Source organism: Convolutriloba macropyga, chromosome 12 (assembly GCF_964194025.1).
Source record: "Convolutriloba macropyga chromosome 12, txConMacr16.3, whole genome shotgun sequence".
Taxonomy (NCBI): domain Eukaryota; kingdom Metazoa; phylum Xenacoelomorpha; order Acoela; family Convolutidae; genus Convolutriloba; species Convolutriloba macropyga.
This window is the reverse complement of record NC_134479.1, coordinates 30447793-30519881: the sequence shown is the minus strand read 5'-3', so window position 1 is coordinate 30519881 and position 72089 is coordinate 30447793. Positions and strand designations below refer to the sequence as shown.

General features: G+C 35.2%; 3 protein-coding genes across 4 annotated transcripts in view; 2 read left to right on the top strand and 1 right to left on the bottom strand.

Moving 5' to 3' along the window:
- Positions 1-9386, top strand: part of LOC142351129 (uncharacterized) — a 30480-nt gene extending 21094 nt beyond the window's left edge. The window contains exon 3 of the mRNA XM_075403224.1: positions 9049-9386. Coding sequence (XP_075259339.1) covers positions 9049-9266 — 218 coding nt within the window. The 3' untranslated portion in view covers positions 9267-9386. The remainder of the gene's footprint in view (positions 1-9048) is intronic.
- A 15857-nt stretch (positions 9387-25243) lies between these two features.
- Positions 25244-61254, bottom strand: LOC142351243 (uncharacterized). The gene is made up of 7 exons (XM_075403389.1): positions 61103-61254; positions 60942-61029; positions 60825-60878; positions 29680-29725; positions 29201-29346; positions 28357-28729; positions 25244-25381 (listed from the first exon to the last, which is right to left on the bottom strand). The coding sequence occupies exons 1-6, from the start codon at positions 61191-61193 to the stop codon at positions 28405-28407; spliced, it is 750 nt and encodes a 249-aa protein (XP_075259504.1). The 5' UTR covers positions 61194-61254; the 3' UTR covers positions 25244-25381; positions 28357-28404.
- On the top strand, positions 30210-40972 carry LOC142350573 (uncharacterized). 2 transcript variants are annotated; one of them, XM_075402434.1, is made up of 6 exons: positions 30210-30914; positions 31314-31361; positions 34948-35071; positions 35613-35797; positions 36498-36651; positions 40049-40972. In XM_075402434.1, exons 1-6 carry the CDS (start codon positions 30866-30868, stop codon positions 40203-40205), a joined length of 717 nt encoding a protein of 238 aa, XP_075258549.1. In that variant the 5' UTR covers positions 30210-30865; the 3' UTR covers positions 40206-40972. The 2 variants fall into 2 exon arrangements, with proteins under 2 accessions (XP_075258549.1, XP_075258548.1); XM_075402433.1 differs by having other exon boundaries at positions 36480-36651; positions 40049-40971.
- Positions 61255-72089: the final 10835 nt, after the last annotated feature.

The window sequence follows — 72089 nt, the reverse complement described above, 5'->3', positions numbered from 1 at the left end:
TTTTTTAGCATCTCAAAATATAATCCATCAGGTCCTGCTTCTTTTTCTAATAAAAGTAATTTTAAGTTTTCTGTTAGATCATATGATTTAATCCTGATGCTAAGACACTAGAGTTTTATTAGGTTTTTGTTGATTTGCGTCCGATACCTTTTTCTCATAAATTATAATCATAAATTATATCTCTAAGGAAGTGTGCTATGTTATCTTCTTTCATTCCACATCATAAATTTTTTACTCAATTAAGAGGTAAAAATTCATTTAACTTTTGTGTAAATATAAATTCATTACTGCAAGCATGATTCCATGCGACAATAGTTGAGCATGAACAGCATTAATTTCAACTTTGCTTTGCCAATATCTCTTGTTCGTATTATCCTCAAATGAGTATTGCCCTGAAAATTTACCTATATCAAAACTTCAATTGTTTCAAAAGGTATCGTAGTTAGATTGCCGTCATCAATACTTATCTGTAAAGGTTCCATAAAGGCTAGTGCATATTTGCATCGGTGTTGGGATGCGAAGCCTCATATAATATTCTATGGTTATCTATTAATTTACTAGTTTGTTCATTTAGAGTGTTTGCTAATGCTAACTACTATTGTTTTATTCTAACAGTGTTCATAATTTTGTTTTAGTCATAGCTTTGCTTATTCAATGTATTCCTAAAATCAGTTTCAATTGAATTTAAATTTTGAAACCAGTCACAGTGTTCACAGTGTTATCTGCGTGTATGCCAACCACAGTGCGTTCCACATACAGTATAAACGCAGTGATTTTGTTTTTTGAAACAATTAATTTCATTGTAATTCATCAAGTCCGGTAATGTTGGTATGGATTGAACCCCAAACAGTCCATTTGTCAAAGCAACTCAACTTGACTTGATGAGTTAACCACTTCACCAAGTTTTTACAAGACGTTCTAGTTTTTGATTGGTTAAAAATTTTGAAAGTTTCAGTATATGTCCACACTGATACATCCTATCTTATCATACAAATAGTAACCGCTGTTTTTTTATTTTTAGAGGAAAATAATCAAGGTGCTTCTAAATAGAGTAGTGGTATATGTGTGCTATGCAGATGTCTCCTCAGAAAATGTTTCAGAAGCAATGATTTAGGTCAATTTTAAGAAAGAAAACAGCAAAACTTTTCCCGAGTGAGCCTTTTTCGTATTGTTTCTATTTTAAAAATGGCCAGAAAACGGCATTCTTGCAAAAAAAATTTAACAAGATGGTTGGATAGAACCTATACATCACTACTTTTGTAACAAAATTAAAGGAAAGTGGAAACATGTGTGTAAACTATGTGTAAACCCAATTATAAGCTTTTAGAGGTAATTATTTTAGCACAAGAAATTGAAACATCAACTGGGCAATGCTCATTGGTTTCAAAAGATGCGGCTCCTGCACAAGGCCCCAACCGTCAATCATTCAAACAAAAGGATGACGGTCCGATGCAATTCAAACAGCTATTTTTTTAAACTTTCTCGACCAAAATATTTAACTGCTGGAAGACGAGATAATTCTAATTTGCTTTCAGATAACAAATAATGATTTATCAATGAAATAATTTAAATCTCATAGCTCGCGTAATTTCCTATCAGATAGTTTGATGATTATTTACACAATATTTTGTGTGAGTAAACGGATGAGTTTTAGAGGATTTTTTTCGCCAAAGTTTTTTTACCTGTTCTCTTGATAATTCAAAATCAAAACGAAACTGATAAATTTTATAAACGACTGGTCTGTTTTAAGTAAAACAACTGGAGAAACCAAGCATTTTCACCGATTTTATATATATTTATATGTAAATATATATGTATATAAATATATATATATATATATATATATATATATATATATATATATACATATATATATACATATATATATATATATATATTTATATATATATATATATATATATATATATATATATAAATATATATATATATATATATACATATATATTTATATATATAAATATATATATATATATATATATATATATATATATATACATATATATATATATATATATATATATATATATGTATATATATATATATATATATATATATATAAATATATATATATATATACACATATATATACATATATATTTATATATATATATATATATATTTTTATATATATATATATATATTATATTATATTAACTTATATGTAATTATACAATTTTTTTTTTACATAAAGTTGATTCATAGATTAAATCAGATGATCATGTTTCATCTTTCTTTAAGGCTATTGTTCTTTTACTATCAATTTTTTCTGTTTGCAGAGAGAATGCATCTTTAGCTAGCTGTTGTTGTTTCATCTGCGAAGCAGTGGCCATGCCTACTTACTATAATTAAAAAAGTAATTATCATATCAGTTATTTTATGATTGATTATAAAACTGACAATAAAAATTATATTAAGTAAAAAAATTATTTACCAAAATTAAAAATGAAATTTTCCAACTTTTCTTGAGGAAAGACATTTGTTGGTAAAAATTGTTAAGAGGTTATTAACATATCATCTTATAATCCATCATGTCCTGCTTCTGTTTCTAATAAAAAATATTTTTAATTTTTCTAATAAATCATTTTGGTCAACCTCAATGCTAAGACTCTAGAGTTTTATAATGTTTTTATTAGTTCGCGTCTTTTACTTTTTCTTTATCATATATTATAAATAAAAATTATACCTTTATGAAATTGTGCTATGTTATCTATTTCTCTTTCTACATCATTTAATTTTATCATATTAGTAGATAAGAATTCATTAAACTTCTGTTTAATTATAAATTCGTTACCTCTTACCTTGATTCCATGCGACAATAGTTGAGCATGAACAACCTTAATTTCAACTTTGCCTTTGACAATATCTCTTGTTGGTATTATCCTCAATTGACTATTGCCCTGAGAAATTACATTTATCAAAACTTCTTTCGTTTCAAAAAGTGTCATAGTTAGATTGCCATCATCAATTTAATCTGTAAAGGTTCATTAAAGTCTAATTATTATTTGCATCAGTGTTGGGTTGTGAAGCTTCATATAATTTTCTAATGTTATTTATTAATGTACCAATTTGTTTATTTAGAGTTTTTGTTAATGCATCAAATAATTCTTCTACAGTACCATAATAACTTGTATTTAGTTTGTCTTGTAATCTATTTCCTCTGTTTTTTTTTCTATATTATTTTATTCTAACAGTGTTCATAATTTTGTTTTAGTCATAGCTTTGCTTATTCAATGTATTCCTAAAATCAGTTTCAATTGAATTTAAATTTTGAAACCGGTCACAGTGTTCACAGTGTTATCTGCGTGTATGCCAACCACAGTGCGTTCCACATACAGTATCAACGCAGTGATTTTGTTTTTTGAAACAATTAATTTCATTGTAATTCATCAAGACCGGTAATGTTGGTATGGATTGAACCCCAAACAGTCCATTTGTCAAAGCAACTCAACTTGACTTGATGAGTTAACCACTTCACCAAGTTGTACAAGACGTTCTAGTTTTTGATTGGTTAAAAATTTTGAAAGTTTCAGTATATGTCCACACTGATACATCCTATCTTATCATACAAATAGTAACCGCTGTTTTTTTTATTTTTAGAGGAAAATAATCAGGTGCTTCGAAATAGAGTAGTGATATATAAGTGCTATGCATACGTCCCCACACAAAATGTTTCAGAAGCATTGATTTAGGTCAACTTTAAGAAAGAAAACAGCGGAAAATCTCCCGAGTGAGCAGATTTCGTTATTGTTTCTTTTTTTTAAAAAAATGGCCAGAAAACGGCATTCTTGCAAAAATATATAACGAGATGGTTGGATAGCATCTATACATCACTACTTTTGTAACAAAATTAAAGGAAAGTGGAAACATATGTATAAACTATGTGTAAACCCACTTATAAACATTTAGAAGAATTTATTTTAGCACAAGAAATTGAAACATCAACTGGGCAATGCTCATCGGTTTCAAAAGATGCGGCTCCTGCCCATGGCCCCAACCGTCAATCATTCAATCAAAGGGATGATGGCCTGATGCAATTAAAACAGCTATTTTTTTTAAACCTTCTCGACCAAAATATTTATTTGGTAGATCACGAGATACTGCTAAATTGTTTCAGATGACAAGTAATAAGTAATTGAAGAAATAAATTATTTCTGTTAGCTAGCTCACGTAATTTCACATCAGATAGTTTTCATCGTGTGATGAATAATTACACAATTATTGTGTGAATGAGCGGTTGGGTTAAATTGCGGAGTTTCAGAGGAATATTTTAGAGGAAAATGATTTGTAGTTGTTCTCTTGAAAAATCATAAATCAAAACTTATGTGTATGGAAGCTCCTTAAAGTGTATTGAAGCTTTCCCAGCAAAACCTAATAGTTTGAATTAGGTTCTCAAAAAGCAGTTGAACATGGACACAAACAAAAGATCACCAAAAGAAACAATCCAAAACATTTTTTATGGTCAAATATGAGAGATACGAATAAAAGAAGAGATTCCATCAAAGTTTGTGACTGCTCTTTTGGGTTGCAGGCCAGAAAGAATATCAAAAATATGAATTTTGTGTTAAGTTTTTCAGGTGAATATCGCAAAAAATCATGATTAAGCCCAAGAGAATATGGTGTAAAAAACGCAACTTATCATATAACTGAGAATTTTCTTCTAAACCACTTTTAACCTGAAAAATTGTGTGATAACATACAATTTTTTGTGTAATTAACACCGGACAAATGTAGACTTTAATACTAAAATATGTTTTGTTATGGAATACATCCGAAACAAAGGTTCAAAATGCTTTCAAATAAAGTTAAATTGGCTCCTTATTCATGAAAACTTCATTTAGGTCTGTTCAAGTATTTGTAGATAAAACCTCTAAGTGACACATTTTGTTATACTAGCTTTTGTCATACTTACATTTATACATTTTTTATTTTGGCGAGCAGATCTATGATAGTTTCTGAAGAGGGCAAACAATACTTTCTGTGTATGTCTCTTGTTTGGCCAACAAAAAAGTTCCTCTACCTTTTAATAACACAGCGTTACATGACGTTGTTAGGGTCGAATAACACATTTAAAATGTAACTAAAATTGCTTGGATTATTAAGCGTGTTATGCATATTTCCAAATCTCGGCAGTTCGAATTCCCGAGTAAAGTATGCACCCTAATTGTTTGTATAAACTAGTACGTGCGTAATAAAGCACTGTGCATGAAGTAAACATCAACCAAAAAAAGGAATTTCAGTTTTGCGTTTCATTTATTGGGGTTACCTTTGCATTGTTCACCCCTTTTTGTGATTTTTGAAATTGCTTTAAAACTTCAATCTATTTTTGCAAAAAAATATTACAAAGTCTAAACCATAGTCTCATCTGTTTTAAAGTTGAAGATAAAAGAGTCTTTGAATTGTTTGAACCACATTTGGGCTGAAATTTTGCCTAAGTTTTAGAAGAAAATTTTGCCTAGTGAAAAATATATCAAATAGGTTTCTTTAGCCCTCTTTGTCCAAATTGACCGGATGTGCAGACACTTAAAAAACTACTGAAACGATCACTTTTTTTCACAGAGATGAGAGCTGTTTTTACCTGTGGTTTCTATGAAAGTGTTCTGGAAGTAATTTGGCGGCCTTTCGCTAAATTGTATCGCTTTTCTTATATAAAAAGAGTTATCACTTATTTTTTTTATTAGGAATATCCATCGCCAAAACGTTCAATATAAAAAAATTTCGGAACAATTACCTATTGCAAGAGCTCAGCAGTCATAGTAAGATGATTTTTGGTATCGACGTTGACTTTTGCAACGAAAAAATGAATTGGATTGTTTTTGCTGCTGTCCGTTTTATATTATGTTTTCAATTTTCTTCGTCTAAATTACAGACAACTCTGTCTAATCCAATAAACTTAATTTAATGAAAAGTCCCATTTCTGTTAAAATGAGGCAAAAAGAATAAATTTTGCATTTTCTGAGTAAAGCTCATGGTTTTTTGGATCACAAATTGTTTTCGTTAATTTTAAATAATTCTTGAGATTTGCGAGCAATTGTTGTTATTTTGTGGTGTTTTGACGGATTCTAAACCTTCAAAGGTCTAATTTGTTATCAATGGAGCTATAAAGGAAAATAACTAATGCTTTCTATTGATACCTACTAAGTGTATTTCGCTACTATAGCTCATTAATTATCCAAAAATCATCATTTAATTTTGATATCTTGGCCTTTTTTGTCTGTTTCTCAATTTCGGCATATTTTGAAAACCTTAGTTGTTTTTTTGCACGAGCAGCAAAAGCAAGATAAGTTTTGGTTAAATTGTGGATTTTTACATTTCAACAATTATTCGGATTGTATTGAGGCGCTGTCTTTTTTCTGAAAAATTATTTTTGCATTCTTTGATTTTTTTAAAGAAATTAGTTAAACTCACACCAGAATCATTTCAAATCACAACTCGATTACTGACAAGATAAATTGACGTGCAAATTGAGCCAATAAACATACAATAAAGTTCCAGCGAAAAGCTTATAGTTTTTTGTCTCAAAAACACTGTTTGCAAAAAATTTGTGAATTTTTGAATTCTGCCTATATTCGTTGTTATTTTGTAATCATTCGAATTCGCCAAAGTATTTGCATGTTAATAGGCATTAACAGGTTGACAACAGGTATGATATGTTTTTTAACAAGATATGATTGTAGAAACTTCAAATTAAAAAAATGTTTTTGAGAAAGTAAATGGTTTTTCAGAATTGCAATTCTTCTCTCACTTCTTTCACCATGAAATGTTACGTTAGCACAACAAGAAGTTGCATTACGGGATTTAGAATATATTTTTTGTTGTTGTTTTATCATTTATACAGTGGTTTTTGGCTTTGAAGCTGAGTTTTGAAACAATTTTGGACCACTTTTATTATTTGAGGCTCTTTTTTGCGGTCTTTTTTGGTTTTTACATTGATAAAAAATCATATATCACACACAGTTTTGGCATTGATAGAAGGTGCAATTTTAAGGTTTCTATTGATTAGATCTTTTCTCAAAGCATCCGACACCGATTTCTAGCATTAGTTGACTTTTGTTTTTTTTACCTGTATCTGTTTTTTTTTTGTATTCTTTAGACAATCTGGATAATCAATTGTCTGAATGTTTTCCTGGGGAGGCTTAAAATATCTCATTTAATGATTTCAAATGATAGCTAACGGTTTTCATGTCTGTGAAATTAATGTTTTCAAAAAGTTTAAACGTACTTGTGATCTTTGCTTTTTTGTATTTGTCAGCATGTTAATTTTTTCTCAATTAAGCCAGGTCCTATATCTTTTGTAGCGACAAACAAGTGAATTCATTCCATTTTGCTTTATCTGATGTTCTTTTGATTTGTTAAGCTTTTTAAAAACAATGGGTACACATTGCGAATTGGTAATTGAGGCCTGTTGCTCTTATTTGGTTTTGTTGTCTGTCTTGTCTTCAAGTCTCCTTAATAGCAGGTATCGTCGGCCCTCTAAGGCGGCATTAGTTATTTTTCAGTAGAAATTTAGCCGATTTTTTATGCAGATGTCAAAAAAAGGGGCTGAGGAGGGTATGAGCAATCTGTGTGAACACACATTACCGAGGACTCCTTGTCGTTTGCTCAAATTCGGCTAATTAACATAGTAGCATGGCTTATTTTGTTCTATTCAGGTCAACATAGTATGCGAATAGGTGGGAAGTTTTGTCTTGTCTGATTGGTTGCTAAATCGCTTGCTTAAATTCTTTTCAAGAATACCCCCCCCCCCCCCCCCGCTTTGCACGTGGACAGTTGTTGAAAAAATCTTTTGTTTTTGAACGTGCAACTAAAAAAATTTTGAAATTTTTTTATTTGGAAAACAGGGATGTTGCGTGTGAAGAAAACAAGCTGCTTTCAAGAATTAAATGTAACTAATTCTATGATCTTAAATGATTCATTTTTGGTAATTTAGATTGCTTAGATAATTGTATATAGCGCAGTCAATCAGAAAACTTTACATGAGAAAAGCATAGCTAGAACTGTAGAAATTAATCGGCACTTGAAGAAAAATACTCAAACAAAACTCATATCAAGTCGCGTTTTCATAGATATATTTTCGGTGGCTATGAATATATTGAAATTTAAGTGCTGTCAATTTCTGACATCTCGCTGAGTCATAGTTAACCATTCGGTATAAATGAAAGCGGTTATGAAAACTTAAATATCAGCCGAAAATCAAAGCAGTTAATGAGTAGTTCTGACGACCAAACTCAAACTCAAACTGTTGTGAACGGTACTGCTTAAACATGCAAAATTGCAAGGATTTGTTTTAGCTAATTAGTTTGAAGGTAACAAAAGCACCTTTTAAGGAAAGGTATGAAATTGAACTACATTGTTTCACCAATAATTGATGCCGAATTTTTTTTATGATAACAGTACCGTAGATAAAACAAAAAGTCTTGCATTGCCGCAATTTTCATACGCTCAATGGCATCTATTCTGGCCTGAAAACTATAACGCATTATAAACTATATAAACTAGTAAACTGTAAACTGGTAAAGACGGAAGTTAGAATCTTGAGGTAAAGTGTGTGATTCTATAACCCCCACCCCCCAGCCCAGCTTAGTGGGCATATAACTTTTAAGCCTTCAGGCGCATGCGTACATAACAACACATGAATGGTAATGTGGGCATAAAAAAACTGAAGGGGGGGGGGGGCGAAACAGAATAGATCCTCCCAATGATATGGATTCCGCTAAGCTCTTAAAAAATCGAAATAAAAATACGGCTAATGATTACGTGGCTTTTGGCAACACTTCACCAAATTCTTCAGCGGAAGAAATTTGTACCAGAGCCCATACTATTTACTATAGATTGCCACGCAAAAATCTGATTGATTGCAAAAGAGCTGAAGTAGTTTTTTTTGTGGTCTTCTTTTTGCTGCCAAATTTTATTCCAAAAAAGTTTTAGATTGTGTTCTTGTTTTTACAAATGTTTTTTTCTTTAGAAACGTTCAATCGGATTAAGTTTTGTAGCTGTTTTATATCTATATCTAATAAATTGTGTGTTTAGACAAAGAGCGGCTTCTGTTGGTTTTGCAACTTTTATCACCAGAGCAACTTGACGACCGTAACTCGAAAGAAGCATCTCAAATTGATTACGATGCAATTCGAAGTAGTCTTGGGAATTTGAGGCGCAAGGCGGCACTAACTGCCAATAAAGCAGACATTCGCAATGACTTTATCCAGTTTCTGGGCGAGGCAAAACGATATGTGAATACGATAAACTAACATGGTTAAACGATATGTATATACGATAAAATTACATGTTTAAATGATATGTAAATACGATATGTGAGACTGAAAAACTCGGCTAGCTCTGCTAAAAACTGCGGCGATTTTTAGAAAGGATTGTGCAAATTTTTTGAGGAAAGTTTGCGCTTATTGTAGTATTACGAGAGCCGTTACAAATGAACGGATAATTAATCCCACATTATAGCGAACGTATTTAGGCGTTAATTAACCTTTCTTTCGCTGCGCGCTAAACAAATTAGCGCTTGATAAGACTACCAGTACACAAGTATTTAAACTACTTAGTTCGACTTAATTAAATTAACAGAACTTTAGGCCTGGATCTCCTCGCTTATATCCAGGATGGAAAATGTACGTTGTTGAGCGTAGGCGGCCTGTATAACCACACTTTCTTTTGATTTAAACTACTTCTGCTTTTGACAGTTGCAATGCAGATCTCTTCCCCCAAGTTCAATAAAGATGGAGCAGATTGCATCAGGGGAAAATACAATAGAGTCTCATAAAAAGCCCCCAAGAAAACCATAATTGTTGCGGTTTTAGAAGAGGGGAAACGCAGAAAACAGGCGCGTACGTGATCAATAATTGATGCTCTCAGCTTTTTAGATTTTTACTATTTTTTGGAGTTTCAATAATTTTATCGTGAGATAAAAAAGAGTTAATTCTCTTGCGTTCTCGGCCAATAGGAAAATTAAAAAGCACCTCACTATGAACGTGAGTTTGTGATTCGCTCCCTATCGGCCCAAACTGAGCTGAGAGGAATTTATTGTTTCTCTCAGCGAAGTGGGAAGGATAAAAATTCGAGAGACAGAAACAAGACCCAGAAGTCAGCAGCAGACAACTGCTTTCCCTTTTCGATAAATAGACCTATATTGAAAAGAGATTGCTCATAGTCTTCAATTTGAAAATACTCAAACTACACGGTTTAAACAACTTAACAAACGTTTTCTTTTGTCTAAACTGAACAACTATCTGACTAACAAGAACAAATGAACGATCACTACGCAGCTCATCTCGATATCACAACAACGCAACTGGTAATTAGTAAGCTGTAATTAAGTATTTACTCTTTTATAAATTAAACACTTTCAGCCCCCCCCCCAACAATTTTAAATTGAGACTTATAGCACAGACAGGTCTTAGGCATATATCTTTGACTTCGATTTGTTATATCTTTTGTCAAGTTAGACTGGCATATATAAAGAGATCCCGTATCGTGTGATCTGTAGCCTGTCATTTATACCTGCCTCCTTGTTGACCAGCCCAAAAGCCCAAACTCTGAAAAAAACTGAAAAAGATGAAATTTGGTTTGAAAGTCGACTAAAAGTTCTAAATTCCGCAAATTGCCACCCAGTTGTTCAGCAGTCAATTAATTTCCAAGAAACAACACCAATGAGGTCATAGGGATTTGGATAAACTCGCTCTCCTGTTCCACATCTATCATGGCCTTTGGACATCTCTTGAGGAGACGTTACAAACGTTGTATAATTGAAAAGCTCTTCAAAAAAACAGAATTGAACGAAGGTTTAAAATTTATCATTTCTCGAAGGAAATTTGAGACATGAATTTTCCCAATTTTTTAAACTCTTTAAAAAGAACATAGCCGAAAAACAAAAACTTAAACAGGTATTTGGTATAATGCCTATAACAAAAAGATTATTTTTGAGGCACGATCAAAATCGTCACACATAATTAACTCCGAAAGCCATCAATATGAGAAAACAGATAAAAAAAGCCAAGATGAAGATTTAGGAAACAAATCTAAGTAGATTTATGTCCATACATCTGTACCGGCATTTACTGCCAATGTCAATCGGAATTTCTCTTCTATTGATGTTTTCTGTAGAGAATAAGAGAAGTTCTTGCTTAGATTGGTTTGCAAATCACAGTTCCTTAATTTATAGAAAAGCAGCATTTGAAACCGATGTCAATAGCAGAAGGACGAAAAGTCGGTAAAAGCGTAGTTTTTATCCCAAAAAGTATTTGCTAAAATTCTTGATTGACAAGGATGAAACCGAATAAAATTGAAACTCCCTTAAAATTACAAAATGTTTCAAAACATGTTCTTCCGTAATACCTACCTATTTATTTTTCCAGTTTTATCCTGTTCTGACATATGCCAACAGAATTTTACGGGAAAGACGAATTGATTGTGCGAATCCAACCACATTTGTCTAGGCACATACGAACTGTCCAGGCGGCATATGTCAACAGTATTACGGGAAAAAAAGATGGATTACGTTTTGTCGGGTTTGTTAAAATAACGATAACTTTAATAGCTACTAAAAGTCTAAAACATACACAGAGACAACCTGTAATACAGCATAATAGACCCTTTCCAGCAAAAACGAGTTAATTTTCACCTCCGAGTTATTTCCTGTTACAAATACTTCAAAAAATCGCCCAAGAAAAGAAGCTCCGCCAATAGTTGCGCATGAGTCGCACAAAGACAAATCGTCCTTACAATTCAATTTTTTGGAATGCTAAAATGACAAAAGACCTCAAAGTATCTGCTCTCAACAAATTTTTGCAGAACAATTTGTTTATAACAACAAGAGTACGCAATAAATCTGGGCTCGTCTATCAAATTTGTACAAAATCTTTTCTTCAAACAAAATCTTAAAACAAAACATACCCGGCAGATTGCCGAAAAATGCCTCAATTGATCGCATTACCCCGATTAGAACGAACAGAAGAAATGAAAAAAAAAAACAGATTGATGTACAAAAACGTTTTCAAAGTGCGATTTGTTTTAAATCATTTCGTGGTTGGACATACTCCTGCTTCCTAGTGAGAAGAAACATGGTCCAGTATCAATCCCAATAAGCATTAGGGATGGCAACCAAGATTTATAGGATTAAAGTTCAAGAAATTGGGCTCAATGGAGTTGCGATTTCTCGCTCTTTGATATTTGAGAAAAAACTTCACGCCACAAACAACTAGATTCTTCTCTGCTATTCCTGTATCAGTGGGACCAAAATCATTTCTCCAATTTGAGTTCGAATATTATGAAAATTTTTGAATAAAACTTGTCTCAGAAATAATAAACAAACATTAAAATCTTCACAGAACGAAAAATTAGAAAATTGTAAAACTTATTTCAGTGGGAAGTGCAATAACTGTCTTTCCAGTGTCACTTTATAGTAGCAACACCTGTAGAACAGGTCGTAGATAAGAGTTCACCGAAAGAACTAGAGCAAGAAGCATGAACTCAGAATGAACAGACAAAATAGGCTGAATTTTGTTAAAATTTACTCAATTTGCTTCAACAAAATACCTCATAGTACAAAAATATTCAATCTGAAAGGCCACTCAAACTAGAAACAAAGCTAGAACAACTTCACAACACACACACAAACACAAGAAAACAAAACAGTTAATGTAGCTTGAAACATGGCAAAATGGTTGAAATAGCAGAAGAATGGGTATAAAAGAGTAAAATTTCATTCAGGTGGTCAAGTACAATTACAAACACTCTTACTGTTTTAGATAAATGAGAGAAACACCTTTTATGGCAAAATTGTAATTCAAATAAAATCTTCTTTGAAGAAGCCGCGCGTGATCAAAAAGTTTCGCTCGCTTAGTAAAGTTTTGTCACAACTCCTTCTCTCTCTTTCTTTCTGCCAACACGATTTAGTTACAAAACCGTTCTCTTCTGTCTGCTCTTCAATTCGCTCAGCCGTTTGACCTAAACGCAGTTTTCAAACAGTCTTAGTGTTTGAAAACTGCCTTTGACCAAAACAGTTTTCAAAAGGTCAAATACAATTTCAAACACTTACTGTTTCAGGTAATTGAGAGACACACCTTTGATTTGAAAATTCTAGTAAAAACATAATCTGTCTCGAAAAAACTGCAGGTGACAAAAAAGTTCCGCTCGCTTAGTAAATTTCTGCCTCAACTATTTTTCTTTTTCTCTTTCTCCAAACACGATATATTCAGAAAACCACTCTCTTCTCTCTTGTCTTCAATTCGTTCAGCCGTTTGATCTAAAGACCGTTTTTACATATGGCGTTGAACTTTACATTCTGCTTTAAATACACTCCAAAAAGTTTGCGTTAAAAAGACGCTTCACCAACACTCCTCTTCGAGTCGTATGAAGAATCTCCACCAAACGCTTTTTATTGTAAAAAAGCAGACAACAAAAAAGCTAAATAGAGCATTTAGTTTTTCGTTCAATCCAAAAAATAAAAGCGCAAATTCTCAAATAATTCAGAATTGAATAAACCAGTGGACCGATATTTGAGCATTTCACAAGACCAGTAAAGCCGAAAATGCGTGCCAGTCATTCGAACGTCTTTGAAGTGCAAACTATTTTGATTTATTTTGTGGTTGCACAAACTCCTCCCTCTTAATAAGTCCTTCATAAGGTCGAGTATCAAAACCAATGAGCATTAGGGATGGCGACCAAGATTTATAAGAACAAATTTCAAGTAGCGGGCATCTAAAATTGGGCTCAATGGAGTTGCGAATTCCCACTCCCTGATATTTGAGAGAAAAATTCACGCAGCAAACAACTCTTTTCGCTGCATTTTCTGTATCGACGTGATCAAAATGACTTCTCCAATTTGAATTCAATAATCATAAAAATTTGTGAATAATACTTGTCTCAGAAATATTAAACAACCATTAAAATATTAACAGAACGAAAAATTAGAAAATCGTAAAATTTATTTCAGTGGAGAGTGCCATGACTAGCCTTCGACTGTCACTTCATAGTAGCAACACCTGTAGAACAGCTTTTTAAAAAATGACCAAAAGAACTAGAGCGAGAAGAATGAACTCAGATTAAACAGACAAAAATGGGCTGAAATTTGTTAAAATTTACTCAATTTGCTTCAACAAAAATACCTCGTAATACAAAATTAGTCATTCTGAAAGATAATTTAACCTGCTAGAACAGCTTCACAACTCCCACACAAACACAAGAACACAAAACTGCTAAAATAGCTTAAAACATGGCAAAGTGGTTAAAAGAGCAAAAAAATGGCTATAAAAATTTCATTCAGATGGTTAATGTTTCAGGTAATTGAGAAAAACACCTTTGATTTGAAAATTCTAGTAAAAATATAATCTGTCTCGAAAAAAAACTGCAGGTGTCAAAAAAGTTCCGCTCGCTTAGTAAATTTCTGCCTCAACTATTTTCTTTTTCTCTTTCTCTAAACACGATATATTCAGAAAACCACTCTCTTCTCTCTGCTCTTCAATTCGTTCAGCCGTTTGACCTAAAGACCGTTTTCACATATGGCGTTGACTTTTTTATTCTGTTCTAACTACACTCCAAGAAACTTCCGTTAAAAAGACGCTTCACCAGCGTTTCTCTACGAGTCGTATAATGAGTCTCCACCAAATGTTTTCTATTGTAAAAAATCATAGAACCTAAAAAAGCTCAAAAGAGAATTTGGTTTCGCGTTTTATCCTGAAAATAAAAGCGCTAGTTTTCAAGCAATTCAGAAAAGACTTTTCCAGTCGAGATAATTGCACATTTCATGAGACCAAGACAGCCGAAAACGCTTTACAGTCATTTAATTCTGTGTTACCGTTATATGTGTGCGCATATGAAAAGTCATGTTTAAGAGAGAGGTAGTCTCGTGTGATGCAACTTAATCAGACAAAAGCACAAACAACTCGCTCTACTGAGAGTTAAAAGCGGTAGTTACGCACGCAATTCAGTTAGAATTGCATGATTGAAGGAACAAAAAGCAGATTTACGGGATCGTATAGCGCCACATAGTGGTTACAAAAATCTTGATGCCATACAACATAAAAGGACAAACCCTGATCTAAAATTGAACAAACTTTCATTGACTGGGCAATAAACTAGACCTAGAAAGGACAATAAAAGAATTGCTTACAATAAAATAAACAGCTTACAAAAAATGCGATCAAAAAACTTAAATAGAAAAGAAGGTCAAATTGCCACACGTGAACAATAAGAAACCGAACAATCGAGAAATCAAATTTTGTTTGAACTCGATTTTCTATTAAGTGAAAAAAATAGTTTCAAAACCACTCGCTTCTTCAACCCTGTTTCGGCGTGACCAAAAATTTCTTCGCAAATTCCACTGCAAAAATCATGAAAATGTGTTAACAGATCTTGAAAAGTCAGTGCCCCAAAACAATTCTATTTCTTTGAATTCTAAAACATAGCTTGCAAATTGTTCGAAAATAGCAGCCGCTGACCCGCTTCACGCACATTGGGATTGAAACAGAAAAAAATCAGAGAAACAAAAGTGTCAAAGTGTTCTTATTTGGTGCGTAAATTCTGCATATTAGGTTAGACTCTAAAATTACACTTAATTAAGCTTATAAACTGAAGGCTTTTAAGCATAATACTAACGCCACCTGTCAATCGCTTTAATAAACTTTGATAACCTAATGCATTATGACTTAATGGCCGGGATTTCACGTTTCTTTAGCGAGCGGTTGACTTTGTCAGTAGCTAGCCACGTTTGGGTATCAGCGGCAACGGTGGGAGTGCAGTTTTTGGCCCTTATGGCCTGAACGATGTGAAGGGGTGGGATGAAGTGAGAGTGGGTTGCTGTGGGGGATTGTTGTGGGGAGGCGGAGGTGGGTCAACCTCTAAGAACCGCCCTTCACACCATAAGTTTAAGTTTCAAAACGGTTTCTGTGAATTGCATACTTCCAGACTAGTTTGACCGTATTAACTACATTACGTAATTCAGTTCGTGAAAGTATTTAAAATCCATTCAATTGAAACAATGAAGTAAGTCAGAATTCAAGCGTCAAAGTCGTCACTTACGTAAAAAAAGGACGTTATCAAAGGACGTTAGACCTAGAATGTACTATGACAGGATTGGAATAATTTAGAAAAAAATCCGATCGAAAATCGAAAAGTAAAATCAAAGCGAAAAGGCTGCATGTGAAAAAAGAAAACCACTAGCGAGAAAGCAAATTGTTGTTCATACACTGTTTTCTCACTCTACTTACAAAATAGATTGAAAAATTTCATGCCGTGGATTTTCCGCTCCAATTTTCAAGTGTGAACAGATCTTTGAAAAAAACATAGCCGGAAGAATTCCGAAAAAAAAAGACTCAAAGATGTCTTTGCCAAGAAGCAGTCTGTCGAAAGACTTGTTTCTGATGTCTGATGGCAGTGAAGATAAGAGAGAAGACTATATTAAATGAAAAAGGAAATTTAACTAAAGTAATTAAAAGAAAAAAATTCTACATTTTTTATTTTGTTCAAGTACGAAAACAAAGAGAACAAACTTTCAAGTAATTGAGACTACTTCATTGCTCGCACAAAATCAGACGAGCCAATATAAGCACAAAAAATCTCTAATTTTGAATTTAAGCGAAAAACTCTAAAGAAATGAAGAAAAATTTCATTTTTTTTGCATTTTGCAGTCAAAATTTAGTCAAAGACAAAAAATTGCTTGGTACCAAAGAACGTGTTTTTATTTTGTAAAAGAAACTGCCCACGAGCATTATGCTTCCATTCAGCAACAAGTAAAAAGCAATAAAAAATACTGGACCAAAAATAGCTAAAGACATAAAACCGGAGAACTCGTTGAAAAACCATTAAAGTATTATAAAACTTGTTTAATTAACAAAAACTTTTGAAACGCTATCAAAACAGCCAAAAAATATACCCTAAGACTATTACAACCAATCAGACGTAGAATTTTCAAACAAAAAAGCTTGAAAAGCCACATGAACAAAGAAAAATAGCACGCTTTGCAAAAAAAATTGTCACGCCTACTTTTCTGCCGCTGCTTTAAAAGAAAGCATGAAAAAAAGAACCACTCTTTCTTTTCTCTGCTCTCCGAATTTGTTCACCAAAACCATTTTTTTACACTTTATTCACTCCTGAACTTCCGGTTTTCTTGCTTCCCTCTCTTTACAAATACAAAGTGAAAACAATATTTCAAGTAATCGAGCCAACTTCATTGCTCAAACTAATTTGCACAACACAAAAAAAGCACAAAAGCATCTCTAATTTCGAAATAAATTTAAAAACTCAAATTAAATTGTCAATTTTCTGCAATATTGTCGAAATTCAAAGAAAAATTGCTTGGTACATTTCTCGCTGTTTCAAAAGAAGGCATGAACAAAAGAAACACTGTCTTTTCTCTGCTATTCAATTTTGTTCATTGAAACAAATTTTTCAAAGTATATTCAATCCCTGAACTTGCGGTTTTCTTGCTCGCTCACTTATAAGAAATCAGAAACGGGGTGCTTACGGCCTGAACGATGTGCAGGAGAGGGGGGGGGGTGAAGTGAGCTGCTGTTGGGGGGGGGGGGGGCTGCTTCACACCATGTCTCCAATTTTAGCTCCCTATAGTACATCAGCGTAACTAAAAGCACCACTCTAATTGACTTCTCACTGATGTGAAAAATCCGGAAGCGTGAAGATCATATGATTGTAAAAAAGGAGACGTCTAATTAATAGACGTTCAGAGGCGGCTATTAAAAAATATATGAGGGCAATAATAGCCTGCTAACATGAAGGCAGCTATTAAAAATTACAACCTAGCTTCATAAGCTTCCCTTTAAAGGGTCCAGTTCACTCGGATCGGATTGATCGTATTACGTCTTTAGGTCTTACTAAATGAGTTGCCGTATCACCAACTTTGCGGCCCAGTGGTTGATGTCCTTCAATTCTTCAAACCTAAGATTTCTTTTGGCACACATTGCGCATGAATGCTTCTTCATTGTGGCATCTTGTAGTTTGATTTTCCCTTTAAAGACTGTCAACTGGGTCTTGACTTCTTTGATGTTTTTGATTAAACACAGGCAAAGTACACCTGTTCAACAATACAAGCATCAGGCCATCTTTTAAATGATTCCTTCACGCATCAATGGTAACTTATCTGCCCTGAAAATTGAGACAAAACTGAATACGACAATATTTTAGAACCAGTAAGAGCACTAGCAAAGCCTACGCAACACTCCCGAATTGATTTAGCTGAAAACTTCAGTTGTAAAAAAAGTAAAATTTTAGTGAGGCATAGATAAGAATAATTTTTGATATTAGAGAGATAACAGCACAATATGGTATGTAATATAGGAAGGATCCAACTTAAATACAATGGGGTAAAAATCCGATTAAATCTACTTAAACACTGATTACATTTAAAATAATTTAAATTTACATAAATCACGTGTGAGTTTATATCTCGCAATCTTCATAAATTGGTCCACAACAAAGATAAATTGATATGTGCTATAAAACATGTCAGACTGGCAGATCCACGCTCAAAACAGAATGCTCAATTTTGATTGGACAAACTGAAAAGAGCTGATTTATTGGTTTTCCACACAGTCGTCATTCGCTATATTAACACATTTCAGGAGAAAAATACGGCATAAGACAATCAATGTCCCAGTGAACTATCAGAATTCATTTCGTTTTTTTTTCGATTTTTAAAAATAACACGTCAACTACAAAACGAGAAAAAAATGGTTGCTTTCGCATTGATTTCGTCTATTCTGCAGTGATTAGATAAATAACTACGTCTGCAATCCTGTCCTTAAATTCAGACTTCCGAGTTTAAGAAGCAGCGCCCATCTCTTTTCTCACATTCTGATCCCTCTTCGAGTCAAGTGCTCTCTTGACGCTCATGACAATGTCATCAATAGTCGGTCTATCAGCAACTGTTTTCTGAGGGTGAGACAGAATCAGAGTGCCATTCTGGTCAACCAAATAGTCACCAGCCATCTAAAGTTTGAACCATAACATAATAGAGCAGGTTAAGATATTGCCCAGATCTAGACGAATTCGGCTCTTTAACTATTACAAAAACTTTGGATCATATTACGGCTTCATCTTTTGAGTTTAGTACCAATGAATAAAATTTTGCTTCATCAAAATTTTTATATTTTCAAAACTTCAGCTTTGTACAATGATCGCTATTTGCAAAGCGTCGTCTGCTTAACTTTTTTCAAAGCTGCAAATTGCACGACTACATCCAAAGGTTATACACTTAGATGTCAGTCCATATGAATCAAATCATAGTATCATTTTAAAATTTAATGTATATGGACAACTCACATTAGGCTGTTCTTTTTTATACGTATAAGTAGGACATAAATGGTCCCAGCTTTTCGTTCAATGGCATATTCTCATGCTTTTCTTAATAATTCTGTTAATATATGTTCATAAGTTACTTTTGAACTAGTTGATCTTATACCGCACAAACAATTTCATTTCTGGATGCTTTCCTACAAAAGCGATCTGTAGCACTGCTAAACTTAACGGTAGCATCAAAACACCATTAAGTATGGCAGAACCTGAAGTGTATCATCTTCGATGTTCTCGAACGGTCGAGGGAACTTCACACCCTGTTGTTTCTGTCCCGCATAGTATTTCATCGTCTCACTAACCCACACTTTCCGAAATGACACCTGGAGACCCAACCAATTGTAGATCTAAAACACCGAATATCCCTTAACTACGTTGCTTCCAATAAGTAAGTTAAATTTTTGTTCCGACCCCACTTGCGGGGGGGGGGGGGGGAGGAACTATATACTAAAATGGGTTTTTTTGTTCAGACAATTTTGGCCGATCGATATATTCATCGCAGAGAAATGTGAGTGGTATCATTAAAAATCTGGTCCAGCGTAGAATTCAAAATTAAACAGATTTTTTTGATTTCCGTTTTTTTCGAGGAGTTATCGAGGATTGAAGTTTTGTGTGAACACTCGATATTTGTTTACTTTTAAAGCGATTTTTCTTCAAATTAAGATATTTTCTAAAATAGTATTTCAAAATTGAATTTCACGCCAAAAAATGAACCAAATTTGTGTTCCTAATAGACTAAAAGCGATTAAAAAGACTATTTCTGGTTTCATAGGGAAGTTCACTATCAAAAACTCTTTGAGAGCTCTTTTTCTATAAAAATTTTCTACTTTTTTTTGCTTTTTTAAGTCACCTAGAGACAAGTCACTTTTCACATCCCGGTTCCGTTAATGACAAACCTCCTTTACAGTCGAATGAGCAAAAAAAATGTTCTCAAGGAATTGCTCATGTTTTTTTTTGGCTTCGACTCGTAATTTTAAATGAAATTTTGAATTTCTTTATTTCTTTTTGAGGTTTTACTATTTTTCTGGAATCTTATGGCATAAACTCATTGACTAACCGTGCAATTTGTTCCGTAATGAGCATTAGGTGAACATATCTAGTGCTTTGAGTGGACAGCCAATGGCTGTTAGGACTTTAAAAATATATCGAAAAATTTTTTTTTGAACAATAACCAATCATAAACTTATTATCGTGAACTAAAAGTCAGTCTCAGTGGTCACAGCACCCTCTTCCGTCCTACTGTGACCAAATTTAATCTGACTAGCGGTTTTATCTTCTAACTTTTAGTTATAATGACACTTCAATGACACAAGATTTCAAAAAATTTTTGACATTTCCGTATTATTCGTTACTTTTAAACCTTATCACATTATCCTCAAACTGATAGCTCCTATTGGCTTAAAGAAGACGTTCAGTGGATCACAGATAAAGTTTTTAGAGTAAACCATATGGTTAAAATGGCTTCGACATTTTCTCGTACTTTTCTACTGAATTTTTGGTTTCTGCTTGTTTTTGTTGTTGTTTTCATAGTTATAAGACTTGTTGTGATGTCTTATTGATCACCTATGCATGAAAAACGTCCCCATACTCCCATAGGGTTATATTTGAGCGTATTCGTTGACTTCCGTTGAAAGTTATTGAATTTAATGGCTGTTAAGAAATTAAGGATAAATTTTCGAAAATTTTTTTGAATAATAGGCAATCTTAAACTTTTTTCGTGAACTGTTAGTCAGTCTCAGTATTGACAGCACCCATTTAATTTCTACTGCAAATAAATTTAATCTGGTCAGCGGTTTTATCTTCAAATTTTTGGTTATATGGCTTCAATGACACAAGATTTAACTTTTTAAAAATTTTTTGGATATTTTCGTATTATTGGTTATTTTTGAACTCTTATCACATTATCCAAATATTAATCAAATTATCCAAATTTTGTTCTAATCTCATTAGCTTAAAGAAGACGTTCAGTGGATCACAGATAAAGTTTTCAGAGAAAATCTTATGGTTTGAATGGCTTCGACATTTTCTCGCACTTTTCTACTGAATTTTTTGTATTTGCCTAATTTTGTTTTCGTTTTCATAGTCATAAGAATTGTTGTGATGTCTTATTGATCACCTATGCATGAAAACCGTCCCCATACTCCCATAGGGTTATATTTGAGCGTATTCGTTGACTTCCGTTGAAAGTTATTGAATTTAATGGCTGTTAAGAAATTAAGGATAAATTTTCGAAATTTTTTTTGAATAATAGGCAATCTTAAACTTTTTTCGTGAACTGTTAGTCAGTCTCAGTATTGACAGCACCCATTTAATTTCTACTGCAAATAAATTTAATCTGGTCAGCGGTTTTATCTTCAAACTTTTGGTTATATGGCTTCAATGACACAAGATTTAACTTTTTAAAAATTTTTTGGATATTTTCGTATTATTGGTTACTTTTGAACTCTTATCACATTATCCAAATATTAATCACATTATCCAAATTTTGTTCTAGTCTCATTAGCTTAAAGAGGACGTTCAGTGGATCACAGATAAAGTTTTCAGAGAAAATCTTATGGTTTGAATGGCTTCGACATTTTCTCGCACTTTTCTACTGAATTTTTTGTATTTGCCTAATTTTGTTTTCGTTTTCATAGTCATAAGAATTGTTGTGATGTCTTATTGATCACCTATGCATGAAAAACGTCCCCATACTCCCATAGGGTTATATTTGAGCGTATTCGTTGACTTCCGTTGAAAGTTATTGAATTTAATGGCTGTTAAGAAATTAAGGATAAATTTTCGAAAATTTTTTTGAATAATAGGCAATCTTAAACTTTTTTCGTGAACTGTTAGTCAGTCTCAGTATTGACAGCACCCATTTAATTTCTACTGCAAATAAATTTAATCTGGTCAGCGGTTTTATCTTCAAAATTTTGGTTATATGGCTTCAATGACACAAGATTTAACTTTTTAAAAATTTTTTGGATATTTTCGTATTATTGGTTATTTTTGAACTCTTATCACATTATCCAAATATTAATCACATTATCCAAATTTTGTTCTAATCTCATTAGCTTAAAGAAGACGTTCAGTGGATCACAGATAAAGTTTTCAGAGAAAATCTTATGGTTTGAATTGCTTCGACATTTTCTCGCACTTTTCTACTGAATTTTTTGTATTTGCCTGATTTTGTTTTCGTTTTCATAGTCATAAGACTTGTTGTGATGTCTTATTGATCATCTATGCATCAAAAACATCCCTGTACTCACATCGGGTCATATTTGCGCATATTTATTGACCCCGTTGAAAGCTATTGAATTTAATGGCTGTTAAGAATTTAAAGATAATTTTTCGATATTTTTTTCGAACATTAACCAATCTTAAACTTTTTTCGTGAACTGTTAGTGAGTCGCAGTATTGACAGGACCCATTTGCATTCTACTGCAACTAAAATTAAACTGGTCAGCGCTTTTATCTTCTAACTTTTAGTTATATGACTTCAATCACACAAGATTTCAAAGTTTTTAAAGATTTTTTTTGGATATTTTTGTATTATTGGTTACTTTTGAACTCTTATCACATTATCCAAATATTACACACATTATCCAAATATTATACACATTATCCAAATATTATTTTAATCCCATTGGCTTAGAGAAGGCATTCAGTCGCTCACAGATAAAAGGTTTCAGAGAAAAGCTAATGGTTTAAATGCTTCGACATTTCTTCTCGCATTTTCTACTGAATTTTGGTTCTCGATTGCTTTTGTTGTTGTTTTTGTAGTCTTGAGACCTATTGTGATGTCTTATTGATTATCTATGCATGAAAAACATGACTTTAATGACTGTGCTTTTGAGATTAATGACTGTTAAAGACTTTAAAAACAGTTTTTTGAAATATTTTTTGAAAATTAACTAATCCTAAACCTTTTTCGTGAACTTTTAGTCAGTCTTAGTACCTACAGGCTTTCTTTCCTACTGCAGCCAAAATTAATCTGGTTAGCGGTTTTATCTTATACCTATTAGTTTTAAAACTTCAATGCCACGAGTTTTCATATAAATGTAAATTTTCGGATAAATTTTTATTTTTGGATTCTTTTGAAATCTTATCACATCATACTATTACTAATAGTTCTCATTCGTTTAGGGAAGACGTTCAACGGATCATAGATAAAGTTTTCGGAGAAGAGATTATGATTTAAATTGCTTCGACACTTTCTTCTGGCACTTTTCTACTGAATTTTTGGTTTTTGCCTGTCTTTGTTGTCGTTTTCATCGTCAAAAACTTGTTGTGAGGTCTTATTGAGGAAATATCAATGGCAAACAAACATGTTGTCCAATCGAGGCATAATTTAGCGTATTCAGTGGCTTCCGTTGAAAGAAAGCTAATGAATTTAATGGCCTTGATATCCCCGAGTTTTCTCAAAAATTTCGTGGTTCTAATGTATTACCTCAGATTTGATTTTCTGAAGTTATATTGATAAAAAAGAGATATCAGCTTGCTGTTAAAAAATTTATTGAACATTCAAAAGTTTTTAGTTAAAAATTCAATTTTTAATGCCTTCGACACATTTCTCGCTCAATTTTTTCTTGAATTTGCTGCTTTTGCGTTCCTTTTTCTCCTCTTTCAGAACGATCGCGTAGTAATAGATCCCAGTGGTTTTCAAATGTCGCCCAAATACACTTATTTAATCTCTCAGTATAATTCCTTCAGCTGAATTAGTAGAAATAAGAATTGAATTAAAAATACAATAATCAGATAATAGCTAATGATTTTAATGGTAGCAAAAGTTTGTGCTTTCGCAAAACGTTTGTATTTTTTAAGATTTTCTTTAGTTCATTTATATGATTTAGTCTACCCAAAGACAAGTCCTCTTGGTTTTGTAATGACTTTTTAGTAACTCATCAAGGATTAGTTGGTTAAAAACTGATGATTTTTAAGACTTGAAATTTCTTGGTTTAAAAAATGTTGATTAATTTTTGAATTTCGCCTCATTGTTCGTTCTCGTTGTTGACTTGTTACTTAGTCTCATTTAAAAAACTTTCCATCTGTTGTATAGATAGGAGAAAGTGATTTTGAGTAGTTAAGGTTTTATCTGACTGCATTATGACGTTGTTACAATGTGCTTCCAAATTTAGATATTGTTTTTGCCGTGAAATTTTTGTTTTTGCTAATTTTGTTGTTTGTTTTTTTTTCGTCTCGTAGTCTCTTTAATGTCAGATCTGATTGGCGCTGTAATGAGGCTGTAATAGGTTGTGTAACGATTGTTTTAAACTCAAACATGTATTTGTGTTATCTCTTCTTTTGGTTGTCAATTAATTCAAAAATGTAGATGAGCTCGGGTCCGAATATCATGTGCGAACGCATATTAACGAGCCTCCTTGTCTTTTTATTACTCAAATTGGTAGAAATTATTCTCTACTCTGAAATCATGAAGAGAGACGGGTCTGTACTGTTTTGCCTCCCCTTGAGCTATATAGAACGTTACTATGTACAAAGGTAGCACGTGCTCGTGGGGTAGCAAGTTATATGCCCACTAATATAACGGGCACAATAGACGGAAAAAAGTTCAAAAAATTGTCAGGACGAGCAGTGAGTGACCAGATGCAGTTGGTAAATAAAGCAAAATAAATTTTATTAGCCAATTTATGCAAATAGTCGAACACACAACTGATTCTTAACCAACAATTGTAAACAATGGAAGTTCTGTTACTAGATCTAAAAACTTCTTTTATTACAAAGTAGAGTAATATCGTCATTTTGAGTTAAAATTCATTTCATCTCTTAATTTGATCTAATACAGAGTATAAACTACTAAGAGATAGAAAAAACCCATTTCTCAAGAAAATCCGCTCACCACGCGTGGCTGGTCTGTGCATAGAATGATTCTGTCGTCTTGACCAGCTTTGTTTTCTGTCTTAACTTCTAGATCATTCTTTTCGAGTCTTTGTACAGTACATCCGTAAACATTTGCGTCTGGGATTTCCATGTCTTTTTGCCACAGTCTAAGACCTTTCGGTGATCCAAAAGACACAATGACTAACCGCACCCTCAGATCACGCCATATGGCCTGTAAACATGAAACATCGCTTGATGAAATCAAGTCAGAATGCCTAACGCTAAAATCCAAGAACGCGTAGGATCATAGTTATCAAACATAACCGTCTACGTCGAGCGAATTGCTCTCAAACGACCAACGAGCGTTTGGCTTCGGTAGTACACAGCTGGGGCTCAGAGATGCAAGCATGTAGGGTGGTGGGGTTGGACGAGAGAGGAAGAGGGGGGGGGGGGTTCAAACCGCCAGGCGGAGGAGGGTAGACTTGGTCTTCATCCTCATCCTGGTCTTCCTTTTACATTGCGAAATAGATTTGCTTGCCATAGAATATAGATACAGAATAGTAGATGAGTCGTTGACGCCATCTAAAAAACCTATTTAAAAAATTCGGAATTTTCTTAGTAAACGATTTATTTTGGAAAACCACTCCTAATTATTTCTTTAGTTGCGATACTTTATTAGTAACAGCCTTCGTTACATAAGAGTCCTGTGTTGACCTTGAAAAACTTGAGAACCTTGACATTGAAGTAAAAAAAGTCATTTATAGAGTAAGATAAGTCGGAACTTAGAATAAGGATATTAGTCGGAAACTCGATTATAGACATCAGGTCGCAAAATTTTGTAGACGTGAGGCAAAAACTTCAACTTTCATTTGAGGAGGAAAACCGATTAAAACACTGAGAATTAACAATCCACTTGACAATAACAATTAGTGTCACCCCAAGCGTTTGTCTCCTGGAGCAAATGAGTAAACCGAGATGCGAAGATAACTATTTTTCCAAAACTCATTCGAATTTCATTTATGATATTTAAAAAATCGTCGCCGACTTCAGCTACAACACAAAGCTACTGAGTTTAACCAATGACGGACAGATACGTAAAAGCAGTTAGAATGGTCAGAAAAGGTGAACAAAACTGATGTATTCAGGTTTACGGTGAGGCACGAAGAAAAAAAATTGTATTAGTAAAAAACAAACCGAAGACTACGGAACAAAAAACTACGTAGAAGTTCAAGTTCTCAAATACCCCAAAAAATATTGAATGCACTTATCAGAAACATACCCGGCAGATTGCCGAAAAATAGCCGTCGTTGATTCCAATAAGCATGATTGGGATTGAAAGAATAGAAGATATTGAAAAAAAAAAGATTTTTGTACAAAAACATTTTTTAAGTCCGATTTATTTTGATGGTATTTCGTAGTTGAACATACTTCTGTTTCTTAGAGAGAGGCTACAGGGGATGCAATCATAACCAGTAAGCATTAGAGATGTTAACTAAGACTTATAGGAACGACGTTCAAATAGCGGGCATCTAAAATTGGGCTTTATGGGTTTATCCCGTTTCTGTTTCTGACTTCAATTTTTTATATTGACTCTGTTCATTTTGAATTGCTTTACTGAGCAACTGATGTTCAAAATCACTTTTAACAGAATGAGAGAAGAGAGAAACTAGCCTAGAGAAGTCAAAAATATTTCACGCAAAATGTTGAAAAAGCGACAAAATGAGGTAAAGCGAAACATTTCTTTTGTTCGACGAAGTAAAAAAAACATAGCAGGACGAGTCCTGACGTACAATTCAAAGAATTTTCATTGACTAAACAGAAAAACTAGACCTAAAATGGACTATGAGTGCAATGAGAAAACCATTTTTTAAAAATCAGATAAAAAAAAACAAAAAATCAAAGTCAAAATGCCGCATGTGAACAAAAAAACCACTAGCGAGAAATGAAAATTTATTTCAAACAAAAAACTAGACCTAGAATAAGCTGTCAATGGATTGGGAAAACCATTTAGAAAAAAATCCGATCCAAAAAATCGCAAAACATTAAAAATCAGTGAAATTGCCGCATGTGAACAAAAAACCACTACCGAGAAACCGAATTTTTGTTCAAATACCATTTTCGCACTCTACTTCAAAATTAGAGCGAAAAAAATTCACGCCGCAAAACCAGTCGCTTTTTCGCTCCATTTCCTGTTTCGGCGTGACCAAAATCACTACTCCAATTTGACGTCAAAAATCATGAAAATGTGTGAACAGATCTTAAAAAAAGACAGCGCCCCAATACAATTCAAATTCTTTGAATTGTAAAAAAAATAGGAGCGCTATAATAGCCGGCTGAGAAGATGAAGGGGGCTATTAACAAGCAAAAACAGGTTAAATTTTTGCACGAGCAAAAATCTCCAAAATTGAAAAATGGTTGAAACACAGTTTGGTCAAACCACTTAATACAGCGCGAGAAGATTTCACGTCTCAAAAGCTCACTTTTCGCTTCTTTTATACTTCAGAGCAACAAAAACCACGACATAAATTTTACATCTCATTGAAGTCGGAAAAAGTGCACAGATATTAGAACATACCGACTAACGTCGGGCGAATTGCTCTCAAGTTCTTGAAATAAAACTGCTTCATTATAAGAAAAGAACAAATGCGTAATCTGCTATTGTCAATGTTAAAAATGAGGGTGCAGATTTTGTTTCAAAACAAAATCGACTTTTCCCAGTTGTTATCTTGACAGGCAAAAACTTATCTTGCTTTTAAAAGAACATTTGATCGTTCCTTTATACAGACCGCTCATTCACCCAGCAACTTCGAGATGACAGGAATTCTTTTTTCATATATATGTTCTAAGCAGAAGCTGTCAGTTTAAAAACTTGAAAATGTTTGACGTGTTAAGCGTACAATAAGACAAAAAGTCATTCAGGCTCATTATGCAAGAAAGGGAGGTAAAATGCGGAGGGCGTGTAGGTTGTCTAAAACTGTCAAAATTTACACCATGATTTTATGCCTTCTTGGCGTTTGGGTGAAAAAAAGACTGGTAAAGCTCTATTACCTCAAAAAATTACATCAGAAATATAACACTAAAAAATTGCCAACATTTCTGTTCAGAGCAAACAGGTGTTCAAAGTACAGATGATCACCATAAGTTCTATTTCGATCACGTAAACGAGGTAGTAATCCAGAGTTTTGCCAAAAAATAAATTAGTTATACCTGTGCTTCTGGCGCGATCAAATGGTGGATGTGGTTACGTCACGGTAGTCAGGCAAAGTGCCGGAGGAGCACAAACAACGTAAACACTTCAGACGTTGCTTGAACTTCATCTTGATCACGATTCTCAGCTCTCAGTGATTTCCCCTGGCCGGAGATATTATCATCAGCTTCATAAACCGATTCAGAAACATTCAGACTATCTTCGCTAGATCTCTGAACGCTATTGTTATCAATGCATAGACTGGGTTTTTGTCCTTCGGTTTGTTTCCAGTCTATAGAGTCACCTTGACCGCCGCTCGGTTCCCCAAAGAGGTTCCTTAGGATACGACAATCACTGAAGATTTGTGACAGTGACACTTCAATTTCGTCGCCTCTAAATAACAAAATTGTGCATGGACCAAAAACATATTTAAACAAATAGAATCTGTTTTCTTTTCTCAAACGAAAACAATGATCAATCTATTGCGGGTTTTCGCCTTGCTAAATTTTTGCTCCCAAAATATTTCAAATTAATGCAACTCAACCTTATCGGCATCCTAATAAAATAGCTAAGTCCTCTGATGAAATAGATTGAAGTTTTACGTCGCTAAATTTAAAAACGAAACGATAAAATTGACAAAAAATTTCTATTAGCCTTTTTGTCATGGGACTCAAGAGCACAGCAAAATAAATTAACGGTATTTGATAATGCAACGTTTCCTCAAACCAGATTACATGAGTTTAGAGAAAACTCATCTTGTTGAAGGTCGAGATCTAAGTGCCGCTAAAACTCAACAGAAACTATTGACAACAAGCTTGTAAAATCCTCGGAAGTCATTTCTGTTAGTTTGACAAGGCTACTAACGGATTAGGCCCAGTAAGCATGCACAATCGCAAGGATCCGTCAAGTTTCTCGCCCTGAATTGGTTCATAGGAGCTTCCCGATTCTTTCACTGACGATCCTTTCGTACATTGCCTGTCGACTTCCGCGGAAAAGTTATTCAGCTCGTCCTAAATCGTTAACTTAGTTGGAACACGGGTCGAAGAAGTTAAATGCCAAGCATCAGATCATTCAAGAAAATATATTATTCAAAACACTAATTTATCACATGGATTTTAAACACAGCCACATCGTTGAAAACTGCATAAATTTCCATTAAAGACCCGGCGCCAGAGCAACGTCTGAAGATATCACTTAAGTTCCAATAGTTAAAAAAAATGGTTCAAATTTAGAGGACTGCAGATTTACTTTCGCCGTGTAAAGAAAATTGTGAGCTCCGAAAAGTGAAATTAAAACCCCTTATATTTTTATGGATACAGTTGCAAAAATGATACAAGACTAACTTCAAATTCGAGGACGCTTTCGTATGCCTCGCGAACTCCCGCATTTCTGAAACAAAATCAGTCATCTCACCACATTTAATAATTCAATTCTCTAACATTCAATTCACTTCAACTTGTGTTCAAGGGAAATTTGTTTCAGTCGAAAGATCGATCAACAAGAGCCGAATTTGTGACATAATTACTATGTTAGGTATTTTTCAGATACAAAAAATTTACCGAACTTATGGTTCCAACTTATAAAGTTCCCAATATAGTTGGGAACTTTATGCAGGCCTCACATTTTTTTTGCTGAGCAACTTTTCGTCGATCGATGACTTTTGCCTTTAAAAAAGGTAGAAGGTAAATATAAAAGGTATTGGTTCACCCATACGACCAATATGTATAGAAAATTTCAGGCTTCAGGAATAGTTAGACCTTTAGAACAGTCAACACGTCGAACACAGCAGTTCTTCGATTTTTTTCAACAGTGGGACATGGTTTCAACAACTGAATCCATTTTAATTAATTTCAGCTCGCATGTTCCCGGCAGTTTCCTTTATTAAAACGGGCGTGCTTTACAGTCTGTTAAAAATTTTACTCATAGTGTCTATGAAAACATATTTTTTGTTCGACTACTATTTACATAAAAGCCAGTTTCTCCATCAAGATTTTTCTCTGACACATTTCTTTACTTCTTACGATAAGGGACCCAGGGTCATATTGAAGGCAGCAAGACGGCGAATGGCAAAAGGTATTCTTTTGAAACAAGAGTTATTTCAAATATTTTTCAATAGTAGTTTTTGCTAGAAAAAAGAATGCAACTATGATACTGACCTTCAGGAGTCTATCTTTTTTATTTTTCAATGCGTAGCCGATCATAGAAATGTGTGTTGAACAAGTTTTATATTTACATACTTTTTTAAATGAGTTGGAACAATGTCCGCAAGCATATTAGCGCTCCTGTGCGTTATTCTTAAAACCTATCAGCTACCTTTCTTAGACATTCAGAACTTTAGTACCTCAAAGTATGCAAATACTTTTGTCAAACACTGCCTTTTCATTTCATTGTACTAAATTATTCGAAATGCCTTGGTGAACTTTGCTTTTGTTAGCAAAAGGGGATGAACTAATAATAATTAAGAAACGAGACATTTCAAAGGTTACTTTCTGAATCTACTGAACTTAATGAACATATCCAACCTCAATAATGGCCATGCAGAGCTTGTTGTATATCTTAGCTTTCAGCTTCATTTTCGGTGAGTATTAAACACTTTAAACACTTATCATTCACACCCCCAACGATAGTAAAAATTAAAATTTAACTTAATCTTTGGAATTAAAAATAATTTTTGAAATAATCTGAAACGCATTAACAACTATGCATAGCAGTGCTCTCAAGAAGACAGAAATGGCTAATAATAGAGGCTAATGGTACCACAATTCATAATATGACAGGAGAAAACCATCGCTCCAAATAAATCGTCGTATCACTCAATTATTTATTTTGGGCGATAGTGCAAAAATTTGGTTTTCGAAACGGGACTTCAGTCCTATGAAAATATTTGCTTCAACGTCAGAGAAACAAATTTAATTTAACTTTAGGGTGAAATTCGCTCTAACACTTCATAATATGTCGCAATTCACTAATTTTTCAGTCTTGTCAACAACTACATATGGCCATTCAGACGATTGGAAGTCACAGGGAAAGTGTTAACTTGTTCGTCAGTGTTTGCGCAATTTAATGAAGAACGGGAATACAAGAAAGGTCGGAAGCTTTTCTCTTGAATGACTGCCTGGTAGATTAATAAAATGTAGCTTGCTTAAGTCGAAAAAGGGTAAGGTGGCTCGCAAACGGCACAAACGGAAAAGATCCCAGAAGTTACAGACCATTATTAAGAAAACTGACTTTAAAAACCATCCACTTTTGGTGCACTTTTCATTTCATATTCATAGTAAACTGCCGCAAATTAAGCTCAGGTACTTGAAAGTGTGAAAGAGAACAATTAAAATTCAAAATGTCGGAAACTTGATTGATTGAAATAACTGGATTGAATGTCAAGGACCAACAAAACCGTTTGAAAAAGACACACACGACTACACACTGCACCTCAACTTTCTACCATCGGTTTTCTCGGCTTTTTCCCTTTCTTAATGACTTCAGGCTTTACCAGTTTATTACATTTCTCCAGAACTGTAATAATAATTAACTGCCCTTTCTTAATGACTTCAGGCTTTACCAGTTTATTACATTTCTCCAGAAATGTAATAATAATTTGCAGGGCAGACGAAAAAACCATCAGGAAAAATTGCTAATATGAAAAATTCCGTAAAGACCAGCAGGCCTAAAATGATTGCTGAACTTTGTTAAAAAAAGCCATTCTCAACACGTTCATAATATGCAAAATTTGAAAATATATACAATGGAGGAACAAGGACTAATTTAGTGCTATCTGCTTTTCAGATTCATTTAGAAAATATCTAAACATCTTCGCAATTACTTTTTGAAGAACTTGATCACAGCGGAGTAAATATTCACCATTAAATGGATATTCCGCTGCTAATTTTAGTGTCGAGTGTTTAGCAAAAATCCGCCTTTTGCATTTGAACTTTTATCTATGGTTTCAACCAATAGAATGAAAGACGGCAGTATTTCCTTTTGAAACCAAATAGACCAGAGATGACAGCCGCAACGAATATAATATAGTTGAGGGTAGTCAGTCTCCGATTATGATCACTCTCAACCAAAAATGAGAAAAAACACCAACCCGTCTTTGATATTTTGTGGTATTCAATTTCCATGGAAAGAATGCTATGTCGAAGTCAATAAGATGGAGCAGTTTACTTCGAGATTTATTTAGTGTTTAACAACCGATTATAACCTCAACGGTGTAGATATTCTAAAACATAGCCGGCATATTGCCAGAAAATAGCCGCCGTTGACGCGCTTGATGCACATCGGGATTGAAACAGAAAGGGAAAAAAGAAGAGAACTAACCGAATCAATTTTTCAGTGTAAAAACTGTTCTAATTTGGCGAGCAGTTTCAGTTATATTCTAAAAAAATACTTGATTCAGCTTCTAAACTGAAAGCCAACAAACTTATTACCAATGTCAGCTAGCAAACACTATAATGAACTTTGATAACCTAATGCACTGTGACTTAATGATCGGGCTTCGGCTTCATCGGTTTAGCCCGCCTCTTTTGTTTTGCTCTTTTGATATTGACCGTATTCACATTGCGTAATTAAATGCGTGAAATAATTTAAAATCGATTCAGTTGAAACAGTGATTGAAGTAAATCAGAAGTCAAACGTGGAAATCGTGACCTATGTAAAACGAAAACCGTGATCAAAAGGTAAAGCGAGCTAAAAAAAACAGCAGGCAGGACAAGTCCTGACGTACAACTCAAAGAAATTTCATTGACCAAAATAACTAGACCTTGTACGGACTATGAGTGAATAGGGAAAACCATTTAGAAAAAATCTGATAAAATATCAAAAAAAACAGTAAAAACCAAAGTGAAACTGACGCATGTGAACAAAAAACCACTAGCGAGAAAGCGAATTTTTGTTCAAACACTCACTCTACTTTAAATTTAGAGCGAAAAAATTTCACGTCGCAAAACCACTCGCTTTTTCGCTCCACTTCCTGTTTCGGCGTGACTAAAATCACTACTCCAATTTCACTTCAAAAATCATGAAAATGTGTGAACAGATCTGAAAAAAAGACATCGCCCCAATACAATTCACATTTTTGTATTGTAAAAAGACAGCGCTCCAATACAATTGAAATTTTTGTATTGTAAAAAGACAGCGCTCCAATACAACTCAAATTCTTTGAATTTAAGAAAGGGAGAGCGCTTAAATAACCGCCGTTGAGAGGCTGAGGGCAGCTATTAAACAAAAAAGCTTTGTTTTCAGCAGTTTTCGGATGCCACGGTCTGATGTCAGTAATTACAGTTCAAGATATTTCGGATATACCACATCATATAATAAAAGGTAAAATAAAGTACAGGAAAATTAGAGAACTTCATACAGCTCCTCGTGGCACACCTCTCGTTATACTTACATCCCACGAGAAGCACACATTTATAACTTTTCGTGAACGATTACCGAGACCTTTTGATGAGCTGAAGTACAGCTACTGTCAAACACCAATGCATTTTTGATAAATAAAATAAAAAAACTTTTGATCAATAAACTCAAAAACTGAAGATAAGTTCAAACCAATATACTGGACACAATTAGATTCCTGCAAAAAAATAGACGATCATTAAAGACTCAAAGCAACGGCGGTTCTTTGGAAATAGAGGAACTCTTACCATTTTGATATTTAGTGACAGTAAAAATCAATTCATATTAGAAAAGAAGCCATTAAATGGAAAACTATTTACATAACTAAAACTATCAATTTAGAAAGCCTCATTTGATTCAAATTTGATCAAAATTTGAGATGAGCCTCGATTTAAGTCAGTAATTGGTGATTTCAATTAACTATATCAAAAAAATCCTTTTAAATATAGGCGAAGACTTACCATTTCAAACCAAAAATAGGTTATATTTATATGCTATAATTTTATTTATATGCTATATCTATATTTTATATATTTATATGCTATATTTATATTTTATATATTTATATGCTATATTTATATTTTATATATTTATATGCTATAATTATATTTAGTGGAGGCGGAAGCAAAATCTCTGTACCATAATGACGTTGAGCTAACAAAAAAATTGGTCATCTCAAACATTCAGCCAACAATAATTAATTGTGGTTTCTGCGTAATCGCAGTGGAACAGCATTAGGCCTACAGTAGCCTGTTTTCAGCTGCCCTTTTTCTTATTATTCCCCACATTTCAGACTGTTCTTTTTATGAGCAGCATTGCTCTTTTTTTGGTGGCTTTAGCCACTTTTTTTGCGTCTGAAACTTTCACGTGGTACCATCATTGCAGCCAACATTGGTCAGGCTATGGTCAACCTGAAGCTATGGTTAAGTAAGAGCTCATCCTTACACAGAAAGCTTCACGGAGGCAGGGGATTGAACTCTCAATTATTGGCGTGTGACCCACACACCTTACCTCTCGGCTATCACGCCACATATCACGCCAAATAAGTTCGGGATAAAATTGAAAGTTACTTTATATATCTTGCTAACCAATATGTTCAAACTACTCAATCTACCAAATGCATAGGAATCTTAATGCACAAGAATATATTCGACTCCATTTACTTGGCAACCACTGTTAACACTTCCCCTGGTATATTTATTGCAACTGAACTTCAGTGTTCATTCTCTCTGACAAAAATGGCAATGAGTTGAATAGAAGATGTGCAATGCTCAGCACAAACTTCTGCCTGTATGGATATCTTGTCGAGAACAACCAGAGACAATACAAATGGCAAGACAGGTAAAAATTATACAATTATAGACCCCCCTGGGGAGGGGTATCGAACAACGACCGGTTCAGTTAAAGGTTGAACTTGTCACCACGGAGGGTTGAGACAACTTTTCTCAATTCGGATTGGCAACTCGATCGGCATTTCATTCACCAAATTTCGTCTTGACATGCAAACGTTAAATAAATTCTTATGTTTGGTTGCGATAGATTCATATCACGCCCAGCAACCATGAACATAAAACTATAAGAGCAAACAGACCGAGGTTATAATTTTTGGCGATTCTAATTAGTTTTTCATTCTATTTCAAATGAAAGTAACTAATAATCAAAAAGTTAAAAACGAATAATGTTGAAAAACAGCCGTTTAGGTTAAATTGATTTGTCCAGTAACTTTTTAATAATCCTCAAAAAATGGATCTAAAATGAAAATTTTAAATGTTAAAACTGCATTGAAGTGACTATTAAATATACTATAAAATATTACCTATTACTATTGCTAGAAACATCGTCTTTCAACACACTTCTAAAAGGCATGCTTGACCTCTTTTAGATACAGTACAGTCTTCGAGATTATTATAAGCAGAAATTATGAACATTTCAACTGGTTCGCACTTGGAAACGAAAACAGCTACGACCTTTCAAATTCTATTGTCAAGTGTTGCAGTTTTCAAACCCAGCTGTTCATCGAAAATGGCAGAAACAAAGGACTATCTCCAATTGAATACTACATTAGAGGTTAATTGAATATGCCTCAATGGTGGACAGACAAATCAAACCAAAAGAACGAGGTTTTCAAACCAAAAGAAGAAATACTTAAATTCAATCATCTCAGCATAAAACGTTACAGTTCCATTGATAAATACTGAAACAAATTCAGAGATTTTAAACAAAATTAATAACCGTTTGAGTAGATGATAGCGGCTGTTAACAAAGATACATTTCTCCAAATAGATGCGGAAAATTGTTCTTAGTTGTCAAAATAACCGATTATTATCAGACGACTGCTCTCGAGCGACAGGCAGGCCTCGATTCTATTTAAGCATGTTGAAGCTACAGGCCCCTCTTCTTCAGCAAAGGGAGGGTAATAAATTATCATGGGGCTTCAAAAGACGTAATTGGAGCTTATTAAAGGTTAAAACAACAATTTTGGACTTCTAATGTAATTGTTAATAGTGCAACAGCTTAAATTTGCGAACAAGAACAATTTAGATCAGCTAGACAATTCAAAAACTGAAATTGATTAATAAAGCTTTCCTGCATGACTACAGGAATTACTTCAAACTTCACCTTCGTTCGAGAGCAATTGATCAATTGAAATTATTTCCAAGCGTTTTTGAAAACAAAAAATATCTGTTTAATTGCAATAAAGACTTTATTAACGAGAAGTTTGTCAACCAAAACTCTTGACAATTTTGAGCTACCGACTTTACATCAGCTACGAAAACAAAGCTGAACTACGTGAGTGTTGGTTTGGACAAGTGCGGACGCAGCCGAATTACAGCAGTCGGCTTTGGAACTGGCCAGTTGAAATATGTCGCAGAAGATGTGGGTGTGAACAAGAATTCACTGCATACATTGCCAATTTTACAGTGATGTCCATGACAATAAAACAGGAAAACATGCAACATAATAAACAATAAAAACACAAAGATGAAAACGGTGGATCGCTGTAATTGTCCAAAAAATTAAAATTACCAAGACAGCGAGCAGATTTCTCCAAAATTAGAGCGCAAAATTTGTTTCAAAAATCATCATCCGGTTATTTTTGAACAAGTAGACTCATCAACCTGAAGCTTACTTCTTGAACCAACAAAAACTGGAAACAAAAGTAGGCGGAGCTTCTTAGAAGCAGTTAGTTTCAAAAATATCTACCCTTTTCTCTAGGAACGATTCCCGAAAATTCTTAGCACAACACAAAGACTCGAGTTTTCACTTGAAACGCATTCAAAGGTATTTATAAGTTAAACAAGGAGGCTCGGTAATGTGCGTTCGCACATTAAGTTCCGACCCCGCTCATCTACATTTTTCACTTAATTGTCTACCAAATGAGTAAGAGATAAAAAAAAATTAACATATCAACATATCGTTCAACAAACTACTAAAACAATAAAACAATCTACTCTAGAGGGCCTATGAGACCTGTGGCTACCATTATATGACTACCAGAAAAGACGGCAATAAAAATCAAATAGTCACAAATATTAATTACGACCAAAACTCTTTAAAAAAAAGAATTAAATTCGAACTGATTAGAAACATAACGCATCGAATGAAATCATTGAGAGAGTCATTTATACCTCAATAGAGAGCGACTGAGGCCTTTCATGATCCAGGATATGTCATACGACTACAAAAAAGAACGGCAAATACAGACAAAAACTAAAAAATTGCACGAAAAATAATGCACGAAAACGATGTCCCCCAATCAATTAAATATTAAGCTGATCACTAAAAACAATAAAAGTCTTCGTTTGCATTTTCTGAAGGTAGCAACATTTGTAAATCAAATTACACCCATTATTGTGATACTATGAAAAGAAAACAAAGACCTACAAAAAAGGGGCAAATATGCAAAAATCATGATAATTGGTTTTATGAAAACTGGTTGTTCCAAGAAGAAAGATTACTTGAGGAAAAGAAAACCGTTATGAAGAGCAAATTGTATTTCAATAGATATATAATGTGAATTGTATATAGAGATGCTTAGCTACAATTTGACAGAAATAAAATTGGCAGATCTCAAAATCTATCTTTTTTTATTAAAAACAAATATTTTCGAAATTCATAGCCAACAAAAGCTTTCGACTAAAAGAGTAGACAGTTTGTCTTGCGACTCCTCGGAAAATTAATTGCGACTGTTATTAATGAGACAAAATCATAACACTATAAAATAACATTCAATACAAGCTGATCTAATAAGTTTCACAAACAACTTTACGAAACCCCAGTTTTGAAGCCGTTAAATTTCTAAGATATTAACCGCGAGAATATAACATCTTCATTTGCGTCTCCTTTGACCATCATAACCTCTTTTTGTAAAACGCCTATCAGAAAATGACAACAAAAGAACCACAAAAACTGAAAAGTATCTAAACTTCACAAAATTCTTCTGAAACAAATTGTCTAAGCCCCGAAGACGTTTAAACAACAGAAAAATTATTGTGTGATTCAACAAAACATTAAAAAGAGCTATAAAGAATGAGGCTAATTTACGAAAATGATACATTGTAAAATACGAAAAACGCAAACCAGAACAAAAAGGTTTAAGTTGAAGAAAACGATTACTCTTTTTTTTAGAAATTCAAATCGCAAGTCAAAACAACCACTAGCTATATACCGATATCGTTTATTAAGTTCATTTGTTTTGTCTATAGTTGGCCACTGAGACCTTTAATTACACAATATTTGGCATATGACAACAAAAATTAACAACAAAACGAAAATAGAAAACTACCAATTTCTGCAAGAGAACGGTGTCGCAGCCCTTCAAACCATATGTTATGAACAAAAATGTTCAATTTCAAATGTTGCTAGGTTTTTTACAGTTAGATTGTTAAATAATGTTACAATTTACAAAAGAAACAAAGACAACAGCAAAAATGGCAAATTATGAACAAAAATCAGAAAATTTTGCATGAAAACTCGTAGTACCAAAAGCAAGAAAATCTTCTATTAAAACAATCGGCCACAAAATTAGTTTGTATTCTACACGGATGAAAGGTTAACCTGAATTTACTGCGAATAGGCAAAATGTTGACTAAAATAATATAAAAAATTGACAAGTTCAAAAAATCACCAAATTTTCTTAAAACAAATACATTCAAGAACAAAAGAAACATTAGGTAACAACCGAATGAATAGAAAAGTTTCACTTGCACCTCTTGAGAGAAAAATGAGATCTTTGGGTGGTTAAACTTAAAAATCAGACTGCCAAAAGAGTAACAATTGAATGCCAAGGACAAGAATTCAGTTAAATTTTACTGAAACTCTTCCTCAAAGCCATAAAAACCCTTTGGTTCTCTGAAAACAAACCGTATCTACATTCGGCCTCAAATTTACGCAAAATTGGAGCTGTCAATAAATGAGCCATCAATAAAACATATTGTCAGTACTTAACATTAAAAAACAAAAGCAAAATTTTTTGAAAAAAAAAACAAAACGCCTCTGATTCTAAGAATCCATATTGTCGAACCTTTCCCTGATTTGGTCGCGCGCCCAGCAAACCGACCAAGTGTTGCAAGTGTTTGCGAATTAGACCAATGGTTGCGTGGACTTCTTAAAATATATAAAAAAGAACGATGCATTTTCAGAAGACTTTCATACGGCGCCTAATTGAAACTAGCGCTCTTTTTGAGATTAGGGAGTCTGTTTTAAGGTTTCTAGGTCACTAACTCTGGCAAACTTTAACAGTGGACCAAAAAAGCATATTTTGTGCTATTTTTGATGAAAGTTTGAATTTTGAAAATCAAAAATTTTTAGCCAAAATAAACTTCAATCAAACAATTCAGCAACGCTCTTCTATCTCTAACGGTAACAACAACACTCTGCCGTTAAAAATGTTATTTTATTTTGAATTAAATTAGCGAAATTGTGTCAAATTTTAGCAAAAAATACTGAAAATGTGAACATAAACAGCCGAATGTTCACAAAACTTTAAACCTCGATAAGTTCCTGTAAAAAACGAAAATCGAAAACATATTTTTAATTCCGTATTCTACGCTGGACGAGCTTTTCAATGATACTACTCAAAATTCTCTACGATGAATATATCGATCGGCCAATATTGACTGAACCAAAAAAACCCAGTTGAGTATTTAGTTCCTCCCTCCCCACTAAAGTGGGGGTCGGAACAATAAAGGTGTCGCTGCATGACATTATAATTGGGTATGTCAGCTTAGCTTAGCTTAAGGGCGTGAAGTAAGTTCGTGCCAATGTATGATTTCGATCAAATCTCAAACATCGAATGGACATCACTATTGTACATAGACCTAACTATCTGGGAATGTCGGACAGTTTCTACTCTGTTCATGGACACAATTTGGTATTTTTGATCACTTACGACTGGTTCAAACGACACGTTATTTGCAGAGAAAAACGATGGATATGCGCCGAATATGGGCCTCGGCTACAAACCGCTTTCTAAAATGTTTCCTCCCCCTTCCTGCAGCAGAAAGCTAGGCTATGTAGGCCAGTGAAAATGGAAAACTTGCTTCAGCCGATAATGTAAGAACAAAAATGTTCTTCACATGGGACATTTTTCGATTTGTTTACAAGACGAATATTCTATGCTTTGAAGTTCCTCAAGGTCATCTGCTTAATACTTACCTCATTACCTGAAACCATAAAAAATGGTCATGCAGCATTACTAATGATTCAATTTTTATCAATCATATTTGATGTTTTATAGTTTTGCCAGGCGCTAATACTTGATGATTAATAAACATTTTTCACCTAAAATAATTGCTTATAGCGAATAACAGTACTGTGTCATCAATAAGATTCCGAACCATGTCGGAAAATTTCGCAGATGGGATAAGCATTTTATACTCGAGTAAAGAGAATCAAAAAAATTCTTAAAGTAATCTACAAATTTACAAAAACCATTTCATCGTTCATATCAGATTTTATTATTACAGAAATTACAACATTGATTAACTGACGGAAAAGCACTGGCATTTTTAGCTCGCACGAAAAACAATCAAGTTAATTTTTTCACATAAATTGATGCACATTTCTGAAGGTAACGAGTTACAAAAACTCGTTTGATAATTTTACCACTAAGACAATAGAAAATTCAACGTCTTTGATTCCAATACTCGCATTGAACAAATCATGAAGAAATTCTAGTAAACAGTTTAGAAAGTTTACCCTTAGCCGTCTGCCTAACATAACCCTGGATAAAAGCAGATTATGACACAGCTTGTTTGCAACGTCTGCCTAACATAACCCTGGATAAATGAAGAGTATGACACAGCTTGTTTGCAACTAGACGGTCACTACATGGACTAGACAAAAAATTGTCACTGTCAGCAGGGGTAAAAAAATTAGAGGAGTTGGTATTTTTTTGAAAAACAAAATAAGGTTCGAAACAGTAAGCAAACACACCAGCAATGAGTGTCAAATTTTGTCACTGAAATTTTGCTATAATAATTTTAATGTTTTTTAACTACAATATACGTCAAACCAAACACGACCAACGAAAACTAAGCACAAGCTTAGGAAACCATTTTGAGAAAAGTGTTCTTCCGGAAGACTATATGTCGGTTATATGTGGGGATTTTAATATATGTGGTCACACCGTTTCGTCTTTTTATCTGCATTATGTAGAAAATGCGAACTGCACTAGAGAAACAAAGACTAGTAATTCTTGTAGTGATGTCGTGTATTCCAACGTTAAAAATGATTCGAAAGTGTCACCAACTACGCTAACAGATCATTATGCGCTCTTTTTTGAATTCTCGGAACAAAAACAATCATTTAGAAAAAGAAAAAGTTGAAGATCGTATCAAAAAAATTAACATATCAACATATCGTTCAACAAACTACTAAAACAATAAAACAATCTACTCTAGAGGGCCTATGAGACCTGTGGCTACCATTATATGACTACCAGAAAAGACGGCAATAAAAATCAAATAGTCACAAATATTAATTACGACCAAAACTCTTTAAAAAAAAGAATTAAATTCGAACTGATTAGAAACATAACGCATCGAATGAAATCATTGAGAGAGTCATTTATACCTCAATAGAGAGCGACTGAGGCCTTTCATGATCCAGGATATGTCATACGACTACAAAAAAGAACGGCAAATACAGACAAAAACTAAAAAATTGCACGAAAAATAATGCACGAAAACGATGTCCCCCAATCAATTAAATATTAAGCTGATCACTAAAAACAATAAAAGTCTTCGTTTGCATTTTCTGAAGGTAGCAACATTTGTAAATCAAATTACACCCATTATTGTGATACTATGAAAAGAAAACAAAGACCTACAAAAAAGGGGCAAATATGCAAAAATCATGATAATTGGTTTTATGAAAACTGGTTGTTCCAAGAAGAAAGATTACTTGAGGAAAAGAAAACCGTTATGAAGAGCAAATTGTATTTCAATAGATATATAATGTGAATTGTATATAGAGATGCTTAGCTACAATTTGACAGAAATAAAATTGGCAGATCTCAAAATCTATCTTTTTTTATTAAAAACAAATATTTTCGAAATTCATAGCCAACAAAAGCTTTCGACTAAAAGAGTAGACAGTTTGTCTTGCGACTCCTCGGAAAATTAATTGCGACTGTTATTAATGAGACAAAATCATAACACTATAAAATAACATTCAATACAAGCTGATCTAATAAGTTTCACAAACAACTTTACGAAACCCCAGTTTTGAAGCCGTTAAATTTCTAAGATATTAACCGCGAGAATATAACATCTTCATTTGCGTCTCCTTTGACCATCATAACCTCTTTTTGTAAAACGCCTATCAGAAAATGACAACAAAAGAACCACAAAAACTGAAAAGTATCTAAACTTCACAAAATTCTTCTGAAACAAATTGTCTAAGCCCCGAAGACGTTTAAACAACAGAAAAATTATTGTGTGATTCAACAAAACATTAAAAAGAGCTATAAAGAATGAGGCTAATTTACGAAAATGATACATTGTAAAATACGAAAAACGCAAACCAGAACAAAAAGGTTTAAGTTGAAGAAAACGATTACTCTTTTTTTTAGAAATTCAAATCGCAAGTCAAAACAACCACTAGCTATATACCGATATCGTTTATTAAGTTCATTTGTTTTGTCTATAGTTGGCCACTGAGACCTTTAATTACACAATATTTGGCATATGACAACAAAAATTAACAACAAAACGAAAATAGAAAACTACCAATTTCTGCAAGAGAACGGTGTCGCAGCCCTTCAAACCATATGTTATGAACAAAAATGTTCAATTTCAAATGTTGCTAGGTTTTTTACAGTTAGATTGTTAAATAATGTTACAATTTACAAAAGAAACAAAGACAACAGCAAAAATGGCAAATTATGAACAAAAATCAGAAAATTTTGCATGAAAACTCGTAGTACCAAAAGCAAGAAAATCTTCTATTAAAACAATCGGCCACAAAATTAGTTTGTATTCTACACGGATGAAAGGTTAACCTGAATTTACTGCGAATAGGCAAAATGTTGACTAAAATAATATAAAAAATTGACAAGTTCAAAAAATCACCAAATTTTCTTAAAACAAATACATTCAAGAACAAAAGAAACATTAGGTAACAACCGAATGAATAGAAAAGTTTCACTTGCACCTCTTGAGAGAAAAATGAGATCTTTGGGTGGTTAAACTTAAAAATCAGACTGCCAAAAGAGTAACAATTGAATGCCAAGGACAAGAATTCAGTTAAATTTTACTGAAACTCTTCCTCAAAGCCATAAAAACCCTTTGGTTCTCTGAAAACAAACTGTATCTACATTCGGCCTCAAATTTACGCAAAATTGGAGCTGTCAATAAATGAGCCATCAATAAAACATATTGTCAGTACTTAACATTAAAAAACAAAAGCAAAATTTTTTGAAAAAAAAAACAAAACGCCTCTGATTCTAAGAATCCATATTGTCGAACCTTTCCCTGATTTGGTCGCGCGCCCAGCAAACCGACCAAGTGTTGCAAGTGTTTGCGAATTAGACCAATGGTTGCGTGGACTTCTTAAAATATATAAAAAAGAACGATGCATTTTCAGAAGACTTTCATACGGCGCCTAATTGAAACTAGCGCTCTTTTTGAGATTAGGGAGTCTGTTTTAAGGTTTCTAGGTCACTAACTCTGGCAAACTTTAACAGTGGACCAAAAAAGCATATTTTGTGCTATTTTTGATGAAAGTTTGAATTTTGAAAATCAAAAATTTTTAGCCAAAATAAACTTCAATCAAACAATTCAGCAACGCTCTTCTATCTCTAACGGTAACAACAACACTCTGCCGTTAAAAATGTTATTTTATTTTGAATTAAATTAGCGAAATTGTGTCAAATTTTAGCAAAAAATACTGAAAATGTGAACATAAACAGCCGAATGTTCACAAAACTTTAAACCTCGATAAGTTCCTGTAAAAAACGAAAATCGAAAACATATTTTTAATTCCGTATTCTACGCTGGACGAGCTTTTCAATGATACTACTCAAAATTCTCTACGATGAATATATCGATCGGCCAATATTGACTGAACCAAAAAAACCCAGTTGAGTATTTAGTTCCTCCCTCCCCACTAAAGTGGGGGTCGGAACAATAAAGGTGTCGCTGCATGACATTATAATTGGGTATGTCAGCTTAGCTTAGCTTAAGGGCGTGAAGTAAGTTCGTGCCAATGTATGATTTCGATCAAATCTCAAACATCGAATGGACATCACTATTGTACATAGACCTAACTATCTGGGAATGTCGGACAGTTTCTACTCTGTTCATGGACACAATTTGGTATTTTTGATCACTTACGACTGGTTCAAACGACACGTTATTTGCAGAGAAAAACGATGGATATGCGCCGAATATGGGCCTCGGCTACAAACCGCTTTCTAAAATGTTTCCTCCCCCTTCCTGCAGCAGAAAGCTAGGCTATGTAGGCCAGTGAAAATGGAAAACTTGCTTCAGCCGATAATGTAAGAACAAAAATGTTCTTCACATGGGACATTTTTCGATTTGTTTACAAGACGAATATTCTATGCTTTGAAGTTCCTCAAGGTCATCTGCTTAATACTTACCTCATTACCTGAAACCATAAAAAATGGTCATGCAGCATTACTAATGATTCAATTTTTATCAATCATATTTGATGTTTTATAGTTTTGCCAGGCGCTAATACTTGATGATTAATAAACATTTTTCACCTAAAATAATTGCTTATAGCGAATAACAGTACTGTGTCATCAATAAGATTCCGAACCATGTCGGAAAATTTCGCAGATGGGATAAGCATTTTATACTCGAGTAAAGAGAATCAAAAAAATTCTTAAAGTAATCTACAAATTTACAAAAACCATTTCATCGTTCATATCAGATTTTATTATTACAGAAATTACAACATTGATTAACTGACGGAAAAGCACTGGCATTTTTAGCTCGCACGAAAAACAATCAAGTTAATTTTTTCACATAAATTGATGCACATTTCTGAAGGTAACGAGTTACAAAAACTCGTTTGATAATTTTACCACTAAGACAATAGAAAATTCAACGTCTTTGATTCCAATACTCGCATTGAACAAATCATGAAGAAATTCTAGTAAACAGTTTAGAAAGTTTACCCTTAGCCGTCTGCCTAACATAACCCTGGATAAAAGCAGATTATGACACAGCTTGTTTGCAACGTCTGCCTAACATAACCCTGGATAAATGAAGAGTATGACACAGCTTGTTTGCAACTAGACGGTCACTACATGGACTAGACAAAAAATTGTCACTGTCAGCAGGGGTAAAAAAATTAGAGGAGTTGGTATTTTTTTGAAAAACAAAATAAGGTTCGAAACAGTAAGCAAACACACCAGCAATGAGTGTCAAATTTTGTCACTGAAATTTTGCTATAATAATTTTAATGTTTTTTAACTACAATATACGTCAAACCAAACACGACCAACGAAAACTAAGCACAAGCTTAGGAAACCATTTTGAGAAAAGTGTTCTTCCGGAAGACTATATGTCGGTTATATGTGGGGATTTTAATATATGTGGTCACACCGTTTCGTCTTTTTATCTGCATTATGTAGAAAATGCGAACTGCACTAGAGAAACAAAGACTAGTAATTCTTGTAGTGATGTCGTGTATTCCAACGTTAAAAATGATTCGAAAGTGTCACCAACTACGCTAACAGATCATTATGCGCTCTTTTTTGAATTCTCGGAACAAAAACAATCATTTAGAAAAAGAAAAAGTTGAAGATCGTATCATTAAAATATGGACAAAGCTTAATGACGTAATGCAAATATTAAGCTTCAATTTTATGTGCAACCTGAATTACAGAAGTGTGCACTAACCCTTGATCAATTAAGTTGTGAAGAAGCCATGAAAAATTTTCAGTTTCTGTTGAATAAATGTGTTAAAAAAACTTGTTCCTACGAAAATTTGTAAAGGTACAAAAAATAAATTGTGGGTTGACAACAAGATAAAACAAAAAACGACAACAAAACCAAAAATTTATGAGAACAAAAGACAAAATCGATCAGCTCATATTCACTGCATTACGCAACAAGCTGCAAAAAATTATCAGAAGAAAAGAGAAGTATTACCAGCAATTAATAAATGCAGATGGTCAGAAAAACTCAGATTTTTTTGATTGCATTAGTAGACTAAAAGGCAAATTTGCAACGCAAGATAGGAATAATAAAGAAACAGCTGATAAATTCATAGACTATTTTTCTTCAGTTGCTAAACACTTTTTAAATCAAACTTTGAGTCTAGAAAAGAGAATATATCAAAAAGCCGTAGTATAAGTGTACAATCAATGCGACTAACCCGGGCCACTTTGCTAGAAGTACGGGAAATAACAAATAAAATGCAAACCAAATATAGCACAGATTGTTTGAATTGAACAGTTCTTTTCTGAAGAAACTCGAATGTGAATTTGAGCAAATTTGCAACGCAAGATAGGAATAATAAAGAAACAGCTGATAAATTCATAGACTATTTTTCTTCAGTTGGTAAACACTTTTTAAATCAAATTTTGAGTCTAAAAAAGAGAATATATCAAAAAGCCGTAGTATTGTACAATCAATGCGACTAACCCGGGCCACTTGGCTAGAAGCACGGGAAATAACAAATAAAATGCAAACCAAATATAGCACAGATTGCTTGAATTGAACAGTTCTTTTCTGAAGAAACTCGAATGTGTTATTGTGCCAATACTAAAAAAAATGATCAACAATTCTCGTAACAAAAACAATCATTTATGAAAAGAAAAGGTTGAAGATCGTATCATTAAAATATGGACAAGGCTTAATGACGTAATGCAAATATTAAGCTTCAATTTTATATGCAACCTGAATTACAGAAGTGTGCACTAACCCTTAATCAATTAAAATGTGAAGAAGCCATGAAAAATTTTAAGTTTCTGTTGAATAAATGTGTTGAAAACAAAAGACAAAATCGATCAGCTCAAATTCACTGCATTACGCAGCAAGCTGCAAAAAATGATCAGAAGAAAAAAGACGTATTACCAGCGAATAATAAATGCAGATGGTCAGAAAAACTCAAAACATTTTTTTGACTGCATTAGTAGACTAAAAGGCAAATTTGCAACGCAAGATAGGAATAATAAAGAAACAGCTGATAAATTCATAGACTATTTTTCTTAGTTTTTAAATCAAATTTTGAGTCTAAAAAAGAGAATATATCAAAAAGCCGTAGCATAAGTGTACAATCAATGCGACTAATCCGGGCCACTTTGCTAGAAGTACGGGAAATAACAAATAAAATGCAAACCAAATATAGCACAGACTGTTTGAATTAAACAGTTTTTTTTCTGAAGAAACTCGAATGTGTTATTGTGCCAATAGTAAAAAAATTGATCAAAAAGTGCATCGATGAAAGACGTTTTCTACCGTGCTTGAAAGAAGCCTTCATAGTAGCAGTACATAAAAGTGGTGATGTCCAGGAACCATCTAACTTCAGACCAATTTCTCGACCTCCGAATGTTGCAAAACTCTTTGAAACATACTTGTACAACAAAATATCTAATTTTTTGGAAGTTTTTGATCTCCTGGACGCAATACAATATGGTTTCAGACTACAAAGAAGAACAATTGATGCTTTAGCGCATTTTGTTGAAAACGTTAGGGACACTTTGGAAAACCAGTCAAAGTACTCGATAGGGTTGTTTCTAGATTTGAAAAAAACTATTTGACACAGTTGATCATAACTTACTTCATAAAAATTGTTTGAGAGGCCCAATGCTTGAAATTAAGCAATCTAAGTTATCTGACAGAAAACAAAGTCTTAGATATGCTGCTGGAAAAACAAGTCCGAGAACAGTTACTTTTGGCCTGCCCCATTGTTCAGTTTTAGGACCACTACTTTTCATCATATACGTCAATTACATCAGACAACAATTCAACTGCTCCACAATAACACTCTATGCCGACGATACTGCTCTGCAGCCACAAGAAGATGCAAATGAAGTTCTTTTTCAACGTGATATTGACAAAATCGGCCTCTACTTAAACGATAATAAACTGACGTTCAATGTTGAAAAAAAAATTAATCTAAACTTTGGTGTGAAAACTATGATGAATGATCTAAGAATGAACCATGCAAGCCTTAAAAAAAGCAACAAAGTAAAGTAGTTAGGCGCTTTACTGGACAACCAATTGGATTTCAAAAAACATAAATAGCGTCGCAGGATTTCAAAAAACATATAATTGATGAAATCTTAGTTTTATTATATAATTCTTTTGTTCAACCGGTATTACAGTAAGTACTTATTTAGGGAGCTGCAAACACGACAAGCCTGAAGTTTATCAAAAATAAAATCAAACAAATTGCGCGACTTATTTTCAGGAAACAGTCATCAGTCAACAGCAAAAGAACGGGAAAAATATGGAATCTTCCTGGCGAAAGAGCTACATATTCAAGAGCTTTTCAAAATTTTAACCAAAACAATTAGGCGAGAACATAAAATTGAAGTTAAGAATGAAGTAAGAAACTAAAGCCTAGCAATGAGTTTACTGGTATCAAGCCAAAGAGAATTGGAACAGGAATATGAAAATTGCTAAATTATATACTTAATTTCGACTCAAAATATGTTCATTTTATAAAGAGTTGTTGTAGATCCGGAATAAATACACACCACAATACTTTTCTTGAAAATATTATACAAGGAAATTATATCATAGAATTATTATATCAATTATATCATTTATTATTATAATTATTAAGAAAATGGCAGCCTATTGGAGTGACAACTATAGCTCAATTAGCAGAAAGCTCGAAGAACGGAGCCAATGCTTTGTATAAATTTAGAGAGGAACAAAATAAGTTTGTGAAGGAAAAAATGCGAAAAATAACCTACTACGGTAGCCCGAAATGCTCTGAAACGAAAGAGAAGGTGGTTAATTGTTCCCTACTTCAGCAAGGGAGAGAGTATAATTGAGACAAGAGGCTCAAATTTAAGGTATTATAGCTTATAATGGACCACTTCTAAGGCAAAAAATGATAAATAGAACCAATTTTGGTGCACTCTGGATTTGAATTTTAGCAGTAAACTACCTAGAACAAAATTAACATTAAGTACTTGTATAGGGCCTCAAAATTATAGTACTAGAGCTTATCAAAGATCATTTATACGACTTAAACTGAAAAATGGAACCAATTTTAGCGCATGTTATTAGACTGCACCACCTTGAATTAAGTACACAACCTTGCATTAAGTTAGCAGCATGAATTCTGAAAGACAGCAATTGGTCACAAGCAGCATAAATTCTGAAAAGACCATAAGACTAATACAATTGATGCAAACACTGTTTGAGAGCAATTTACAAAGATAAATCGTTCAATTAAATAAAAAACAGATTTCTCCACGAACCGTAGTTCCCAACAGAATCATTTTGAAACATCGAAAAAATTTGACAAGAAAACATGAATCAAGCAAAAATAAACAAACACAAAATGGCGTTTTTGAGTGATCGTATTCTTAGCTCCCGCGAAAAACGAGAACTGTTGTTTTTGCATCGGAGTTGATTCACACTTCGGAAGAAAACGAATTATCTGATACTAGCTAGAAGATTTGACCACAGACTAGAGAATCCATCTTTCGAGCCACTGATGCGATGAGGAACAAAGAACTTAATATGTATAAGAGCTATAGATCATTGAGTAGAAAGCTTAGCCATTGCTTTGCATAAATATATTGGATTCAGGAATAGGAACGACAGCAACAGAAAATACTAAACGACAGAAGGGTCAAATATTCAACTGAATCAAAGATTTGGGTTTCGGCATCCACTTTTTTCCGCGGAAGAACAAAAAATCATCAGGTAATTAAATCAGCCATAAAGCCAGTTCTGTTCTTTGTTCAACTTTTTCATGGCAGTTCAGAGCTTGTCCCGGTATGTTTTTATCGCTTCAAAAATCGTTTGTCGCCTACTTTGGTCGGTTTTCAACATCTACACCTGAGTTGTGTTCATTCATTCTAATTATTATGCAATTGAAGAGACAGTGCTCAGAAAACAAGTTGCAAAGACTTCGTCATCGGGCCGTTAGATTTTCTAGCCAAAAATGAAGACAAAATAACAAAGCAATTTTACAGAACAAAAAGCTGCATAACTGAAGCAAAATTTCATTGCTTAAAATAAGCTGTGGTGCGAACGCTTTACTAAACAATGCGAGGTGAAACCTTTGAACCCGAAGTTAACTTTTTGTAATATTTCATTGGGTTTGTTAGATTATCAAGAAAAGCACGAAAAAATATTTTTACAACCAAATTGATATTTTGACAGCCAAATTCGCTAATAATTTCAAACAAATCAAACTACCTGTTGAAAACAATGATTCTCACATACACTTAACCTTTTAAAGGGAGTGAACCTTAGCTTAAAAACATGGATAGCATTTGCTCTCGAAATTGTTTAATTTTGAGCTTGGCTTATATTCAGTGTTGTCATCAATACATCATTGATGTCCAATTAATTAGAGAACATCTATGCGCTATTATGGATCTTTGCCCGAAACAGACCTTCAATGGTTAAGAGAAGAAGTGACAAAACAAAAGGAAGCAAAGAAAAGCAGTCGAATTTCAACACACAAAAAACTAAAAAACTGAGAACTGATTTATTTATCTTAAACGCTTGTATCATCATTATTAATTCAAAAAAGCAAAATGATTTCCTGAGTATACTTAAGGCGGTCAATGTGACATTCTGACGCCCAACGAAAAAGACAAAGGATCTAAAACTTCCTTCTCGAAGATTTTTTTCTCGTAAAAAGGGTAGAGAAGGAAATTTTAGAAAAAAACCCATCCCATCCAACACCCGGGAGAACACCCATTCCATCACGAGACGAGCTTCATATATTTAACTGGGCTTTCTTATTTCAATATTATTTATCTTTCCCTGTTGTTTTTTCGCCCGTTTGATTAATCACCCCTTTCTTGCGACCTGAGAATTTTTTCCGGATATGACCAAAAATTACTGACAAAATTTCGATGTTTCAACAATTTTACCTTCTTGCATTTTCCGGTAATTCCGACCGAGCGCTTTAATATCCGTTCCCAATTTTACGAAACGAGCGTAACACACACGAGCGCACCAAACACGTTTCAACAGCATTCACTTTGTTTTTATGTCCGGAAAAACAACGACCTTATTCTGAACTATATATTTTTTCCAAATGCTATGTAGAGTCGGCATTGGTAGGGTATTCAGGTAGGTTTCGGTTTTTCGGGTAGCTTTCTCTGGTGTTATCAGGTAGGTTTAGGTAGTATCTGGTAGGTTATTGAATACATATCAGGTAGGTTGCAGGTAGGTTCCAGGTAGGCATATCCAGGTAGGGTTTTTTTTAAAGTAATCGGTTAGGTTTTCAGGTAGGTTCCTCTGGTGGTATAAGGTAGGTTTCAGTGGTATCCGGTAGGTTTTTGAGTAGGTTTCAGTTAGGTTGCAGGTAGGTCCAGGTAGGTATTTGGTAGATTTTAGGTATTCAGCTAGTTTTTTTTTGAAGTAGTTTTCAATTTGGTCTCTGGTTAGGTTTCAGGTAGGTATCTAGTAGGTTTTTAGGTATTCAGGTAGGTTTACCAGGTAGGTTTTGCAGTATCTAACAGACTTGCTGAAAAAATTTCGCAGCGCTTCGAAGAAAGAAGCTGTCTTTGTTAGACCGGTGAAATCCGATGGTTTTTACTAGAACTGGAAAATCCACAGGAAGTAACAACCAAACAATGATCTCCTCAAATTCGCAGACACAATACTAAGACGACAACACCGAAAGTCACGAGCAGGTCTCTGAAGATCCCCATTTAAAACGTCTGACCAACTTAAAGTTGATGTACGAAAGTGAAATCGAGTCGTGCATCGAATTTATTACATCCGGCATCGACTGCGGCGAGGACTCAGAAACAGTCGAGGAAACTCTCCTTGAAATCAAGGAACTTCAGGAGAAGTACGAACTTACAATTCAAGAACTTTTAGACAAAGCACCATCATCTGATGCAGAAACTCTATGCTCTCATTTGAGCAAACTCAAATTCAAGATACAGAAGATTACTTCCGCATACCGAAAATACAAAAAGGAACTTGTGTCCGCAACACAAAGCAACCAAACAAATAACATCCCGAGGGTGACCTTTGACAACAGCAGTTATCAAACTCATACTGAGGCATCCCTAACGACCAACATTTTCTCAGCACCCGCTGAATACAGTTCTTACAGTGAATCCTTCCTTAACAATGCTGCACCCAGTAGCTTAATGGGAGATTCAAACACAATTTTGCCGCCGGCAAATTTGTCGCAACAACTCACCACCACATCTGCTGACGTATCAGGCACCAGCACCATCAACAATGCCTTGTCTGGAGTTACCTCTGGTGGCTTCAATTCCACTTCCGCAAAAATCGACGGCGCATTTCCCTCATTCCATGTTTCTCATCAGGCGGCCCAAACTTCTTCTTTAAATCCGCCAATCAGAACTTCGCAACCATCCTTTACACTTCCAACAGTTGGTATTGTGCCTCAGACTCCTAGCTCAATGTCTTCTTGTTTTCAGAAATCGGTTCCGAAGTTACAGGCAACAAAGTTTGATGGAGATCCATTAAGTTGGTTAAAGTGGTTCAGTGTGTTTCAAGCAACAATTGATCGTTCTCCAATGTCCTCTGCAGAAAAAATGATTCATCTGCAATCGCTCCTGATTGGAGAAGCAAAAGCACTGGTTGACGGCTATGGCTGCAATGGCAGTCTGTACGCACCCGCTTTAGCACGTATGGAATAACATTTTGGTAATCCGAACAGGATTGTCAATGCCTTCCTCGAAAAACTGTCACATTTTAGACCCCCTAACCTGACAATCCCAGACAGTTATACGCAGTTCACTGCTTTCCTTTTAACCCTTGTGGACACATTTCAGCAACTTGGATTCAACTATGACATACATTCCACTACAAATGTCAATCAAGCCTTAAACAAGCTTCCAACACCAGTCCGCTTGGAATGGAATAAGCACGTTTTGGAAAGAAGTTTACTTCAACCATCTCTGAGAGAGCTTTCGGAGTGGCTTCTAATCTATGCGAAGGCTTGCAGAGATTTACCAACCTCTTGTGCATCAGCTCAACCTCCAAGCACTCATTCAAAGGCCTCTAACCATCTTTGGAAGCAATCGAATCAGCAAACCCAATTCAACCGTCCGTCCAACAGATCACACCAGGATCAACGCACAAACCCGTCAAATAGCTTTCAACCAAGCTCTGCGAAAGGTGTCGTTTGTCCAAACAACGGTAGCTGTCAGTATTTATACAAATGTTCTCATTTCCAAGATCTGTCTCCACTCGATAGACGAGAACACGTGAAAAAATTGAAACTATGTTTCAACTGTTTTGGTAGTCACCATGTACAGCAATGCACATCAAAAAATGTTTGTCGCTCTGCAGACTGCGGCAAAAAGCACCACACAATGCTCCATGAAAGCTTCATTGCAAAAAATCAAGCAATCCGACCCTCTTCAACAGTTAAATCGGTTCAACTGCATGGAACAGGTCAAGTTGCTTTCTTACCAGTTCAACTGTCTAACCGGGAGAAAACGTTTGAGACATATGCTTATCTCGACAACGGAAGTTGCCAGAGCCTCCTCCTCCAATCTGCAGCTCTGATTCTAGGTATTGATATGAACACTTTTGGCAAGATGCCTATTAGTGGCTACCACACAACAAAAGAAATAGATTGTTCTCCAGTGTCTTTAAAAATTAAACCTTATCAGTCTAATAAGACACCAATCCTTGTAAACGAAGTCTTGGCAGTACCCGATTTGAATATGAACCCTGTTAACACTAATGAGCTGAACAAGCTTTGCAAGAAATTTGAACATCTCAATCACATTTCGTTCCCCAATGTTGATGAAAATAAAGTCTCAATAATCATTGGCATCGACAATCTGGAACTGATCCATTACAGTAAGGTGATTAAAGGCCCAAAAAACACGCCCTGGGCTGTAGAAACTCCTCTAGGATGGACATGTGCAGGTAAAACTAGCGTCACAGCAGACGAACAGAATCCAGTGTTCAAAACACAAATCAACTCTCATCCTCATCTAGACAATGAACTCTTCACAAAAGTACAACAGTGGATGAAAATTGAGAACTACGGTATAGCTTCATCAAAAAGGGCTATGTCTAAAAATGATGAAAAATCTCTGCAAATCCTTGAGTCGACTACAAACTTTTCTGATGGTCACTACGAAATAGGCCTTCTTTGGAAGGAAAACGCCAAGTTACCAAACAACAGATGGCTAGCAGAAAAACAGTTAAAACAATTAAACAAAAAACTCTCAACAAAACCAGATCTACAAAGTAAGTACGAAGAGACGCTCCAGAAAGATCTTCAAAATGGTTGTTGTCAAAGTTGATCCAGCTACAGACAAAGAAACAGCATGTTCTTATCTTCTTCATCATCCCGTTTCAAATGAAAACAAACCCGGAAAAATCAGGAGAGTCACCAATGCATCCAGTGTTTTTCAGGGTCAATCCTTGAATTCAAACCTTTTGAAGGGACCCGATTTGTTGAGTAATCTTGTGGGAGTCATATTAACATTCCGCGAGCAACAAGTGGCAATTTCAGCAGACATTGAGCAAATGTTTATGCAAATTAAAGTTGCTCCCTCTGATCGTGCGTTTCTTCGGTTTCTCTGGAACCACAATGGCAAAATCGAAGAGTATCAATACACACATCATATCTTCGGCGCAACATCTTCCCCATGCATAGCGTCCTACGCTCTTCGTCGTTCAGCACGTGACAATCAGGACAAATTTCCTCAAGTTTTGCACGTCATTGAGCGTAATGTTTACATGGATGACCTATATATCTCGACAGCAGACGTTGAAAGTGCTGTAAACGTTATGAACAGCACCAAAGAGTGCCTTTCACTTGGTGGTTTCAACCTCACAAAGTGGAACTCTAATTCAGACGAGTTCTTGAAAAACGTCGCAAACGAAAATCTTTTGAAGCCTGATCTACCATCACCTCAACCTCAAAAAGTTTTGGGTTTACCGTGGAACGCGAGCACGGACGAGTACATCATTGACAAAAGGCTTTTCAAAAGGTTCCCCAATGATCAATTCACAACACAGAGGAAACTTTTGAAGTTCGTCGCTTCAATTTTTGATCCCCTTGGCGTTATAGCCCCTTTAACAATCAGAGTGAGGAAAATTTTGCAAGCGATTTGGAATAAAGGTCCACAATGGGACGCACCTCTGGACGTTCAGCAGTTCCCAGACTTTCTCCAATTCAAAAACGAACTTCCAACTTATCAGAATATCAGCATTCCACGTGCTCTCTTCCGTAGAAACACGAAAATTCAGTCAACAGCTCTTCACACGTTCACAGACGCTTCAGAGTATGCTCTATCAGCAGTGTCTTATCTAAGAACTGAGTACGTTGATAAAACAGTTGATGTAGTGTTCATGATGGGCAAAGCCAGAGTAGCTCCGATCAAGAGGATGACTATTCCAAACCTGGAGTTGCAAGCGGCAGTGTATGGCGCGCAATTAGCTCAGTTTATCAAAGAACAGCAAGATTTGGAAATCGGAAATTACTTTTTCTGGTCCGATAGTACAACTGTACTCCATTGGTTGAGAACTCCAGAAATGCGGCATCGAATTTTCGTTGCCAATAGACTAGCAAAGATTCTCGACGTCTCTTCATCTCTCAATTGGCGCTACATCGCTTCTTCTGATAATCCCGCTGATGACGGCTCAAGAGGCTATGAGGTTCGACAGAGTAATGCAACTTCTCGTTGGTTGAGTGGACCATCATTTCTCCGCTCCGAAGAAAAAGAGTGGCCTTGTCAAGATCTCTTGAAGCATAACCCACTGGTATTCTCAATACAGCCATTGGAAGCCCCTAAACCGTCAACTGAAGGGTGTGTAATGGATATTACACGTTTTAGCAACTGGAATCAGTTGATAAGAGTGACTGCGTACTGCTTCTTTTTCCGCGACCTTTGCAAGAAGCGAAGCAAACATTTGGCTCTCTCTCATCATACCTTTGCGTACAGGTATCTGATCCAGGTATCGCAGATTGAAAATTTTGCAGACGAAATATCTGCTCTACGTAAGGGAAAGGAAATTTCAGCATCAAGTCGTTTGAAAGACCTTTGTCCGTATGTTGACAATAATGATCAGCTCCGCGCCAAAGGTCGGTTGTCCAAGGCAACGGTTTTGGAGACTGCCCGACACCCAATCATTCTGGATGGTCTAAACCCAATTGTGAAGCTGCTCATCAAAAATTTTCACCTTACTAACACTCACTCAGGAGTTGAACAAACGCGCTGCCTCCTTATGCAATACTATTGGATTTTGAAATGCCGAGCTGTCGTTAGGCAGACAGTCCGCCAATGCATTCCTTGTCGGCGAATGATACAGGAAATCCAGCAACCTCAAATGTCTGATCTACCATGCGAGCGGTTACCAAGTGAGCACCACTTTGTCTTTGCGACGACAGGACTCGACTTCATAGGTCCTTTCCCCGTATCTCAATGCGGCAGACACGCTACACGCTACGTACTTCTGTTCACCTGCTTGGTGGTAAGAGCAGTTCACTTGGAGATAGCAGAAAACCTGTCTACAGACTCAACAATGAATTGCATCCGCAGATTCATTAGTCGCCGCGGAAAGCCAAAAAAATTTCTCTCCGACAACGGGAAATCTTCTGTCAGCTCTTGTACGGAACTAAAGAAAGGTATCGAAGCACTCAGAGCATCAAAGGAATTTGCCTCAAAACTCCATATTCTTGATATTGAAATTGAATGGAAGTTTAATCCTCCCTTTGCACCACATTTTGGTGGCAGTTGGGAAAGGCTAATTCAGGTGTTCAAATTGTCTTTGTACAAGGTCATTGGATCAAGAACACTGACACATGAAACGTTGTCTACCTTCACTTGCGAAATAGAATCTAACATGAACTCTCGTCCCCTCACATACACTTCGAGTGACATTAATGATCCACTTCCCCTAACACCAAACCATTTTCTTTTGGGCAGACCCACTGTTAATTTTCCACCTGGTGTTTTTTTCGAGAGAAAGATTACAATCTCAAAGTCTTGGAGAACTTCACAACACTTGGCCGAACACTTCTGGAACAGATTTCTTAGAGAATATATCCCAAACCAGCAGAAACGTTCGAAATGGACTAAAGGTTGTCCGAATTTACAAGTAGGCGATCTAGTTTGGGTTTTAGAGGATTTCACGCCTCGAGGTCTTTGGCCACTGGCCAAAGTCATTGAAGTATATCCTAGTTCGGACCAAATTGTCAGATCCGTTAAACTAAAAACCGCATTTGGGGAAAAAATTCGCCCTGTTGTTAAATTAAGCAAAGTTCTAGCTGACTAATTTTTATCAATGATTCAAACACTAATTTACAAGGTTCGCCTCTTTGTAAGTTCTGGTATTAGGAAAAGAACAATTTTTTCATGACAATTTGTACTCAAATTTTGCTTTTTCTGCGCGGGTAGAAAATTGCTACACCGTAGCAACCTGTCACTCCCCTCAGAGCATTGACATCTATATTTTGACCTCCTCGTTAAATTTTCTGCGGATCCGCAGTTTTGCGAAATGTTTACTTTATTTTTTTGCGTTTATCGGTTTATTACGCTTTTTAACCGCTTATTCTCACGTACTTCGTTTATCTTCGCAAAAACGTTCATTGAAATCCGTAAGTTGATTTTCTTGCGTAACGTCAGTTATTCGTTTATCTCGAAACTTGTTTCTTTGTTAATGGGTCACCAAGTTTGCATTTTCAACCAAGAATTGTCTTTAATTTTATGGACTTACTTTACTATTCTTTGCAATCCTGCAAATGGGGCCGGCTATGTCATCAATACATCATTGATGCCCAATTAATTAGAGAACATCTATGCACTATTATGGATCTTTGCCCGAAACAGACCTTCAATGGTTAAGAGAAGAAGTGACAAAACAAAAGGAAGCAAAGAAAAGCTGTCGAATTTCGACACACAAAAAACTAAAAAACTGAGAACTGATTTATTTATCTTAAACGCTTGTATCATCATTATTAATTCAAATAGGCAAAATGATTTCCTGAGTATACTTAAGGCGGTCAATGTGACAAGTGTAATTTATTAGTCCGTCCCAAATATGTTATAAAAACTTTTGTGTTTCTTAGTCTTTCTGAAAAATTTATCTGTGGTTGTCTCCTTCCAAGGGTACTTCCAAAGGTAGTTATTATTTATTAGTGACGCCACTACTTAATAGATGCTATTTTTGCCCTAATTTCATGCATTATAGTAACCTCTGATCTAAGCTTTGATCTTCTGCTAAGCCACATTTTTCCAAACGTTTGACAAACTAGAGCTCCAAAACATAAACTTTAATACATTTCATTACCTTGTTTTTCTCTTAAATGATTTGATAATTTTTATTTATTGAAAAGAAACTGTTCGCTTAATCAAATCAGACAGGTAACCGGTTCTGTAATTTCATCAATTCTTAGGTGTTTCATTCAAGGCACGTAATGTTATGCTTTTTCAGTCAACGTTTGTGCGAAACCTTTGTGATTTCTGTAGACTAGTTTAATTCACTCATTCCATTTACAATCCATTTAGAGATTCGTAGCTCAGCAAACAATTTGCAAACACCTTTATCGTTTGAGTGAAAATTTTAATCTCAATTAAAATTATTTGAACGAATAATTAAACAGATTTGCTTCAGTAGTTTACAGTAATTCTAGAGTTGTGATAAAGAATCTGCAGTTGTGACTAAAAACAGGCTTATTCTGGGCATAAAGCTAACAAAAACATCATAAATAGGGGGGGGGGGGGCATTTTTGACAATGATTCAAGAAAATTAAGTGACCCATCCGTTGCTGTCAGTCAGAAAAAAAATCGCGTTGCAAAAAGTGAGAGCCCCCCCCCCCCGTTAAGGTTCTCGTCCGCTTTTTATACTACTGAGATGAAACCCTTTCTGCTGTTTTTTTGCATGCATTTTGGTTTGCTTTCGATTATCGAGATAAAGTATGAACACATTAAATGTATTAAAATTGTTTGAATTCTAAACAACTCAATTTCCTACAAAAACAAAAAATATTGAAAACAAAATATTTGAATTGGGATGGGAGTCAATCACATTGACCTTATATATATATACTTCAAAAAAAGTGTTTCATTTCCCATGATTTTCATTTTATTTACGCCATTGCTCTTTCTTTTCTGTAGATCTTTATTTTTCATTTTTTGAATATTTTGGCTTCCAGATCTGAGATGCTGATGAGATTACTGGTACTTCATAGCCCTTAAATGCAATCTGTTGCATACTACGGTTGGACAGCTCGGAATCTTTCCGCTTCAGAAAGCATTATGCTTTCCAAGCTTTGCATTTCTTCTGCAATTACCTTCCAGTTTGACTTACTGGCTAGCACTCAACCGCTAACTTTTTGCTCTGATACAACCTCGAGCGGTTCTGGTTTAAGGTCTCAGCTTCTTTGATCAGCAGATACGATTTACTTTCAATTTCATTTTGTTAATTTCACAAACTTCAACAGCAATTATATCTTCATTAAAAAGATTGCGATCCATTGCTACAAATTTGGCATCACCTGCACATCCATACGCTTGACTCCTTCTGAGAGCTAGGTTAGGAATATCATTAAAACAGAAGATCAAACGTCCTAGGAGTGATCCTTGATGAACTGTTAGTTACAGTCTCAGTCTCTGATATTTCAGCCCACAGCCAGTCTGTTCTACTTTATCCAATAATAGTTAAAACCTTTCTCAAATCCAGATGCACAAAACCAAACATACAACCCCACTTTTCCGGTGATTTATCTCGATCAACGTGTCATCAGCAATCATAGGGGAGCTGCTCATCAGTTTTCAATAACAGTACTATTTGTTAACGACTTGGATGCACAGTACATTCTTCAACTTGTTCATGCTCCAATGAACTCTTTACTCAACGAGGGCAATCAATTCACAGGTTCATATTTCTTTGGAGCAGCACTTTTTCATCAACTGTTGGGTTTAGCAACAAACAAAGATCTAAGGTCAAGGATCCTTCTTTCTTTCATCAGCTTTCTTTCGGTTTGTTTAACTTATTGCATCAACACATTGTTGATGATTGACCTTGCTTCATCAGCACTTTCGATTAATGAACGTCTGTTTCGTTGTAACTCACTCTTTCGTTCACTGACCCTTTTTCTGTGCCCCCTTAAGCATAAAGGCCGTGCTGTTTAAATTTGTGCTCAAGTGCTACTTATAGCGTTTTCCGTGAAATTGAGATCAGCCAACGATTCAAAAATCGCTGAACAAGTATGGAGCTAGAGGGGAAAATGCTGGTACTTTAAATTGATGCTCAATCACCCATGTCTTGGAAATTCTAAAATATTCACTCAATCAATCTTTATCGGATGGTCTGTACACTTAATATACATAGACTGACACTCTGATTGAGGGGAGCGATCAATGTGAAATCAACTTCGAATACCGTTAAATCAAAATCATTGCGAATGATGAAGGATTTAAAATCCTACTAATGCTTTGAGTAATCACCGAGCGTACCTGTATTGCTTGCTAACAACTGCCTCGAATGATGATGCGCTGTCAACTTCCAATCTAAACAGATGGTCCGATGTCTCTGCTGAAAGCCCACAATTCAAACCACTTTTATGAACTAACTTTGTAAACATATCGGCATATGCGACCATAATCGGAAACATGAATGGCCCCAGTGATTTCATGACTTCTAAGGAGTTTTCTTCAGAGCCTATAAAATATTGTAGCCTTTAACTAAACAGCAAAATCGAAAACTCAATTGATATATTGGACATTTAGCTCACATGAAGCAGCGAAATGTTGTTCAGCTTTCCTCAGCAACAGATTGACTTTAGACACAAATTCTTCCATGGTGATTTTAACATCGGATTCCATTTTACAACTGAAAATATCAGGGTGGTATTCCTCCGCATCAGGTTCAATTCTTAATCAATTAGATCTGTAAGTCAAAAACAAAAAAAATGATGAATTTGAAAAAGGTTCGACGTAAACAATCTGAAACACCTTCTCAGCAAGACACTGTTCTCCTTCTAAGCAAATGAAAAAAAACCTTCTAAGCAAATGAAGCTGTTCTCCTAATAGAAGCAAAGAACTTAGCACGTAACTTAGCACTTGAAAACATCAAGAGAATTTGCCCTGCCTTGAGTTTTGTTGTTGAAAATTTATTTTCAGCCCCGTCAGATTTATAGGTTGCAGGTAAAACACTGCAGTCTCTGGGGGGCACAACTCAAGGCCACCCATTGCTATGGCTATGTATGGAGCCGCAACATTTCCCTTCCTCAGGCTTGTCCAGAGTACGCGACGGCAGCGTAGCAGGACGTTCGGAGGACTTACTGTTGTTCTTCAAACAACTCACTGAACATGGTAGCTATTTTGGCCATAGTGTGAACGCCCCGAAGAGTCAATTAATAGTAAAAGAGGCGTCAAAGATCAAGGCCCTCAAGTTGATTGAGGGGACGCCAGTTGAAACTGAATCATCTCCTCAGAACGCTTACCCATGCCTGACAAAAGGCGCGCAACAAAAATTAAATTTTGTGCCCAAGACAACGCCAAACTCACGGAAAATTTTCACAGACGCAGATGCCTACATTCAAATGCACGTCCCACTGTCGTTCTTTGACTCTCCGGTGTCTCAATCCGCAAGGAGATTATATTCGCTACCAACCCGGGAGGGTAGACTTAACATCAGGGAGCCAATATCTTATGAAATGGAGGACGCTGCTTCGCTAACCACATGTCTCCTCTTGAAAATGAGGATCGAGCAAATGCTCATCTCGACCAAGAACGCATAACGCACGACCAAACATCCACACGCCTGAAAATTATTCGATCGCGTAAGAAGGTTCTTATGACAAGACTTCAGAACGAGCAAAGCCACGTAATAGAAATTGCTCGCAAAAAGGAGCCTCGAACTGGCTCACAGCTCTACCGCTTAACCGTTACTATTTTCCACTAAGGAAGTCCAAATTAGGAGACGGGCGTTGCTTTAGACAAAACATTGGGGACAAATAAACGCCCATGAATTGTCCATAAGGGGGAATCTTTAAACTATCACATGCTCTCCACTGTGCGAATGGGGATATAAACACGTGAGAAACAACGAGATCCGAGACGTTTTTTGCTGAAATCATGCATGACATTTGCTATGGAGTGGAAGTTGAGCCGACTCTTCAGTTGCTTCAAGGCGAGACCGTTATACACAGAACTCCTAGCTCTGATGAAAACGCGCGACTAGACATTGAAGCGAATGGTATATGGGCGTCGAGGTCCAGCCATTACTTCTTCGATGTGAAGACCTTTAACCCACTTGCCAGGTCATGGCCAAAAAACTCCATAAAAAGCGTACAAGTATCAGCAGTCGTTTAAGTGCCTGAAATATGAGCAACGATTACTCGACGTCGATAAGTGTAACTTCGTTACGCTTGTGTTTTCCCGCATAGGGGGGATGCAGGACCATCCGCAAAGCGCATCATAAAACAACTAGCTAGTAAAAATGCTGAAAAGAAAGACGAATCATACTCTAACGTAATAACGTACGTAGAAGCGAAATAAACTCTGCTCTTCTGCGCAGCGCTATCATTTGTGTCATATGGTGCCGTGGTTCCAAACGGCCGACCGACATTGATAGCTCTTGCAGTGTCATAGTGCGGGAGGTGAGACTAGATTCATAATATATTAGCTTCTATAGTAATTGCATAGGCAGCAAAATCTGCGCGTGAAGGTGTCGCTCTCTAAAAATTTCATCCTAGGGAATTGTAAGTAATGTTAGTTATCCATTTCCATTCTTTTTTGACCTTTTCTTTAAATCTGTTGTACTGCTGAAGATATTGTACAAATTTGCTGTCTTTACCCGAAAAAGCGAATTTTTCATCGAATTCAGAAAAAAAATTGTTATTACAATGCAATCGCAGGCTGCCGGTAGAGCAAGGGGTGCATAGCAGAAAGCTATAAAATGAGAGTGAGAGCCGAATATTCAGCGGTTTCTGGGATTTGATACGAATCTACATCTGAATATCACAATCAAATATGTTATACGCTGTATATAAACAATCAGAGCCAATTAGAGATCGAATTGACATTGGTCAAAGCTGCAGAGAATGAAATGTCAATGAAAAACTAAAATTGATATAAAGAAAAAGAAAGCTTCGGATTATTTTCATCGTCAGAATTTAACAGTCTGTAGTGACCCTATGAACTCTACTAAAGATGATCCCGAGTTTTTAAAAGCGCAAAACATACATTTTTTAGTACTTTTTTAACAAAATGCTCTTGAAAGTGACAACTGATTTATAGCTAATTATTTATATATATATAAATATATATATATATATATATATATATATATAACATTATATATTCAACCACTTGTCTTACAAATTTTTGGTTCAAACATCAGAACTGAGCTTATGTCAGAGAATAATTATGATGTCCAAACTTTGCGACCAAATACTGTGTTAGGGAAAGACAAACAGAGCAAGGCCTCTGGGACCAAGTTATCTTGGTAAATGCAAAAAGAGATAACACCGAGGGCTAAATCGGTAGAAATTGAGTATCGCAATCCATAATAAGTTTTAACCAACTTCAGAAGCTGCCGTCCTTACGTTTTGTTTTTGTTAAACTTAAATTGAAATAATCTTTCTTCAAGCTAAGTTTTTCTTGTAAAATCTGAATTCAATTAGTTGAGACCTTTCAAATTTCTCATAAGGATACGGAAGGTTTTTAGAACACCATTTAAATAAAAGGGATTCCTTTTTGACGACAGAAAATTGTTTTTCGTTTACAAAAGTAAAAAACAACAAGCTCGGAACAGATGTCAGAGTTTGGTTTAGCGGCACGGAAAGGAAAGAAGATCTCTTTAGAGGAAGCACGGCAGAGACTACATCACAGGATCACTGCAGCTGAAACACATGGAAAATAGGAAGTCCTGTGAGTGCCTAATATTTAGGAGCGAGCGGAATTAGAGCAAGTTGCTGGGATTGTCTGACATTAGTGCAAAGTGGTTTTAGTGGTCAGAGATTGTGTGGAGCTTCTTTAGTGTGCAAAATCTTCCTAAAAGCAGTAATTTGAAAAGTGTACCAATGAGAACAGCTGCGACGCATCGAAAAATCACAAGTCTTAGGTAACTTCAAAACAAAGGTGCTATTTGTGTTAGTTTTGTATATTTAATTTAACAACTGGAAACTGCGGCAAAATTTTTCAATTTTCATCGGAACACGGTATGTATCAAATTTAAAACAGTTTCCGGTTCAATTAATCTAGGAACCCATTAGGTTGTGTGTTTTACTATTCATTATAGTTTTGGTCTTGCTTTTTTCCGCCAAAGGCAATAGACACATCAATTCTCTATTTTTCAATAATTGCATTTGACTAAAAGACAAAATAAAAGTTATCTTTATGTCATTAGCAAAATATTATTTAAAAGGTACCAAAGATTCTAAACTAATTTGAGTCGAAACGGCAGCAGGTTCCGTATCTAAAATTTTATTGCCGGTTCCAATAAGTTAGAAAGCTACTTGGAATTATTTGAGTTACTGGCGGAGCTGCAAAAATAGAAACGAACCGAACCTGCAAGCTCTGAAGGAGCGGCTCCAGAAAAAGATGAACGACCGCAGTATCATGCGCTCCGTTTACAGAAGTCAGCAATCGAGTTTTATCGAACCTTAACGCAGAACGTGAGATATAGCTACGATGATACTGTGAAAGCTTTTCAAAAGCATTGCAGCGAAAAACCAGTTGTTTTCTGCGGACACCCAATCGCGTTGTGTTTAGCAACCAGGCAAAAAATTAAAGGATTTTCTCCGGGATTTGAAGCATTTAACATACAACGCATTCCCAGAGGAGTCACAAGACATCTGTGACCGCTTATTTGTCCGGGGTTTTATGGAGGAAATACATCAAAGTCAAGTTAGTTTAAACCTAAGAAAAAAATTAAAAGATAAAGATAGTACTGTGGACAAAGCGCAAGAAATAGCGCTAGATTTGGAAGCCGAGAAAACATTAGAGGACGAGGAACAAGTTCTTCAAGCTGCTGCCATTAGACACCACGGCCTAAACAAGTCCGTTGTTGAGGCGATTAGTGGTTTTATTCAGAAATTATTGGAAATTTCTAATATTAATTCCAGGAAAAGTGGGGCTATCAGCCAAGGCTGGGTTGACACATGACGCGCTTATAAGTGACAAAACAATTTCAATCAAAACAAAGGCAGAGTGACTTTGACAGAAATGACAGAAACGGATTCACCAAAAATGAGGAAAACTTCAATAGAGGCTCCACTGATACATGTAGTGGATGCGGACAAAAAGGGCACCGAATAAAACAGCGTGGAAAATGTTTTTGCTGCGGAGGTACTCAACATATAAAACGCCAATCTTCTAACAGAAAACCCAAACAAACCGCAGAAACAGCCAATGTTGAACCAGCACAACAAAATGTTTCCATATACAAATAGTCGTTCAAAGTCAATTGAAGTGGGGCTGGATGATAGTGGCTGTATTGTATCCCATATCAGTAGTAAAATGCTGAAAAAAAAGAGTCGCGAATCAAATTTTGCAATACAACAACAGAGTTCTATCTGTTAATAATACATCAGATAAAATCCTAGGAAACTTTGAGTTTTTAGTTCAAATGAAACTCAGGTAACCCGAATTCCACCACGAGTTTTTTTTTCATTATTTTTGAATTTCGCTAGGCTTAAAGATCTTTAATTAACAAGATTCTATACTGAATTTGAATGAAAAAATTTTCTTTTGCGGCCGAGATAAAGTTAGTATTCCAATTATTTCTGAAAATATAGACAACATTAGTTCACACGCTATTTTATTGAACATACTTATTATACCGACAAATCACAAAACCTGAGGTAGTCATAGGTGAAAACTACAAATTGGAGTCAACAAAGAAAACTCAGGGCATAGTTGAAAAGCTGAAAGAAATTGAAAGTCGCACTGGTATATTAGTGGCTGAAAATTTGGTTTATTTAAAGGGCTCAAGTGCCAATTGAGATTTCTTAACCTCTCAAGAAAAGAAATCAAGTTGTTCAAAAATAACAAAATAGGAGAATTTTTCAGCAGTGATGACCGCATACAGGTAAACGGTTTGTTCCCAAACCAAAACATCTGACAATTTTCCGGACGAGGACTCATTTTACATTAGAAGGGACAGAATTTATATAAATCAGTCAGACCCATTGGTTGCTATGTTCATTGGGCACCAATCAAGTATTTTCCAGAAACTGCTTGAGGTTTTGTAATAAACGAAAGCACAAAAAAACGCTAGAAATGGATGCAAAACCATTCCGGCTGTCATATGGCAGTATGAGCTTTGAAAAACCGAAATGCAAAAAAACTGTCTAAAAATTGGAAAGAAACAACTTGGTTAAACCAACTCATTTCATTGGGGCGCATGGTCCATTTAGTCAAAAAAGAATGGAACATTTCGCCTGGTAGTAGTCTACAGGAGTTTAGCTAAGCAAATTAAAAAACACAAGCTGGCCGTTGCCAAGAATTAACGATGTAACAGACTGATTGGTGGAAAATGTTTACTTTTTCGAATACCGGCTGAATTGGCCTCAGAGGAAGAGTCACAAAACCTGACAGCTTTCGTTGATCTTATGGGTTTGTAGAAAAGGAAGATGTTGCCAAAGAGTTTAACCTCAGCGACAGGAGTTTTCTAAAATTTGACGGAATCAGTCCCGGCGGGAATTTCATATGAGGTAGTTTGATATTTTTTGCCAACATAATCAATTTTGTTAGTTCTTTATCACCACTTTTGTCACAACTTGAATTTTTGCTTTGTCGTATAAAGAAGCCGGTCTGATATTCATAGGCTCAAGATGCCGCTTTTATCAAAAACTGATTCATTTTCTAGGTCACATTATATCAAACGCGGGCGTGGAAGCTGATCTGGAAATCTTAGCCACAGTAAGTGAAATGAAACCTCCGGCAAAAATGACAAAGCTCCGTGCAAGTTTTGGAATGGTCTGGTTTAATCTTCGATCCATGGCATTTTTTTGTAAAATTGTTGAACCAGTGTACCGTTTGTTGAACAAATCTGAAAAATTTATTTGGAATAGAGAATGTAGCGAAATTGTGGACCAACTTATATTAAAACTAAAGAAAACAGCCATTTTTGGGTTATCCATACGATACCGAACCTTTTATTTTGACAACAGAGGCTTCTTCAACTGAACTAGGAGCAACCATTACCCAGTAGCAGAGCTGGGTGGACAGAGCAATCGCCTTAGCCAGTAAAACTGTAAATAAGGGTCAACAGAACTGCTCGGCAACAAAGAGAGAGTTTTTTGACATTGTTCAATTCAAACATAAATTTCGGAATTATTTACTGGGAAGAAAATTTACCAATGTACCAAATCATTGTGCTCTTGTGCTCTTACGTGGTCGTACTACCTCAAGGAACCCGAAGGAATGCTGGCGAGATAGAGTGAAAAACTGAGACAAATTCGTTTCGAAATCAAAAACCAGGCAGTGTAGAAGACACCTCATGCGGATTCCTATCCACAGTTGAGGATGTGTCTCGCGTTAAAGAAAAAATTCAGGTACTAGTCAAACAATCCAGTCAAAACAGCTGATCCGATGTTTTTGGAAACCAGAGGGAAGAGATTAGAATGCATTATTAGAACGCGCATCAAGTGTTTCTGTGGGTAGAGCAAAAGAAACAAACTGAAAAAAAAGAATTGACTGGGGCTTCAAAAACAACATGGAAACTCTAGACAGAGTTTTAAAATTTGTATGTCAGTCAAGGGCTGCTTTGGCATTAAAAATTGCCCGAAGACATCTACCAAGTCCCGCAAAAAGTTTTACACCAATCATAAAAATAGATGTCACTCTTACATGAATCCATGGGGGCACAAAAGAATGCAAAAGAGTCTTGAAAGAGTTCAAGAACGTTTTTAATGTGTTGGAATGAAGCGCGATGTATCCGGTTAGATAAAGAGCTGCGTTAAGTGCTCAATGGAGAGAAAACCTCAACAAAGTCACAGGCGACCACTAACAGTGTGGAAGTGCTCAATGGAGAGAAAACCTCAACAAACTCACAGGCGACCGCTAACAGTGTGGAAACCGACCATTTTTTTTTGACAGGTGGCGTTAAATATCACGGTAACCTTACCCAAAAGCGATGGTTTAAAATTTATTTTACTCATAGGAGATCAATTTTCAAAAGTGTACGAAACAGTTCCTATACAAAATCAAGAAGCAAAAACAGTCGCAAAATCTTTTGTAGGTGGTTGGTTTTCACGATTTGAAGGCCCAACAAACGTGCATATTGAAATGGGTACAAATTTTATGTCAAAACTTTTTAAAAGTTTGAGCAAGGAATTGGGAAGTGATCGCAGCACTACATCAACATATCACAGTCAGGGAACTGCAATCATTGAAAGAACTAAGTGAAGGGTTGAAGAGAGTTTATCATAGGAAAGCAAAATGACCCCTGTAGTAAACGATGTAACAGACTGATTGGTGGAGAGTGTTTACTTTTCAAATATCGTCTGAAATGACCTCAGGGGAAGAGTCACAAAACCTGACAGCGTTCATTGATGTTAGGGGTTTGTAGAAAACGTAGATGTTGCCAATGGGTTTAACCTCAGCGCCAAGAGTTTTCTAAAATTTGATGGAATCAGTCCCGGCGGGAATTTCATATTACGTAGTTTTGATATTTTTTGCCAACATAATCAATTTTGTTAGTTGTTTAGGCAAACTATTGTCAAATCTTGAATTTTTGCTTTGTCGTATAAAAGAAGCCGGTCTGATATTCAAAGGCTCAACATGCCGCTTTTATCAAAAACGGAATTATTTTCCAGGTCACATTATAAAAAACGATGGCGTGGATGCTGATCTTGAAATCTTAGCCACAGTAAGTGAAATGAAACCTCCGGCAAATATGACACAGCTCCGTGCAAATTTTGGACTAGACTGGTTTAATCTTCGATCCATGGCAGTTTTTTGGAAAATTTTCGAACCAGTGTACCGTTTGTTGAACAAACCTGAAAAATTTATTTGGAATAGAGAATGCAGCAAAACTGTGGACCAACTTAAATTAAAACTACAGAAAACACCCATTTTTGGGTTATCCGTATGATACCGAATCTTTCACTTTGACAACAGATGCTTCTTCAACTGAACTAGGAGCAATCATTACCCAGAAGCAGAGCTGGATGGACAGAGTAATCGCCTAAGCCAGTAAAACTGTGAATAAGGGTCAACAAAGCTGAAAAAACCTCAACAAACTCACAGGCGACCACTAACAGTGTGGGAACCGACCTATTTTTTTTGACAGGTGGCGTTAAATATCATGGTAACCTTATGCAAAAGCGATGGTGTCAAAATATATTTTACTCATAGGAGATCAATTTTCAGAATTGTACGAAACAGTTTCTATGCAAAACCAAGAAGCAAAAACAGTCGCAAAATCTTTTGTAGGTGGTTGGTTTTCACGATTTGAAGGCCCCACAAACTTGCATAGTGATATGGGTACAAATTTTATGTCAAACTTTTTTAAAAGTTTGGGCAAGGAATTGGGTATTGATCGCAGCTCTACATCAACATATCACAGTCAAGGAACTGCAATCATTGAAAGAACTAATTGAATGGTTGAAGAGAATTAATCGTAGGAAAGCAAAATGACCCCTGTAGTAAACATCTTCAATTGATCATGGCATGTCGTAGTTCTTGTTCACAGGGTTACGAAATATGTTTGGTGCGTTGTTTGGTGCATTACCTTTTGGTGGCATGTACAAAACACTCCAAAACCAAGATTTTGGAACTGCAAGTGATTATATCGGTAACCTGAAAAATAGCAGTTTTGCTAAGAACTAGCACGAGCAAACTTGGAGGTAGGGCAGAGGAAGCAAAAAATCTACCACGATCATAAGCATGTTGGACCGAATTACCGAACGGAGGAACTAAGCCTTTCGTTTAATTCAACACTAAAACTATGGCAAATGAAAAAATCAACGTTCTGTGGTGGTCCTCCTGTTATACGAAAAGTGAACGACTTAATTTTTTATCGTAGGAGACTTGAAAACTCAAAATCAGCAAAAGTTGCACTACGATGGACTCAAGAAACTCAGACCTTGCTCAAAAGTAAAACAAAACGAAACAAAAAAGCTGAGAGATTTGATAGCGTTGAGAGAGAGAGAGGACGGGTTGATTGAAGTTGCAGTCGAGCAACAGGATACTGGAGTATGTGACGATGAAACTAAAACAGAAGAGATCCCAACTCAAACCGAAGTTGATCAACAGGGAGGACAATCCGATGAAAATTTGTTGGAGCCCAAATCTGATATCGAGGCGTGAATGGCACAACCACCCAACCAGCACAACCAACCAATGCCAATAAAAATTTGAATAGTCCTTCGAAGGAGACGTCTAGTAAATCAAAAACTGCAACACAAGAACAGAGCAGCAGTACAACAAAATTTCGGAGTGAAAGTCAAAGTAGCTCAAAAAAGGGTTAAACAGAGCTCTAGTATACAAGATGTCCAGAAAAAAGAATCCTACTGGAAACCATGTCAAGGCCGAGTAACAGTAAAAAATTCAGAAAAACCCTTAGGTGGTTGGTTTTCACGATTTGAAGGCCCAACAAACGTGCATATTGAAATGGGTACAAATTTTATGTCAAAACTTTTTAAAAGTTTGAGCAAGGAATTGGGAAGTGATCGCAGCACTACATCAACATATCACAGTCAGGGAACTGCAATCATTGAAAGAACTAAGTGAAGGGTTGAAGAGAGTTTATCATAGGAAAGCAAAATGACCCCTGTAGTAAACGATGTAACAGACTGATTGGTGGAGAGTGTTTACTTTTCAAATATCGTCTGAAATGACCTCAGGGGAAGAGTCACAAAACCTGACAGCGTTCATTGATGTTAGGGGTTTGTAGAAAACGTAGATGTTGCCAATGGGTTTAACCTCAGCGCCAAGAGTTTTCTAAAATTTGATGGAATCAGTCCCGGCGGGAATTTCATATTACGTAGTTTTGATATTTTTTGCCAACATAATCAATTTTGTTAGTTGTTTAGACAAACTATTGTCAAATCTTGAATTTTTGCTTTGTCGTATAAAAGAAGCCGGTCTGATATTCAAAGGCTCAACATGCCGCTTTTATCAAGAACGGAATTATTTTCCAGGTCACATTATAAAAAACGATGGCGTGGATGCTGATCTTGAAATCTTAGCCACAGTAAGTGAAATGAAACCTCCGGCAAAAATGACAAAGCTCCGTGCAAGTTTTGGAATGGTCTGGTTTAATCTTCGATCCATGGCATTTTTTTGTAAAATTGTTGAACCAGTGTACCGTTTGTTGAACAAATCTGAAAAATTTATTTGGAATAGAGAATGTAGCGAAATTGTGGACCAACTTATATTAAAACTAAAGAAAACAGCCATTTTTGGGTTATCCATACGATACCGAACCTTTTATTTTGACAACAGAGGCTTCTTCAACTGAACTAGGAGCAATCATTACCCGGAAGCAGAGCTGGGTGGACAGAGTAATCGCCTAAGCCAGTAAAAATGTGAATAAGGGTCAACAAAGCTGCTCGGCAGGAAAGAGAGATTTGTATGCCACTGTTCATTTCAAACATAAATTTCGGAATTATTTACTGGGAAGAAAATTTACCATTGCTCCAAATCATTGTACTCTTGTGCTCTTACGTGGTCGTACTACCTCAAGAAACCCAAAGGAATGCTGGCGAGATAGAATGAAAAACTGGGACAAATTCGTTCCGAAATGAAAAACCAGGCAGAGTAGAA

Bases quoted from the DNA above. Each gene is read 5' to 3' on its own strand.
- LOC142350573 (XM_075402433.1), top strand. From the start codon at position 30,866: ATGGCCATGCAGAGCTTGTTGTATATCTTAGCTTTCAGCTTCATTTTC. The intron at 35,072-35,612 runs GTAAAAATTATA...GACCTCTTTTAG, and splicing joins CAATACAAATGGCAAGACAG to ATACAGTACAGTCTTCGAGA. The intron at 36,652-40,048 runs GTGATGTCCATG...TATTGTACATAG, and splicing joins CATACATTGCCAATTTTACA to ACCTAACTATCTGGGAATGT.
- LOC142351243 (XM_075403389.1), bottom strand. From the start codon at position 61,193: ATGGAATCCGATGTTAAAATCACCATGGAAGAATTTGTGTCTAAAGTC. The intron at 60,879-60,941 runs GTTAGTTCATAA...CCATCTGTTTAG, and splicing joins TATGCCGATATGTTTACAAA to ATTGGAAGTTGACAGCGCAT. The intron at 29,726-60,824 runs GTACGCTCGGTG...ATTTTGTTTCAG, and splicing joins GTTGTTAGCAAGCAATACAG to AAATGCGGGAGTTCGCGAGG.